The sequence below is a fragment of the Populus trichocarpa genome, chromosome 6, assembly GCF_000002775.5.
Source record: "Populus trichocarpa isolate Nisqually-1 chromosome 6, P.trichocarpa_v4.1, whole genome shotgun sequence".
Classification (NCBI taxonomy): Eukaryota; Viridiplantae; Streptophyta; class Magnoliopsida; order Malpighiales; family Salicaceae; genus Populus; species Populus trichocarpa.
Window position 1 is genome coordinate 25,526,475 of NC_037290.2, and position 69,582 is coordinate 25,596,056.

A 69,582-nucleotide genomic window follows, 5' to 3' on the forward strand; every position below is an offset into this window, starting at 1 on the left:
AAACTTTAAATTAAAAAAAAAACATTATTATTATTATTAGCTTCACCATGTTTCTTGAACTCACCTTGTGGTAATGAAATTTAATCAAATAAAAAGTTGGCAAATCAAGTGGAAGATTCAAACCATGGCGGCTTACTTATTATGTGTTTGAATTTATAGTGTAAAGTATTTTTTAAAAATGTTTTTTATTTGAAATATATTAAAGAGAATAGTTCTCCACTTCCAGAACTCCGTCCCATTAGCCATGCAAAGGTCACATTTGTAAGAAGCTGCTTCTCTTTTGGAATACATATTCCATCATATCATATGGTTGTCGTACCCAATTTCAAAGACTGACTTAAAAAAAAAAAAAGTTATTAGATGATCGAATCGACCCAGATGAATGAGAGCAGATTGGCTATCCAAGCCTAGATTGTACTAAAATGGTACTCGTGTGTGCCGCGGGCCAAATCAAAGTTTTTTTAAAATTAAATTAAGATGTTCTGACGATAATAAAATTAATTTGTGGGCTAGATTAATATTTTTAAAAAATATATTAAAATATCCCCACAATGATAAAATCAATCTAGATTAATGTCAAATGATAAAATAAAAAAAATATTAAAAAAAAATTCAAGTCAACCCGAATTAACTCTACTAGCCTACCAAGTACGATATGAGATCTGGATTAAGAAAATAAATTAAAAAAATAACTAGAAAAGAAGACAAAAGTTAAATAAATTAAAAAAACAATGAAAAATACCTCGAGCCGACACGTTTTAAATTAACGAAGCAAGATTCCTAGTTATGAAAATTAAAAATAAAAACAACAAGGGTCAAATCTTCTATAAAAAATAAGTGATTGAAAATAATTAGGGATTAAATTGAAAATCAAAATAAATAAAGGAAATGATAAAATTAAAAATTAAAAATTAAAAAAATAAGAACCAAAATTGGATATAAAATTAAATAAACTAAAATTTTTAAAAACAAAATTGAAAACAAATTCTAACATAGGATAAAAAATAATAACCAAAAAAACAAGAACAAAATTGAATACAAAAATCAAATGAAATTAAATATTATATAAAATTAAAAAAACAATAAACTTCAAGAAGTATTAAAATCAAAACAAATAAAAATAAAAAAATAAAAATTAAATTTGAAATAAATATGAATTCGAGGATAAAATTAAATATTTTAAGCCTGGATACAGATATTAAGGCCTAGAAGAGATAATAAAGGAGGAGGAGAAAAAAACTTTATGGCCGTCAAACCATTATGAATCGTACCACACGCGCCATCCCATCGGCTTCACCACCACCAGCCACATTGAATGAAACAGTGGTTAGCTCTTTTTTAGCCATTAGAAGACTCCATACATGCCTCCAGATTGGCACGGGTGAACATCTTTTATTTTTTAATATCTTAAAATACTAAATTATCAATCAAGTCTTGAACCGGATCGACTTTCAAATCAGGTATCAGAACTATAGTTTCAAAACAAGTAAATGGTTTCCTCACATTGCAAATTTGACGAACATGAGAGGAAATGCATCATCATTCGCTGTTAATTTCTTTTCCTTACTCTCCTTTTAAAGACGGAAACAATGTCACAACCAGGCTTAAAGCATATGTTGTTGGAAGTTTTACACTTGAGCAATAATTTCATCATAACTTGGAGAAAAATTCGAAAAACTACCATGCACATGTACAAAACAGCAAATCAAAATGAAGCAGAATAAACCTCTTCAACCAAATGCCAATAATATGATGAAGTGCTCTGTTTTTTCAGGAATTTTTTTCCCTTTCTGGACCTTGTGCTGATTCAGATACTAGCTGCTTGGAATACACACGGTGCCGCCTTTCTCTGCCATATATGACCCAGAAGATTAGAGAAAGCATAACTGCAGTAGAGACCATTACCAAACCAATGTATATCCATCTACTGTATCTCCTGAGACTTGGACAATGATCCCTACATATGTCTTCGAATGTTTCCTTTGCAAAAGTGCAGTCTCCTAAGTCAACCAGGAAAGGAGCATAATTGTTCAAACCATAGCTCACGTTTACTGCGGCTGACATCTGGCTGTAGAATGTAGGGGTCAAACGTCCTGTTGTGGTACATATCCCAGTCGGTGAAACCTGACACACGTAGCTACTCCATACCTGGACAAGTTAAATGAAAATGTTGAATATCTCTTCAATTTTTTCGCACGAGAGTTTGTGAAACTCTTCAGTTTCCTTGCAAATGTAATGTTATGAAGGAAACTTTTAGGCCGAAGGAAAGGGCTGACAAGAGTTCACTGCTTTGCTTTCTATCCCAAATCGTCAAATGTCATTGAATCCTGCTTTTACTTTATAGCCTCGTAATGCTTCCTTTAGTATACATGCATCTTTAAACTTCAATCGTTTCTAGCTTCTATCGATTACCTGTGTTGCATTGGTCAAGTCCACCTCACCAGCACTGCATGGCCGGATCGTCAAGTTGGCATAAAATGGGTTGCATAGTATTGGTACCAACGGACCAGATTGGTTGATGTACACTGGCTTAAAGTTGGGGGAGAAGTTAAGATTAGAAACATTGGTGATGACCTGGTTGACCACTTCAACAAGTTGGGTAGTGATTTCCTTGCTCTTTAACAAGGTGTCTTGCGTAGTTGCTTTGTCCACACAGGGAAGTATATCATCTAAAGCTGTATGAGCAGTGGGGCTGTGCACCCAATGATCCATAGCGGCACAAGTATCTCCAGCCACACTAGCATGTCAAAGAAAGAATCATTGTAAATTGGTGCGGGGATCAGAAATAACAAATTAGGGAAAGAGGCTTACCATGAATTTGTAAGAGTAATGAAGCAATAAAAAAGGAAAAAAGAAATCTAATAGGAATACATCCATTTTCTCTCAAGTACTAGCTCGGCAATGATTACAAGGGTATGGCCGTGTTTGGTTAGCATCCCAGATAACTTTGATAAAAATATGTCTGGTTGAAGTTCACAAAAACATAAAATAAATTTGAAACAAGAGAACATGTCTCCATTGTCTATGTCTCTTTTGTCCAAGATTGTAACCAAACGATATTATGAGACAAGAGAACTCCTGAGCCCTTGACAGTACTCGTAGAAAAGGCAGTGTAATTGGCATCACAACACCCCATCACTCCAACAATGTCCATTTTCAAGGCTATATCCGTGTCATAATGTGACACCATTCCATTAATCCATGAGGCTTGCAATTTTCAGATGATACACCCTTTAAGATCCTTTAACTTTGAGTCTATGAGGGATCCATAGACTGATCGCATCCTATAAAGGATGCTTCCAGTTGAAGTGAGCACAGTGAAGAGGCTTTAACAGTTAGCCAAAGCAGCCATAGAAGTAGGTGAAGGGAAACAAAACAGTAGAGGAAAAGGAATTACTGAGAACAATACATAGGTGAATCATTTTGGAGAAGCTGGAAAAAAAAAAAGATGAATATTAAGTGTGGTGTGCTATCCAATGTGGTGAAAGAGTTTGATCCTTGTTTCAAACATAATCATTAGAAATATTTTAGACTAAGAGAATATTTAAGTTTCAAATGGCAGGCCAGATTCAACTTTTGGAAAAATTGTTGATAGTAACTACAGATTAATCTTCTCCTTACAAATAATACCAAGCAGGATGTTAATTCAGGCTTGGGTCAACATGAGGATCGTGAACTCAATCCAGATCAATCCCAAAATGAAGTCATTTTGGACAAAAATTAATAAAATATTCACTGGAGCTGACCTGGCCGTGTCTCAGGTTGGACCAAGTCAATCAAGTCATGGATTGACCCTCCAAGTCATCTAGATTTAACCGGATCAATATCTAAAACGGTTTGAAAGGAAACCTGCTCATGCTAGACTCTGGGCCAATGAGGTTGCCAGGTCAGGTTAACAACTATGATCAGCAGTAATTAACTTACTTATGGAGAAGAAGGAATGTGCCGCAAAAAATGAAAGTTCCAGCAACAATAATCCATCCAACAATGACAAGGCTGCAGCAATTTTATGAGGTCACATCACTCGAGAACAGGTAAGAATTAAAGGCAGTAAAAGATAGAATATCACTTACATGTACACCAGGAACTGCATGCCAAAAATTGAAAATACTGGAACACAAAAACTCAACATTATTACATATGCTTCGAAGAAGTTTTCAAACATTGGATTTATTCAGAGTTTCTCTTATCAAGGAAACAAAAAGGGAAGCTTACAGAATCCAAGAAATGTCAGGAGAAGCATAATGGCAGCAGCAGTGATTAGAGCCATTCTCCTGCATGAACACCAACATGCTCATGAAATGATCAAAAAGACCAAGTACTTAATCAGATGCAATAAGCCGTATCCTTCAACTTACACAGAATCCAAGAGATCACGTATGTCATCCGAATTATCCACAGTTTTGTCAGCAAGGACATTAGCAGAAGAATTAATTCTTATTCCAATCTGATCAATATCAGTTTGGACATTAGAAGGTAGAAAAACTTGATCAACTCCGATTAGCTTGGCAGAAGCAATAAAATCTGACACAATCTTTAGTTTATTGACAGTGGTGTCTGCTTGATTCACAACATACTCCAAAGTTTCTGTTGTGCTTTTGTGAAATCTTTCCTGAGCAGCATATAGAACAACACATCCAACGCTGTAGCCAAAGAATTCAACATTAGTTTCTCTACAGAAGATTGATGCATGTGTCAGCGCATGCATGCCTGTGTGTGCGTGTTTGTGTTTGTGTAAAATAGAGAGAAGCATCTACATAGCACATATGCTGAATAGAATGAGGAAAACGAGGGAGATAGCATAAGCTGTTCGAGAGTAGCCATAGCTCTGCCTTTTGCAACAGAAATGACAAAGGCAACCACACAGCAAGCACAGCCCAAATACCAGAAACCAGATTGCAGCAATAGCAAACAGAGGAGCTGCGGTGAAACCTACAGACTGCATTCAAACAAAACTTTCAGTTACTACCAGAGAATTCTCAATGAAATCTGAAAATTTAGACTAAACACGCAATTAGAATGTGATTAGTTCGACATAAGTAAAACCCAATACAGAAGGTCCACTCAATAACTCTAAATTGTTTTCCTTGAGCATAATATCCACCAATAACTTCTCATCACTTGCTAGAAGGTACATAAACGTTTGATATTGTTATTGTATTTTGAGCAACTTCAATCGTTTGCCTAGACAAGACATCGGTAGAGAATAATATAAATTATATCTTAAAATCTCATCTAATAATTTAAATTTTTGAGTTAAATTAATTTTTTAACATGATATCTTATTAACCAGTCACGAGTTCTAATCTTATTATTTTTATTTATTTAATAAAAAATAATATAATATAATATGTAATATAATATATACTTATCTAAATTCCAAACCCAAAAAATTAACTTAAAAAAATATATTAAAAAATAATATAAATTATATTTTAAAATATTATTTAATACTTTAAAATAATTCCTCATCAAAAATTTAAATTTTTTTTAAAAAATTTAAAATATAATTTATATTACTTTTTAATAATTACTCAATAAATTTACTTCTCTCCCCACACGTAGCATATTGCCATGACAACATGTTGGATAAAAATGTAAGATCCAATCTAGCATTTGCAAACAGGTAATTAAGACTGAAACCCTGCAACATCAACAATAGCACATAATGAAGTACCTAAAAATAAAAACAAAGAGAGACCGTATGATTCTACCGGGGTTTGATCATTGATAAACTTACAGCCCAGTAATGGCGATCACTGATATTCCATCCTCCGGTGTATCTTTTGAAATCATTAAGAGGGTCTTTTCTGTAAGTCCTCTTTGGAGCTAACACAAGTACTGGTGAGTCCTCGACAGGTTCACTAATGGGTGCCTCCACCACAGACCTCCTTGCCCCCCATGAGAACTCCACTTCATACTTAGCTTCATTTTCCCTCCTTGCTACTGCTTTTCAAAATCAACACAAAATGACACAACTTTATGCATTTTCTTTTCTTCTAAAACACACCATCGTTGAGTAAGTAAAGTTAAAGTTCAAAATTTTCTGTTTGGTAGCTGAGAAAATTCATAAAAACAAAACAAAACAAGATTTTGCGAAGATAAATATGTTAGTTTAGGCTTCCAAGAAAAATGAAAACTTGCATTAATTAAGTCACATTTTAGTGGGGTCACGTAAAAAAGTGAGCACACTAAAGCACAACTATAATACTCCAGTCTTCTTTCTTCCTATATTTTCTCAGAAACCAAACAGATGTTGAGGAAACAGTGGAGCTCAACAGAAAAGTTAAAAGAGTATACCAGCAGGGGGTAGAGCAGAGAAGGGAATGGATGTTGAAGAAGTAAAGAAGACAAAGGTGAGCAGAAGAAGAGTAAATGAAAGTAAACTGTGACATGACATGATGACACAGAGAGGGAAAGAAAGAGGCTCTCTGTTTTTCTTTACTGTGTTCTTTGAGGGTTATTGTCTTATTGATGTAAGTTTTAGGTGCGGATTGATTTCGTGATTTAAAAATTAAAAAAAAATTGATTTTTTTTATTTTTTTTATATGTTATGTTAAAAATATTTTTTTAAAAATAAAAAATATTATTTTAATATAAAATATATTTTTTAAAAAATTATTATCACATTTCAAACCATCCAATAAAAACACAGAGAAAGCCTGTTGGCTACTTTTTCATTGGATAATGGCCGTGTAAAAAAATTGAAAGTTCTATAAAAAAAAACAAAGGAAGACTGTTTTGTGACAAGACGATGATGAAGAATTTTACATAAAAGTTTGTAATTTGTTGAAACATAATTTTGATTATAAGAAAAATGTGAATTATTATATTATAATTTCAATATAGATTAAAATTATCCTGTAATTTATATTCATTTTAAAATCTATTTATATATAATTTTTTAAAATAATATTACTCAATTTTAGCATATCATAATGGTCGTTAGTTGTGGATCATGAATTAATTATTGGATAAATTATTTAACACTGCCCACACAACTAAAAATTAAATAATTAGTAAATATCTCATCCATTGCAAATAAAATTAAAAATCAGCAACAAAATCAACAATATAAAATATAAGATGCAGATTTATTATTGTTGATTTATCAACAAAAAAATCCATTGCTAATAGATCAGCAATGAAAAAGCAATGATAATTTTGTTGTTGATTAGTAATGAAAAATTCATTGCTAATTTATCTGCAACAAAAAATTTGTTGCTGATATTAATGGTTTTTTTATTTGAAAAGAAAAATAATTTATTAAAAATGTGAATGAAGAATTTAATTATATAAGTTATAATGAAGATTCTCTCTTGAAACTTTAATTATGAAAAAATTAAAATTTATATATTTTTTTAAATTATAATAAAAAAATTACCATAATACATGGAATAGAAGAATATGAACATAGAGTGACAGATATTTATACATAATTATTAAATATAACCTAGTCTAATGATTAATAAAAAAAAATAAAAATTTAGAAACTAAGATATTGATACAATAAAATTAATTTGATTCCACTTATTTTTTTTAGTAACTTGATTAATTAAATAATTAATGTTCTTGTTTGTTTTTACGTTTTAAAAGTGTTTTTGAAAATAATTTTAATTTTTTTAATTTAAATTAATATATTTTTAGTATTTTTAGATCATTTTAATACGCTGATATCAAAAATAATTTTTAAAAAATAAAAATAATTTATTTTGATATATTTCTGAATAAAAAACACTTTAAAAAACAATAACAACTACACTTTCAAACACATTTTTTTTAAAAAAATATCGTTTAAATAAAACAATTGACCCAATTACTCGTATTTTTGTCTAAATTAGTTCCCAAATCATGTATACTTGTAACGCAAAATGGAAAACAACTGGATGGGCCCCTGAAGGGGTGAGTTTCCCAAAAAATTACGATCTTTGTCGTTCATTTTTATTTTTTCTTATAAACAGGAAATAGTAATTTTTTGAGGACCACAATTGCCGGCTATTTTCTTGGCTTTCGATACTTCTTGGCCTTCTCGCCGCTCAGGCACGGCCTTGGCCTAGAATCAGGTATTGTCTCCATCTGTATTTTTTTTTTAAATTTGATTTTAAATTATTTTTTTATTTTTTAATATATTAATATTAAAGATAAATTTTTAAAAATAAAATAAAATAAAATAAAAATACAAAGATTAATTTTCAAATATTCACAGGAGAGTGAACACTTTAGCCAAGTTCACTCAAATGATGATGTAACAGAAGACATATCACTCAAAGTAACTGACATGTCGTCTGGTCCGGATTAAAAAAAAAAATCTATAACAACACTACAACAGTAACAGTTCACCCCGACAGCGTCTTCTCTCAGGCCTCAACAACTCCATGACGACTTTTCTTTAGCAGCCACCACCTCCTCCCCCTCCATTTCCAGCAGCCATATACACCTATACAACACAGAGAGAAATTGTTTTTAGAGAGAGATTTTAGAGAGAGAAACAAAAAATGGGTTGTGGGGATCTCTTCTTTTCACTGCTTATAACCTTCTCAGCAGCCCTTATAACATACAATATCCTTATATCAGCAAATGCACCACTTAAGCAAGAACTACCGGGTCCATCATCAAGATCATCACTTTTAGTTGACCCAATTATCAAGATGCCATTCGGAAGATCAAGTTTTGGTAAAAAGAGACTGTTTCATACAGCTGTGACAGCTTCTGATTCTGTGTATAATACTTGGCAGTGTAGGGTGATGTATTATTGGTACAAGAAGCATAAAGATGGACCCAATAGTGAAATGGGTGGGTTTACTAGGATCTTGCATTCTGGAAAGCCTGACAAGTTTATGGAGGAAATCCCGACTTTTATAGCACAGCCTTTGCCTTCTGGGATGGATCAGGTTTTTGTTCTTCTTTTGAAATTTGGGTTTGTATTCGTTTCTTGATTCATGTGGTTGACTTTTAGAGCTCGCTAAAGGCAGTTAACTTTGAGAATTAGTTAAAGTTTTGAACTTGGTTAACCGAATTTGAGATTGTTAAGTTTTTGAGAAATTACAGTCTATTGATGATTTGAAACCCTTAGGTAAGGTTAAGACTGCTTATGTACTTGCTTGGTTGCTGAAGAAACCTAGGCAAAGAAGGTATGTTAGAGTTTTAAACATCGGATATTTTCATGATCTAGGACTAAAATTTGGCTTTTGCGTTGACTTATTTTGGGAATTTTTTGAATTCATATGAGTAATTTTGAGTCAACTTTCTTCTGAGATTTGTTGGTGTGTGCTTGTATCTACCTTGTTTGGAGAGACGTGATGGGTAATATAGAGAGATAACCTTGATGCGAAAAAGTCTGGTGCATCTCTTCATTTTGAAGTTCAAATTAGAGGGTGGAGCTTCATAAGGCCATAGTGACTCGCTGGCATTCTGTTGTTTAGATATAAATTGATTGATAGTGTAAGGAGTTAGTGCATTATTGATGTAAATTGGTTGACAGTGTTATAGTAGATGTTGCTGATTCTGAAGAGACTCTGGCTTGAAGCAGATGGCTACCTGCTCTCTTCGTTTTGGAAATGAAAAATTAGTTCAGCCAAAAAAAGAAATCAGAACGACGTTCCCTCTCATGCTTCAATAGGGAAAATTGGGAGAAATGGATCATATTAATTTCCTTGTTTTCAGTGTTTTTATTGGTTGAATTTCCATTATTTGCTCATCTCAAATCTTACAATCTCAGGGCTATATAGTTCTCAACAGACCTTGGGCATTTGTGCAATGGCTTCAAAAAGCAGACATAAAAGAAGAGTATGAAATGCTAAATTTCCCAGCTTCAGTGACAAGTTGATCTTTATTTCAATAAATTTGACTTTATCTCCGCTATTTTACTTTTTACTCAGTTACATACTGATGGCAGAGCCAGATCATATTATTGTTAAGCCCATCCCAAACCTATCTAAAGATGGCCTTGGAGCTGCATTTCCTTTCTTTTACATTGAACCTAAAAAGTATGAATCTGTCCTCCGAAAGTACTTCCCTGAGGATAAGGGACCGATAACAACCATCGACCCCATAGGAAATTCTCCTGTCATTGTTGGAAAGGTTTGTATTTTAATATGTTCTTTCTGACAATGTATTATTCTTCTGGTTGTTGGCCTTTTCTTGATTGTCTGTGCAACTTTGTTAGGAATCTCTTAAGAAGATTGCTCCCACTTGGATGAATATCTCCTTAGCAATGAAAAAGGATCCTGAAACAGATAAAGCTTTTGGCTGGGTGCTTGAAATGTGAGATTTTTGTGGTTAACTCTATTTTTGTAAATACCTTACAGTATGCAGTTGACCTTTTCTCTTTCCCTTGTTCTTTGATAAATACAGGTATGCTTATGCTGTTTCATCTGCTCTACATGGTGTTGGTAACATCCTGTACAAGGACTTCATGATTCAGGTTTAATTTGAATAGCATTTCCATGCTTTGTCATACAGTAGTCTCAAAAATTGTAGAACATTTCCTTAAGCTACTTCATGTTCATTGCTAAATCTCTCCTTTTCTGACATCATAATGATGTTCCATTTTCCAACATCTCAAATTTTATGGATTTCCTTTTACTGGCAGACTAGCAGTTACCCATTTTCCATCTTTTGACAGCCTCCGTGGGATACAGAAATTGGCAAGAAGTTCATCATTCATTACACTTATGGATGTGACTATGATATGAAGGTAGTCTACTGTTAACAGACCAATACAGTTTTATGCTCTATGCTCTTCAAGGATTAAGAAAAGATAAAGAGAAACAACTTCTGACTTCTTGATTTATTTCTTTGTTTGCAGGGTAAATTAACCTATGGAAAGATTGGAGAATGGAGGTTTGACAAAAGGTCATATGATAATGTTGCACCCCCAAGAAACCTTCCCTTGCCTCCACCGGGTGTTCCAGATAGTGTGGTATGTTTCATCTCACCTTATGGTCCTAACTTGTGGCTGCATGAAAACCATGCACAAAAAGTCTTAACAAACGTTTTGGCCCCTTGTTGTTTTCAGTTTTCACTCATTTTTCTTTTATTTCTACATGGGGATCTAATTCTGCCCAAAATTCTAGATTTTGCTCATTTTACCATTAAGTATAGCATGAGTAATTTATGCAACAAAGATCCTGGGTGTGAACAGAAACTTTCTGGGAGCATACCCATGCAAAATAAAATATAATTCCCATCAAGCATCATATTTAGTGTTGGATTAAGGAGCTACTGTCAGTTTCTGGCAAGGTAGCATTGCCACCTTAAGGCCTGAGAGGAGGGGCAAAACTGCTATGTGATTAAAAATGTCAAATGGGCTTTTTAAAAATGTATGGTAAATTGTTTTAGTATTGAAATTAAGCTTACACAACAGTCAGCTGTAGGTATAGTAACCAAGTTTAGACAAATTCCAGGTTCTCTTCACCCATTTGGGCATAGTGCCATAGTCTTTAAGGGAACAGGACTCTGGAGAAAATATGGAATTGACTCTTCCTTTCCCTTTGCCAGATTGTCCACAAAATGAAAAAAGAAGAAGTTTGACACTATTTCTGAAAGTTTCCTCAGATATATTGGATTTTGGTTTTGCGATGGATAATCCTGCTTATTATAGTGGAGAGCAATCAATATTTGTTAAGCTCTGAGATTGGAGCTTGGGTGTAAAACAGAGTCCCGTTGTCAACTCCATTTCTTGTTTTTTAAGCAAGCATAACATTGCAGGTTACTCTGGTGAAAATGGTGAATGAAGCTACTTCAAACATTCCAAATTGGGGATCCTAAAGAGGAGACTGATTGAAAACTGCCAAGGAAATATGGGTTTGCTACTTGATACGAGTTGGCCCTTAGTATATTTTTGGGTGCCATATGTGAAAAGATTGTGAAGAATAGCATGTATTCTACATCAATTTGAATCCCATGCAAGCCTCTGTAATCGTTGGAAGTTAGGAAACTGCAATATTCTGGCTGGTGATGGTACTAAATTGCGAAAAAGAAGCATGCCTACTTACACGAATAAATTCGGATCAGACTGCCACTAATGGCTGATGTACACTAACTTACAGTGTCTTCCAATACATATCCGATTGCTTGGGTATTCCTGAATGTTGTGTCACACTAGCCTTCTTCTGCACCTGGTTAGTTTTGAGTCATGTATTATTTATTGTTACAGGCATGTTCGTTTTTCCATATGTTTGATACTTTTGAACAGATGATAGTCTTCTCTTCTCGCATGGAAAAGAAAATAATAATATGGGCAATTCTAAAAATGGCGCGATGGAACACTACCTGCTTTGATCCATTGCTCTTATTTCTGAATGATGCAATTGGAAAAACAAAAGTAAAGTACAAGATTTTGAGAATTTTATGGCAAATTATCTGTCAAGACAATTGACTAATAATGTTGTCCTAATCATGCAGGCAGATTAATTCAAGTTAATTTTAACCAGAACAATACCTGTTATTATAAATGTCTTGCATCACTCTGTCCTTACCTTGGAATAGTTACTATTTTAACCACTTACAAATGTGTATGTGTTTAACTGCTGTTTTGAGAATGTGGTTTAAATATTGTTTTATAAAAAAAATTATTTTTTATATGTTTTTTTAGATCATTTTAATTTAAACAATATTATTTTAATGTATTTTTAAATAAAAAACATTTCAAAAAATAATCATTATCTCATTTTCCTGCACCCTCACAATATGAAGGTTACCAAGTGCAAAAATTTCATAATTTAATATCTTCTCCCCTTCCTATTTATACCTTTGTGTTTACATTTAAACCAGGCTTGATAGAAAAGGAAATAAAGGAATTATAAGAATTACATTCATTTGATTACATAAGAAAATATTAACCAAATTATTCGCAACAAAAAAACAGACGCATACACATTCACACAAGTAGTCGGAGAGGAAATTGAGTGCTTGTTCATGTTACAAATTCACAAGCTCACCAATCTGCCGCAAGCACGGTTCATTTCACATTAGAGTTGCTAGAGTCGGTTAATGAGCCCATCCATGCCGGTGGCAGCATTCCAGTTTGCTCTTGAACAGTCTGAAACAATGGTGGTAGCATCTTATAAACTCCAGCAACCTCCTTCATTGCATTGCCTGCCCCAGCTCCATCGTTTGTCTCCCCGCTGTTTCCATTAGTCCAAATGCTGATTTTTGGCTGCAGCCCTTGAACTGCGTCTGAGTTTATCTTAGCAATCTCTCGATACATTCCGCTGTTGATCATTAAGTAATCTCTTAATGCAGCATAATTGCCGCCTAATGCGTCTAGAAGGGTGCGTAGATAGACTCCTTGTGCTTGTGCAAGTGCTACAAGCCCTTCAGCTTCCTTTTGCTTGGCATATAGTTCTCCATCAGCAACTTGTTGTCTGGAATAGAATGTTGCATCTGCTATTGCTTTTTGTGCATCAGCCTCTTTCTCCTTTTCGTAGAGAATTGCTTCTGCTGCTTTCTGTTTCCTATACAGCTCCCAGTTTGCTTCTTGAACCTTTTATGTAAAACAAATTGGGTTAGAAGCAATTCAAAATGATTGTTTGCTGAACTTACTTTTTACCTTTTTTTTTTAGCTTAAATCGAATTGAAGGTAAATTAGCTTTTGAGAAATTATATGGTGACAAAAATTACCTTGGTTTCATACTCCACACTAGCCTTGCTTAGAAACTCAGCCTTAAGCTTCTCAGTTCTAGTCAAAGCATTCATTCTCTCCACCTCCATTTGCAATTCAGCATCCCTCAGTGACACAGCCTTTGTTGCTTCCACCTCTGCCACCTGCGCCTCCATGGACCATCCGGCCTTCTTCTTTGCCAAATCAGCGTTGGCCTCTGCAACCTCTGCTTCTCTATGGTTCTCATAAATCTTAACCTCAGTCTTCACCTTTATCTCCTCCTTCTTCCCATCTCCTTGTCGTTGTGTCGCTATTATCTTCGTTTCTGCATCGATTTTCGCCGCATTTTGTTGTGTCCGACCTTCCCTTTGCTTTGATCCTATCTCTCCCTTCATTTTCGCCTCTGCTACATCAATTCTAGCTTGATTTGCAGCCTCCATTTGAGTCTTTTGACCCAAGTAAGAGAAGTACTCATGCCCAGGAACATCGACAAGTTGTTTAACATTAGCATTATATATTAACAATCCAAACTGATTAAGTTCAAGCTGAACTTTCTCAAACACTTCCTGTTTAAAGTCTTTAGTTCCTTTGAAAATCTCTTCCATGGTCATGGAAGCAGCGAGGACTCTAGTTTCACCTTCAATGATACCCTGGACAAGCTCTTTAACATGGTTAGAAAGTTTGTCGTGTGGAGATATTAGCTTCGCGTATCTGAAGAGGCTTTGCTCATCATCTACACGAGGGCCAATAGTGAAGACAGCAGGAAGGACAAAAGGGAGCTTCTCTGCACTCATAGCTTGGACTTCGAAGGTGTAGTTGACCGGTGAAACATCGAAGACAGAACACGACTGGCCGGGGAGGATCCATCCCTTTTTGGCAAGCTTTATGTCTGAGATGCCAACTCCGGTTATCACCAGATACTCCGACGGGCTAGCAACTTTATACAACATTACTAAATTTATATGCAAATCAGCACAGAAGGAAGCAGAGAGAGGGGGTGAAAGAGAACGTTGTGATGAACTTAAAAAGTTGAATATATACCAGTGAGATGATCAGTGGAGAAGGAATATCTGTGATATATTCTTATGAACAACGAATATCATTCAAGATTTGCGTGGAATTTACATTCCAGTCTCCATATTCTTGCCAGGTACGAAGCCATATATTTCTTAGTTGTTACCATTTTTTAATATTATATAGCATTTATTCTTCTGTTTGATGTATATAATCCGACGGAGGTGCACATAGTTTCATTATCTAGCTCTTGACTTTTAAGGCAGCCTGCAATGCATAAACTAGACATTGTCCACGCAGTAGATCATGCTGACAGATGGATGAACCTAGCTCTACTAGTGAAACCCAAGATGTTTAGACCAAGTCTTGAGGGTTGACACATGAGCGAGCCAATGGTAAGAGATGAATAATGGGATTTCTTCTGCAATAATTGGGTTTTGTGAAATAAATTATCCCTGAGATTTAATTCCAGGTGTATCAAGGATAGAATATAAAATTTTCCTGGATAAGCATAAGGCTGATTCTGTGAAGGAGCCCACAATCAGCCGTTCTTCGAGCGTAATTTGAGTCAGGTTCTTGTAATTTGGTTGACTTTCAGAAATCTAATCCAATTTCACACCAACTTAACACTATTCAAATTGATTTATTATTATTTTTTCCCGCATCAAACTTCAAAATCGGATCTCGACTTGCTAAATTTCCCATTTACGTCCGCACAGGACCAAGATTCACAGCCTAGTGATTGGTGTGTGAAATAAGGATGTCGTGATTATAAGAGGAGCAGGTATTACTTGTGATTTCAATGAATAAATTTCCCACACATTTTTCATTGATAGAAGTTCTATATTATATACAAAGTAATTGAGAGTGTAATTTAGAAAACATGTAAATGACAGGGCTGAGTCTATGCTACTGTTACAATATACAGGCTATACAGCTATATAATTTAAACTTAGAATCAGCTTCAAAGACAGAATTAATGACAGGATATTGTCCATGATTTTAGGCTAGACATGCTCTGTTTTGGTTTGAGCAGAATCAACGCATGCTTCCCTTCCCTTACAGTGATCACGGGCTATCCAAGTTGTAACATATCAAATCAAACAGAACTCTGGACCTTTTAAGACACGAAGCATCCTGGGAAACTCAAATCAGTTTCTAGGAATAGGGATGGGCTGGAACTCAGAGAATAGGGAGAGACAGTGGTGCCGTGGGAGAAACATTTGAAACACAAAAAAATAGACAGAAATCTGTTCCCTTGGTCATGAAAACGCAAGGAAATAATCCAGGGGAATAGGTCAGCTTCAAGCCATGCAGGTACCATCACCACTAATAATGAGATTCAAACACGCAGAGTGGTGTTGCAGTACTCCTATGTGACCCCATCAAATTACAACTTAGAAAGAAAGGAACACAAGTTAAATGAAGAGGTGGGACGAGACTTGAATCGAAAAGATATTAAAGATGAACAAGATTAAAGTTCAGTGCGGTGACTTCCAGGGCAACATCACGCTGCCCTGTTATGAGGCCTTTAAATCTCCTAATCTGAGCAGGTGAACATGATGTGTGGCTGGATTACAACACCAGCAGAGTCCTGGAGACTAGATTCAAGAGCTGTAACAGTCTACAGTATATCATGATTGGCAAAAAGCAGTGGTCCTGTTTAAAGCTAAAATGGAAAACTGTATACTCCCTCCACCCCAAAGTCTTGTCCACCAATGTCCTCGAGCTCATAATTTGGGAAAGGGTACATCCATGCCATTGAACCAGCTTAATGTCAATCAATGTTCTTCTTGAAACCTAACAATATCCATAGATTCATATGAAAAGAAAATGCGGTGTCACTGTGGTGCATAGTCATCTTTCAATAATACTTTTTATTTCAAAATATATTAAAATATTATTTTTATTTGTGATATTACTATATTAAAACCATAAAAAAATATTAAAAACATTAATGTAATATTTTTCAAAACAAGCATGCTTTAAAAAAAAACATTTAAAAATAGAAGCTATCTTGCTCCGAATAACAAGAGAACGAGCTACAATTTCCATTTAAGATAAATAAAAAATAAACCTGTTGCATAAAATGTAATGTCCATTAATAGTATTGTAATAAAAAATAGCTGAGGGATCTTCTAAAATATAAAAGAAAAGGTAAGAAGATATAGGAAAGCATTAAACTTATAGTACTCACAAGGTTATAACAGAGAGCTTCAAGTTTTCTTCCAAGAGCTATCTTTTTTGATGAAGAAGTGAACAGCTTGGATGGAATTCATTATCGTGAATGAAGGAAGGGACTCGATTGAGAATTTAAAGGAACTTTGGGGAGCTAATTAAGACAAAATACTTGAAGACTCAATTGAGACTGCCCTATAGTTGGGGGACATTTTTTAGATTTGCTATTGGATCTACTACACTCTAAACTATGGTATAGTGTCTCAAAGTTAAGAAAACATGTATGAATTCGACTAAATTCATGAGTTTTTTTTTTTAAAAAAAAATTGTTTATATTGATAAAATTTATATGTTTGTGACTAAATTGAGTGACTCAGCAGAAATCAGGACCAGCTTTATCTACCTTCTACAGCCCGCTGGGCTCAAACTATATTAGCTTCATGTTGCAATCCTAATAACAAGTGGATTCCGTGCCTCCTTCTCCGATGTCTCTCCTTCAGTAATTCGGATTTTACATAAATCAGAAAATATATCCTTCCTCCATCAGGATTTGATCACAATATATATACCGGGATTAGATCACAAGAAAATTATAGATACCTCTCTCACTGCTATCTCTTCGTTTAGCAGCGCTTAGCTTTCTCACAACCAATCAGCACCGTCCTTCAACTATGGCTTTCGATAAAAACATGGTGATTTTCTTTCTAATTTTCATGGCCTTTTGTAGAGGAGTTTCCATGGCTGCTGTCTACCAAGTCGGCGACTCCGCTGGTTGGACAAGCGTGGGTCAGGTTGACTACCAAGAATGGGCTGCCAGCAAGAATTTTCACGTCGGTGATACTCTTGTTTTCAATTACAACAGCCAGTTCCACAACGTGAAGCAAGTTACACAACAGGCTTTCGAGGCATGCAATGCTACGTCCCCAATAGCTACTTACACCAATGGCTACGATACAGTCACTCTTGAAAAGCTTGGCCACTTCTACTTCATATGTGGCTACCCTGGTCACTGCCAAGCAGGACAACAGATCGATATCCTGGTTTCTTCACCCACTTCAAGTTTGAGCCCTTCGCCATCAACTGATCAGACCACAGAACCTAGCGCTGCTTCGTCTCTTTATTTTAGTTATAATGTGTGTTGGACTTTGGGTGTGCTTCTAGCGTTCTGTCTCTCAGGATTTGCTTATTAGGAAGGTTCTCGGGTTACCGATCCGTAGGGTTAACCCTAATTAAACGTTTAATTAGTGCTTCTTTTTTTTTCCTTTTCTTTTTCTCATATTAAGCAGGTAAGAGATGATTAAAATATATATGGCAGATTAATCTAGCTGTATACATTTTTTTTTTTCTTTTTCTAATTTAGATTCCTCATCAATACATGATGTTTTCAATAACAAATACAAGTCGTCCTGCAGGATAATGGCTGGCAGAACTCTTTCTCATTAGTTGATGTGAAAATATAGTTTTGTCATATGAAGCATGAAGGTCTTTTGATTTCTTTCTTTCCATGACAAAGTGCACTTGAATATATTTGCATTTGTTAGAACTACAACCCCCTTGGCAATTCGCATTTATATATAATTATTAAAGTCGGTCTAATCTATGTCTACTCGAATATTCTATCAAGTTATATTTTTATATATAGTTGTTAAATTTATTCATTCCATATCTATTCTATCAAGTTAGATCAAGCAATTCATGATTCAAAATCTAATTTATATTGGTTTTAAAGTTAAATAAAAAAAATATTAGCTAGATAAAACTCAATTAATCTAGTGAGATATTTAATAATTCATTAATACAACTCAATTCAAACCTCATCAGTTGAATTCCAATTAAAAATTTTTAACAAGAAAAAAACAAAGCTAAAATGGATCAAAGTTAACCCATTAATTCACAAGTTAACCTAATGTTTTTGTGACCCAAGTTTTTCTGAAGGTCATTTCCTAATTAAGAGGGTGTTTGGGAGAGTGGTAGCTTCTGTGACTTCCCCAAACGCAGTGATTATATTGTTTGGTAAGAGGTTTACATTTAGCTAAAGTTGTGGACCCCACATGAAAATAGTGGTGTGACCACAGGTTAAGGAAAAGTAAAAATTATCAGCTTTTCACGTGAAAAGCTGATAATTTTATATATCCAAACATTACAATTAAGATAGCTTAATACCGTTGCATTTATTGGACAAAATTGTCCTCCCAAACAAATCAATTTTGATCTGTAACCAGTTTCTCAAAGCTTTTGTTGATTTCTTCACCATTAACCTCCTCATCTGCGAGCCTTCACCCTTCGTTATTTCAGTTTCCTTCTTTACAGATCGAGAAACCCAATTAATATCTGGTGTATAGAAGCTACCCCATGGCACACGAATGCGATTACCAGCCACACCCACCCCGAGCTTCGCCAGAAACGTGGTAAGTTCATTCCTTCAATTCTTGTTTGCTTTTTTCATGTAGTACAAGTGTTGGTCTTCTATACTATTTAACGATGAACTTGGATATGTCACCACCATGTGTTTAGCCTTCGCGATCTATTTTTCTTCTTGGCTGATCTACTAACCCAACAGCTTTTTGTTGCAAAACCCTGCTCAATCTTGTTCGTCATTGCTTGATCTGAAGTTCCTCTATTATTAGCATGTACTAATTTGTTTGTTATGCTACAAATATGCTTCGGTCCATTTGATAAAGTCGCGGCCCTGATGTCTTGGATTAGACTGTTCTAAACTGCATAACAGACAAGTACCAAACACATTTCCTAACAAATTATTCAAACCATTTTTGTATGTATTCAAAGAATTTCCTAACAAATTTGACTCACAACTTCACAAAATTTACACATGTCCTTCTAGGTAATTTTACTAATAGAAGCACTTACAAAAGTTACTTAACCAAACATATATCAAGTGCTTTTTAAACAACTTTAATTGTAACCATAATAATAACCAAACACATATTTACTTAACAAAACCACACAAAAAAATGATTTTCAAAAAAGTACTTTTTACCAACCGCGATTACAAAAGCTACCACTCTTCCAAACACACTCTAAACTAGATATGACAACCATGATTTTGTGCAAAATTAAAGAACATACCCTTTATTTTTCCAATTTAGAAATGGTTGCAGTATCTTTACTCGGAGTTAAATAAAATCTAATATAACTAAGAAAGGGATTCAAAATTAAGTCAAAAAAAAAAATGTCTTCTTGATTTAATTTGAACACAATTGCTATCTGGGCTAGTGCTAGTCGGCCAATCTTGTAATAAAAAATAAGCGTGCACTACATGCAGTTGTATCAAAAATTATATTCACTTTTATTAAAAATCTTATTTGCTTCTCTTGGTGTCTTAAAGGGCAACAATGAATTCGCCTCAAAGTTCAAGTGAGTGTACAAAAACTATTCATTTCATTACACTTACACAGGACATTCAGTGACAGAGATGAGCCTTGAACATTCAATTCGCCTCCCCTTCCTGGTTTCTTTCCTATAGGAATACTACACGTGTCAATTCTTAACAGCATTATTAAACTGATTAAGAATGTGATGATGATGAAATTATAACATATAAGAATTCTATTAAGATAAAAATTAAAAAAATAGAGAAACATTTTAAATATATAAAAACAAATAGAGAGGTGTAAAGAAGTATTCACAAGGTTTTAATAGGAAGCATCAAGTTTTATTCAAAATGATATTATTTTCTTATGAAAGAACGAACAATTTGGATGGAATTCGTTACCGTGAATCAAGGGACTCAATTGAGAATCTACAGGAACTTTGGGCAGCTAATTAAGATAAAATTCTTTGAAGACTCAATTGAGACTACCCTTATAGTTGGAGGACGTTTTTGAGATTTGCCCTTGCCTCTAAACTACTGTAAAATTTTTCAAATTTAAGAAAACTTAAATCAATTTGATCCGATTCAGGATTGGCTTTATCTACCTTCTGTGGCCCAGCTGGGCTCAAACTATATTAGCTTCATGTTACAATTCCAACAAGAAGTGGATTCCTTGCCTATTTCTCCGATGTTTCTCCTTTAGTAATTCGGATTTTACATAAATCAGAAAATATATCCTTCCTCCATCAGGATTTGATCACAATATATATACCGGGATTAGATCACAAGAAAATTATAAACACCTCTCTCACTGCTATCTCTTCGTTTAGCAGCTTTAGCTTTCTCACAACCACTTAGCACCGTCTTTCAACCATGGCTTTCGATAAAAGCATGGTGATTTTCTTTCTAATTTTCATGGCCTTTTTTAGAGGAGTTTCCATGGCTGCTGTTTACCAAGTCGGTGACTCTGCTGGTTGGACAAGCATGGGTCAGGTTGACTACCAAGAATGGGCTGCCAGCAAGAATTTTCACGTCGGTGATACTCTCGTTTTCAATTACAACAACCAATTCCACAACGTGAAGCAAGCTACACAACAGGGTTTCGAGGCATGCAATGCTACGTCCCCAATAGCTACTTACACCAACGGCTACGATACAGTCACTCTTGAAAAGCTTGGCCACTTTTACTTCATATGCGGCTACCCTGGTCACTGCCAAGCAGGACAAAAGATCGATATCCTGGTTTCTTCACCCACTTCAAGTTTGAGCCCTGCTCCATCAACTCAGACTTCAGAGCCTAGCGTTGCTTCATCTCTTTATTTTAGGTATAATCTGTCTTGGATTTTGGGTGTGCTCCTAGCTTTCTGTCTCTCAGGATTTGCTTATTAGGAAAGGTTCTCGAGTTACCAGCAATCTGTAGGGTTTAATTAGTGCTCCCCCCCCCCCCCCCCCTTTCTTTTCTTATATTAAGCAGCTAAGAGATGTTAAAATATGGCAGATTAATCAAGCTGTATACAGTTTTTTTTCTTTTTCTAATTTAGATTCCTCATCAATTACATGATGTTTTCAATAAAAAAAAACACAATTCGTCGAGGATAATGGCAGGCAGTACTCTTTCTTATTAGTTGATGTGAAAGAGATAGTTGTCATACAAAGTGCACTTGTATTTGCAATTGAACTATAATATTCCTTTGCAATTGGTATTTTTTGCATGTATTAAACTCAGTTCAGCCTACTGATTTAATTTAAATTTTATCACCTGGAGGTCGACTCAGATTTTAAGTTAAAATAAAAAAAAGTTGAATTATAAACTCCATTAAAACTTGCTTGACATTGCGGTACAAACATGATTTTGAATTTTATTTTTATTTTTTTAATTTTAAATTAATATTTTTAAATTAGAAAACAACATCTAGACAGCACCAACTTAATTGAGTTCAAATCAAACCGGATTCATATATTCGCAAGTGAAGTGGTCATAAATTTCTTTCTTTCCAGTGGCGAAGTGCACTTTTTTGATGAATTAGTACTATAAAGTTGATATTTAACCTGCTGACTTCGACTTGAAACCAAAAAAAATTGTTTTCTCCATTTTTTTCCTCAAATTACATTTATCTGAATTATTCAAACTTGCATTTATGCCCCAATTTAGGGTCGTTGAGATAGATTTTAAGGAAATACATGGGATGAAGCTTTACTTTAGAGTAGAAATCGAACTTTTTAAAACAAAACTGACTAAAAAAAAGATCATACATTAAGACAGTGGGAACACATTCACAGAATCAACATCTGGCTATTAAGTGCTCTCAAAGAATTCTCTTTAGAGAGGGAACCGATCGATGAGCTAGCCCGCCTTGAAAATCCTGCAAAAACGCTCAGCATATGATCAAGTCTTAACATCTAGCTACGAATAACTTTGGAAAAATGAAATCAGAAAAGAGTAGATGGCATAACAAGTGAAAAACAGATTGGTCAAAACTATCAAATACAGACCCAAAGTAACAATTGCAAGAAGATCCTTTTCTTCACAAACCATATTTAGACATATACTGGAAAGAATTCAATTAACGAACTTGTAAGCTGCTCTCATCAAGCAGCAATACGATGAAAGGTGTTACTTCTAGGGAGGAATGTTTGCCTGAAGCCAAGCCTGAAGCCATTGTTGTTTGATAAAATCTTCCTGTACTTTGAAATCCTTGATAAAAAAAAAAAAGATTTATGCTAGACTAGTTAATTAAAATTCTTGTTAGATTATGATAGTTAGAGGTTGTAATTTTCCTGTAAATATATATAAATATAAGGGACAATATATCCTGAATTTAAGAGCGTGAATCAATCAATAAACATAGATTTTGTGTGATAACGATGATACGAAGAAAGGAGTTACATTTAGGAAGTGGGGAATGTGAGGCTGATGCCATCTTTAACATAGGTTTTACCTGCTTGCAAGAAGCCAAACTTCTTGCAGTGACTTTATATAGATTATGGGGGGAGTTACTATTGAAGTAGGGATGATTTAGAAGAGCTTCCTCTGATGTATAGGCACAAATGCTTGAAGCCATGATAACAGTAGATAGGCCATTAGCATCCCCTGGACAAACCAAGATCATAATGGTTAACGAAAATTCGTCTGCTTCAATTAATGACATTTGATAATCATATATTTAGTAGTTCTTGATTCACTTACTATATCTAACAATCATTTTAATAGAAACTTAAGAGGCAAAAAACTGATTAAGACAAAAGAAGTGTCAATCCAACCTCTTGGCTTCAACAATCATTTTCACCTTCAACGTTTAAATCTTTAAACAAAGCCTAATCTCTAATTAAGCAGTCAAATATTTGCAATGTTCTCAATTCTTTAATATATATTTCTCACAAAAAATTCCCCAGATAAATTGCTCCTATTAATGCTCATGTCAGCCATAATCCAACGTTTGAAGGCAGGCATCCTGTTCCTCAACGGCACGACATCGTGACCCTAACTTCGACACTGTATGCCACGTTGTCCTCCTCACTTGGAATCCATTGCAGCAGTCTGCTTTCGCCGCATCTAGAGCCATTACCTCCATAAATTAAATATATTTTATCACTTTCCTAAGTATAAAGTATAAGTTATTATTTTATTTTTTTTCAATGGTTTGATGCTCTCGAGCATTTTTTATGTATTGAAATGAAGCCATTTAATTTTCGGTGCTGTTTTAAATATGTTATGTTAACTTTTGGACGGTTGAGTTCACGGGCAAGTTTTTCATTGCTATCTTCCTATAAATTTAAACTCAGGATAATAAAATAAAAAACGAGTCCATTTACCACTTGATCCAATGCTTTAAATTAATTGAAAGCAATTTTAAGGGGTTGGGATGGTGGTTAAAAAATATATTTTATTTTTTATTTTTTAAAATTCAGATCTTGAAGTTGTACTTATAAAAAAAATATTTAACTCTAAAATATATTAGATCAATGTAAATGATAATTTTAAAATAATATATTCAGAGACAAGATTTAATCTTAGTTGACCCACTTTACCCATTATTAATAGTGAAGAGTCATGATATAACTCTCCATCCTATCTCTTACATTATCTTATTAATATAAATAATATTAATATGGATTGGATTTACTATAATTATATAATGAGTGACTCAAATTCATTTTTTTATGTATTTATTACTGCAATTTGATAAATAATTTACACATAAAGTCCACAACTATAAGGAGATTCTCAATTGATTCTCCGAAGTAACAAAGCTAAGCAAATTACCCTACAATAATCAAATTTAATCGACATTTTCCTCGTCAAAAGCAAAGCATCAAAATCCAATACTAGCTAGTAGTACTTTTTATAAGCGAAACCCATTCTTATTTCAACTTTTATCTTTCTTTTTGATAAATAATTTTGTTGTATGCAAGTGATTTTGCCTTTTAACATCAGCATTTGACTCTAACACCAAAAGTAGTTTTAATATATATATATATAAACCACAACTCTTAAGTTTTCTTGATTGATTTTAATTAGGTACAAATGTGAGGTGCAACATTAAGTTATAAGTTATAATATGCGATAAAATTAAGAGAAAATTGATTGATTTTGAACTTTTGGGGGAGATGATTGAAATTTGCATTATAGGTGAAGGACTAATTAATAATTAGTTATTTACTTTGCCGATACTTTCTTTTTCTTTTTTTTAATAAACTTCGTCAGTGCCACGCACCACCCACGGTTTCTTCGCATTTTTCCAGCTGTACACAGGAAATACACGTCCTTATCCTTCCGGGTTTTTTTTTAAATCAATTTTTCTCTATAAATATAGCTTCATTTCCCGTCTCTTTGAAAGCCACCGAAATTGTTAGTGATTCTTTGAAAAAAATGGCAATGCCAATGATCAATGAGTATAGCGACTCTCCAGCTTCTCTAAAAGCGAAGCTGAAATCTTCTCTTTGTTGCTTCTCCTCCAGTGAGATGATCCATCAGCATCAGACGCTTGATCAAGATCATGACCAAGAAGGGAATAACAGCAGGAAGCTGCAGCCACAGACACCAAGATCTCCATATGCTTGGCTAAAATCGACAACCCATGATTTGGAAATTATGTACAAGTATCGTGGGTTGATTGGAAAGATAGGAAAGAACAGGAAACGACATTGTTCAGAGGATTTTAGGTATGATCCTCGAAGTTATTCTCTTAACTTTGAGGACGATCGTAACAGAGAAGATGAGTTGCCACTCAATCATAATTTCAGGGCAAGATTTCCTGCCACGCCGGAGAGATTGGAGGTGGTACGGCCGGTAAGGAGGACAGAGCTTCAGTTGTGGAGCTGATGTTTTAGGATCAAGAATGTTTGGGGGTTTATTTGTTGTAATCCAGGTGTTGTGGTTTTTTCATGTACAGGCCATTGATCTGAATTCTAAAAAAGCAAGAAATTTAGGGGAAAAAATAAAGCAAGATGTGATTTAGCGTTAATATTTAGCTTAAATTATACTGCTATGCAAAGTGTATAATTTTGTTTAACCTTTTTTATTTTTTAATTTTGGCATATATTCAATTTTGGTAAGAGAGCTTTAATGGGGTGAAGCACCTTGATTGCATTGCATTAGCAAGTTAATTAATTCACCTATGAGTGGCATTAGCTATTTAAGGACATGGGAGTGGAGGAAATGCTATAGAAAAAATTAGACATTGCCTTTTGAAGGAGCCTGGCCTTCCTGGAAATAATAAAAAAAAAACCTAATTTTTTTTTGATTAACGTGAATGTCCGAGCCAGATTGTGCGCACCTCGACTAATCTCACGAGCCCTGAAGTTAATGACTATATAAACTTTCAGTGGCTCTGAGATTTTTGAAACTCGAACTGATAATACTCGAACTGATAATATCTAGAAAACAAATCTAGAACATGATCAGTTAAGTTACAGTCCGTTAAAGTTTTTTTTAAAAAAAAAACTCAAATCTTGGTATCAGTCAAGTGAGTCTCATGGAATACTGTCCAATCATTTTCTTATTTCATAGTGAAATTAATAGTCTTGCAACCTTTTTTATTTTATTGCATTAGCAAGTTGTCATTGTTTTACATATTCAACTTGGTCCTGCAGGAAATGTTGCTGAAAGATTTGGCATTTTGTTAGTTTTTCATGTGAAGTAACATTGTAACCTATATGAAAGAATCTTCAATTGTGAAACTAGTCTTGAAAGGGTCCTTGAATTTTTATTAAATTCAAAAAAAGTAAGAGAAAAGAAAACTTGATAGTTATAAAAACTGGCTACGCGCTTTGCTATCGAGGAGGTTCAATTCATTTTTAAGAATATTATTTTATTTTAAAATATACTAAATTGATATTTTTAAATGATTTTTTATATTATTAATATATTAATATTAAAAAAGGATATTATTTTAAAATAATTTCAAGTTTGATATATAATTATTATTTATCAAAATGATGTCCATTAAAAATTTATAATCATGTTTTGAATTTTTTTTATTAACATGGATGTCTGGGTCAGCTTATGTTTATCTTGACTAATATCACGAGTCTTGAAGTTAATGACCATGTAAGCTTGTAATAGCTCTGAAAATTATATAACTTGAACGGATAAGCTTTAAAAAACAAATTTAAAACCAGAATAATTTAATTATACCAGTATTTTAGAACTATTAACCTCATGGGCAATGGCTTGGAAGTTGGAACTATTAACCTCATGGCTAATGGCCTGGATTATGTTATTGAAACTGTTGAATGGTAATTTTGTCATTTTGTGGGGACCGGTACTATACTGAGGACAAAAGGTAAAAATCAGACAGGAAAAAGGAAAGGAGACAAGAAACGGGATAAGGAAGGAAGTTTGGGGCCATTCTCTCTCCTAGAAGGTGCCGTGTAGGGTCGACTACCACATGGGAAGGAGATGGAATATGCTGCTGAAACTGAAAGGATGGTAGCATCTTGTGTTTTTGCTTTAGTACAAAAAACACGAGGTCAGCTGGCCTCCATTTTTGTCCGTCAAATCCATCTAAAGACAAGAGTTCTGTCAACAATTCACTTGAAACAAGAGCTTACGGACACACAGGGTGGCAACTTGCCAAGGAAGAAACACTGTAATGCATTTCTGCTGAACTCATAATTCTTCTACCCTTTGATTTGCGAGGTTTTTTTTAAAGAAATATGAACTAGCATAAATAAATAAAAATCGACAAAATAATATATTTTTAGTTGTATCGGTGTTCTTGGTGGTTTGAGTGTGTACTTGGTTTTTATGGTTATGTTTTAAAAAACTATATATTATAAGTTTTTGTAATTAATATTTTTAAAAGAGAATTTTTAATGAAATGCATGGGTTGATTAGTTAAATATTTTAATTATATTCCACTATACCACCAAACAAATTCTTTAATAAAAAAAAATTGTGTTAATCTAATCAGCTACATTAATTAACTTTTTTATATATATAACTGTGCTATTTTCTAAAAACTATTCATTAGCACACTGTAAAATGGAAGTTGTTTATTAATTGAGGATGATTAATCCTGTATAATTGAGGAATTTTAGTGCTTAGCATCACTTTACAGTTTTTGTATGTGATTGGGAGATTATAAATAACAATTACGAGAATCGGTCAGAGTAATTAATGTTTGGTAATTAAATACTGAGATTTGATTCTAAGTGGTGAAATTTTATTATTTTTCTGTACACCTACTCCCAATATAAAATAAAATGTGACGATGCCACGTTGTTGAATTTGCGGTGAAGCTTTAAGCAACACAATCTTTCTTTATGGACTTTGAACTCTTTCTTCTTCTTTTTTTCTTTTTCAACGAGTTTCAGTTTGGACGCCTGTGGTTTTCCATCAAAGAAAGAAATTGATATTAGCTCGATATGGTCTCTAAAGCCCTACAGTATATTCGGGTCGTGCGTGTAAGGTTATAAGCCCAGCCCACCATCCCAATGAAGGCTAAACATGACACCAGCCAAACTGGCCTTTAGGCATGTAGGACCGAAGCCCTAAAGAGGATTTTGTGTCATTGTAAGTCATATAATCTGACATTAAGCCCAGAGAAGCTTCACCAACCCTAGATCGGAGAATACCATAACCACTGTTATTAAACTCCGCCCAACATACCATCAGCCCGGGATTTATTCTAAATTAGGTTAAAAAATTCATTTAAAAATTGATCAAGTTAATAATATGGGTTGATTTATAGCCTGTTGAATCGATTAAAAACAATTAATTTTTTTAAAAAAATTAAAATTAATTAATTAAAATTTATTTGAGTTGACCCATTGTAAAATAACTATGTACATGTCACAACAACTGGGTGTGAGTGAGTGGTGAAGTTTTTTAAGAGGAATCGTTCTTCAAATATGCACAGATAGACCATCCAATAAAATCACAGAGAGTATCCACGTAATTTAAAAGTGCTGGAGCTTAGCGTATATTAGCTAAATCATTTGCTTCAACAAAAGACAACTGTTAGTTGGGTCCACGAAGAAGTTTCCTAGCTGGCCATGGTAATGGTTGCTTTGAAAGATTACAAAGCATGCTTGTACTTTTGTTTTTTTAATTTTTTTTTAAAAAAATATATATATATTAAAATATATTTTTTTATTTTTAACATTATTCATCAAAATTATTTTAAAAAACTAAACAAAATAATTTTAAAGAATAAAAAAAATTAATTTTTTGAAGACAGCTTTACCGCTGCAAAAACAAACAGTAGTAGTTATGTAGCGTGTACAGAAATATGCAGCTGGCTTCCCTATTCGTCTGTTTCTTCTTAAATGTAACCCAAGATTTGCAGTTAGATCTTTGCAAGTTTTTAAAACCCCACCAATACCATACACCCAATGGACTCTGTAGAAGAAGTCAAACAGTGACACTACTGTGTATAATCCTTCTGTTTAATTACTCTCTTTTAGCCAATTTTATTAAGGAATATAATCCTAAATTTAAACTCTCTAATTAGTAATTAAGCTTGCTTAGGATATATTATAAATGGGGTTATTCTTCTGTGTTATTATTTAATATTGAGATTTTAGTGCTAATTAATAAATTCCAGTCTCTACATGTATTAATTTCTAAAGCAAACAAAGGCACTCCTTTTCAGCTCATTAGAATTATTGCTGTACTATAGAAAACATAAAAAATCAATGCTTAATTATATCTACAGCCAACCATCAATAATTAAAGATAATTGATCTAAAAAATTTGTTAATTAAAAATATTCTAAAGCTCGTTGGGATGGAATAATGCGTGCGTGGCATGAGTAGTTATGCAAGACTGTCCTTGGCTTTAGTTGTGGTTGATACAATAATTAAAATTTTAATAAATATAAATTTTGCAAAAATATTATTCAAAAACACCAAAATAGCTGTTTGGCATATCTAACTGTCGATGAAGAGGTGACACTTAAGCCACAGCTGCACTTGTTATTGGCCGGCAAGCACAGCCTTCATTAAATACCCTAGCTAACAGGAATCCAACTAACTCCTGATCAAATCACTAAGCTGTCAGAAACAGATCTACAACAGCCCAATAGAGATATAGATTATTATAAAAATCATTAACTATTGCATGTTTATTACTCTACGTGTCTTAATATAATTTGACATTCAGATTTTTTAAAAGGTTGACATTGTCATCTAGAGTTTTTATTCCAAATATTGATTTTCTTAAGATCCTTCCAGCTTTCTTCTCTACCCTTATCTATATTAATCGTCTCCTAAATCACCTAGGATTATAATTAAGCCGTTTGGTAGCTTTCTAATTAAGCTTCTCTTATATATATATATATAGCATCCTTCCTAGCAAACCCTTTGTTTTTCTCATTGATCCTTGCTAGCTAACCATCAACTTTGCCCTAGCCTTCTCGAGAGAGAAAAAGGCTGCCCTGTTTCTCTTTCTTATGGAATCCATTGGTGAAAGCTCACCACTAGTAGACACCCTTTATGCTGAAGATTACGAAGAGGCAGTCACTTCTTCTTGTTGTGGCTGTTTTCAAGGCTTTTGTTGTCGGCCGCGACGAGGAAGCAGCAATGGCATGGAGAGAAACCTAATGCTTAAACAAGAAGAGGTGACGATAAAAGATGGTTGGTTGGTGGAGAAGGTGAAGAGAGTTAAAGAGATATCAGAAATCTTGGCAGGACCAAAGTGGAAGAATTTTATAAGGAGGTTTAGCAATAATAACAAGAAAAGATCAAGAATGCAATGTCAATATGATCCTCAAAGTTATGCTCTCAACTTTGATGAAGGATTTGGTAGGGAAGTTGATTCTGAATATCCTGATTTTTCAGCAAGATATGCGGCTCCAGTTGTGATTAGCAAGGGAGAGTTGGCACATGATACGGCTGTTTTTCAGCTTTAGTGTTCTTGAATTTACATATATATATATATATAAGCTCTTCCACAACTTTGTACATTGATTGCTATTGATCTTCTGTATTTTTGTTATTAAGCAAGCCGATTACTGTTAATGATAACAAAGATGATTATTTTTTTGGTTACATGACAATGATATTGAATTTCAATTTTATTATTGTTAATTAAGATTCAAGCAACCTATGATCTACATGAACATAAGTAGAATTGCTTTAATACGTACGTTGTTTGTGGTTTTGTGCTACTCCGTTATGCTATTCAACGCCCATTAAACCTTTAAAAGAACATTAAAAAAAAACACCCATGATACCTTCTAATGAATATAAACAAAGGTATGCACCTGAACATAGTTTTTTTTTTATTGGTCCATTGTATATCTAACGTTGTCAACTAATTTATCCAATATTATACTTTCAGATTATGACCCTTTCTCTTTATAGATAATTTCTTTTTTTTTCTTACTAGAGGAACAAATTGATGTGTAAGCACCAATTGAAGCACCAACATTATAGAGAGAGCTTTAATTGAAGAATAACCTTCAACTTTTGATTGATACTACACTTAGTGAGTATTTATTTTTATATTTTTTAAGTTTTTTTATATAGTTTTAATAAATTGATATCAAAAATTAAAAAAAAATAGAGAAAATATTATTTTAATGTATTTTTAATTGATAAATACATTCATAAAGTATCATGAATCACAATAACGTATGTGAATGCAAATAATTTTAAAGAGAGAGAGTGATTTAAGAAATTGATTGGAGAGAAAAAAAAATAAGAAGAAGAAGAAGAAGAAGAGAGATGTACCTGGAGTGAAGGAGGGTTGCTTAGTAAGAAGGAGAGGGGTGACGTTACTTTTTAACTCTAAATAGCTAGGGTTGTTATAAGAGTAAAAGAATAAGTCTGCATATCTTTAACAATAACTCCCCGTATACTTAGGATAATTGCTTCCTTAATCTCAGGACATTTGTTTCCTTCTCTGTGTATAATTCTTCTTTCCTATTCTGATTGTAACTCTCATTGTAATCACTATATTAAGCACTGCTGTAATACAAGCAATTCATCTTTTCATAAAACCCTACATGGTATCAGAGCCGCCACGCTCCCACGAGCATTCATCACCTATTTTCATGGCAGAAACTCAAGAAAACGCAGCCACAACCACCTTTGTGACCAACCCTGCTATCACAGCACCAAATTCATTGATTGCCATCAATGCTGCAGCCCAATTGCCCCTCAAACTCACGCCAATCAACTACCTAACATGGCGTGCTCAGTTCAATGCCCTTCTCATTGGCTATGATCTTCTGCGATATGTAGATGGCTCTTATCAGGAACCACCCAAACGTTTGCATGATGCACCTAATCCTGCTCACATGTTTTGGGTTCGCCAAGATCAGTTATTGCTGCACTCCATCATCGCTTCTGTTTCAGAACATATCATGCCACTCATTGCATCTGCAACAACCTCCCGTATGGCATGGGAGAAACTGAACACTCTCTATGCAAACCGTTCAAGATCACGTGTAATGAGTCTCAAGGAACGACTCACTGCTACCACCCGAGGCTCCAGCTCTGTGAGTGAATTTCTTAATACTATGAGAAGTATATCTGATGAACTATCAATCATTGGTGAGCCTCCCAGTGATATTGATTTGGTAGTTCATGTTCTCAATGGTCTTGGTCCTACGTTCAAAGAAATTGCTGCAGCCATTCGTGCACGTGACAACCCCATCAGCTTTGAAGATCTTCATGATAAACTTGTTGAATATGAAAATTTTCTCAAACGTGAAGAGGTGCGCTCTGTATCTCCTCCAATCACAGCTCATGTCACTCAACGATTTGGCCAATCCAGCACCTCCACTCCTAGGCACTATCACAACAACAAAATCTCTTCCCATCATCGTGGATATCAGTCATACTCTAACTCCAATCGTGGCTACCAAGGTGCATCTCAGCCTCCACGAAAACGTCCAGGCCAAGGGTACAAAGGATTCTGTCAATTATGTGATCAACAAGGACACAGTGCCAAACGTTGTCCTCGAGTTCGCCCTATTACCTCTACAGCTCCTACTGCAAATTACACCACTACTGCCTCTCCGAAGTCACCAAACTGGCTTCTTGATTCTGCAGCGTCTCATCATGTCACCGATGATCTCACCAATCTCTCACTCACCTCGGCTTATGAAGGTTCGGATGCTATTGTTATAGGTGACGGCACAGGTTTGCAAATTACTCATGCTGGTCATGCAACTCTCCCAACTCCATCCAAAAATTTTGCCTTATCTAATGTTTTGTGTGTTCCTTCCATCAAGAAAAATTTACTTTCAGTTTCCCAATTTTGCAAATCTAATAACACCTCAATTGAATTCTTTCCTGCTTATTTTTTGGTGAAGGATCTTCGCACGGGGGCGACTCTCATTCGAGGCCGGAATAAAAATGATGTGTACGTGTGGCCTGAATCGTTATCTCCTCTGCAATCATTCCATGCTTTTGTTGGTGTTAAAGCCCCACTGATAGACTGGCATCGACGACTTGGCCACCCCTCCTCTCGTATTCTGAAACACCTTATTACCTCCTGCCCTCTTCCTCTATCTACATCCTCTAGTAATATTATTTGTGACTCCTGTCTCTGTCATAAAAGCCACCGACTTCCTTTTCATGTATCCTCTCTTAAAAGTCGTGGTCCTTTAGATTTAATTTACACTGATGTTTGGGGCCCAGCTCCAATTACTTCCACTGAAGGTTATCGTTTTTATGTCATCTTCGTTGATCATTTTACAAAATATATTTGGTTCTACCCTCTTTATCATAAATCTGATGTTTCTCTCATTTTTCCCAAATTCAAAGTCACTGTTGAAAAATATTTTAAAAAATCAATTGTTTCCATATACTCCGATAATGGGGGTGAGTACATCAAACTTAAAAACTATTTTGCTACTCAAGGCATTAATCATCTCACTACCCCTCCCCACACTCCTCAACATAATGGGACTGCTGAACGCCGTCATAGGCACATTGTGGATACAGGTCTCACAATGCTCCATCAAGCCTCCCTCCCTCTTTCTTTCTGGACCCATGCCTTTCAAGCTGCTACATTTCTCATTAATCGCTTACCCACTCCCGTTCTTCAGCTTAAATCCCCGTTTGAATCCCTTTTTGGAAATTTGCCAAATTATCTCAAGCTTCGTGTCTTTGGGTGTTTGTGTTACCCATGGCTACGACCATATGCCAAACACAAACTTGACCCTCGCTCGCGTCCTTGTGTCTTTCTCGGATATTCCCTCACTCAAAGTGCCTACAAGTGTTTTGATCCCACCACTCAAAGATTATTTATCTCCCGTCATGTCCGTTTTGTTGAAACTGCATTCCCATTCGCTGCCTCCTCTCCTGCATGTCCATCTTCCCCTTCTCTGCCCACCTGGGCATTATCATTTGACATTCCTTCCCCGCCTCCAGTTCCTCCCTCCTTCTCCACTCCTCCTCTCCTCCAGTCGGCCATGCCAGTCTCCTCCCCTGCAGCACTCTCATCTCGTCACCAGCAGGCCACCGTGCACTCATGCCAGCCTTCGCCCCCCTGTGCTGATCCCTCTTCAAGTCCTGCATACCCGTCCCTGCCATCACCATCGCCATCCCCCACCCCAAACCCTCCCTCACCCCTTATACCACATCATCCCATGATCACCCGTTCCAAAAATCATATCTTCAAACCCCGCCAGCTCAACCTCACCACCAAACATCCCTTACCTGTTACTCTTGAACCATCATGTGTGTCTCAAGCCCTTCAACACCCAGCATGGAGAGCTGCCATGTCAGCTGAGTTTACTGCACTAACCAGTAACGGCACCTGGGAACTGGTCCCTCCTTCTCCGCATCAGAATCTGGTTGGCTGTAAGTGGGTCTTTCGGCTCAAAAGAAAACCAGACGGCTCCATTGACAGGTACAAAGCTCGCCTTGTAGCTAAAGGCTTCCATCAACGTCCTGGTCTCGATTACACTGAGACGTTCAGCCCTGTTGTCAAGCCTACTACCATCCGCATTGTTCTCTGTCTAGCCCTTCAGCATGGTTGGTCTATTACACAACTTGACGTTAACAATGCCTTTCTTCAAGGTTCTCTTTCTGAAGAAGTCTACATGGCTCAACCCCGGGGCTTCATTGATGATCAACTGCCACACCATGTTTGTCGTCTCCGCAAGGCAATCTATGGCCTTAAACAAGCTCCCAGAGCTTGGTATAATGAGTTGGCCACGTTTCTCCTCTCACAGAGCTTTGTCAACTCTAAAGCTGATACATCTCTGTTCATCTACAATCATGGTGGAATACTTGCTTACTTCTTGGTCTATGTGGATGACCTTCTTATCACTGGCAACAATGGCAGGTTCTTGTCTTCCTTTATTACTGCATTGTCTTCTCGGTTTTCTGTCAAAGATATGGGTTCTCTTCATTACTTCCTTGGGGTTGAAGTCTTGCCTACCTCCTCTGGCCTCATCCTATCCCAACACAAATACATATATGATTTACTTGTCCGCACCAACATGGCTGGTGCAAAGGAGGCAACCACACCACTTTCCACAACTAGCAGTCTTACTATCTCTGACGGTTCTGCCTCCATGGATGCTAGTGAATTTCGCAGTGTTGTTGGGTCTCTCCAGTATCTCTCTCTCACTCGTCCAGACATAGCTTTCACAGTGAATAAGCTCTCTCAGTTCATGCATAAACCTACTCAGCTTCATTGGCAAGCAGTCAAGCGTCTGCTACGCTACCTCAAGGGCACCATTCATCATGGCCTCTCCCTCACCCGCAGCACCTCCACTACATTATCTGCTTTCTCTGACTCTGATTGGGCAGGTAACCCTGATGACCGCACGTCCACCACTGCCTACATTTTGTTTTTGGGAGGTAATGTTGTCTCTTGGGCTTCTCGCAAGCAGCGTTCTGTTGCACGCTCTTCTACAGAAGCCGAATATCGGGCAGTTGCTGCTACTGCTGCTGAGTTAGCTTGGGTTCAGCAGCTCTTACGTGACCTGCATGCCTCTCCTCCTGCTCCACCAACTGTTTACTGTGACAATGTGGGAGCAACTTACCTTTGTGCCAATCCTGTCTTCCACTCTCGCATGAAACATATAGCTATTGACTTCCACTTTGTACGTGATCATGTCAGCCAAGGTCTACTTCGGGTCTCTCATGTTTCTACTACAGATCAGCTAGCCGATGCTCTCACCAAGCCTCTCCCTCGCCAACGGTTTACTCTTCTTCGATCCAAGATTGGTGTCTCTGATGGAGGCACCATCTTGCGGGGGCATATAAGAGTAAAAGAATAAGTCTGCATATCTTTAACAATAACTCCCCGTATACTTAGGATAATTGCTTCCTTAATCTCAGGACATTTGTTTCCTTCTCTGTGTATAATTCTTCTTTCCTATTCTGATTGTAACTCTCATTGTAATCACTATATTAAGCACTGCTGTAATACAAGCAATTCATCTTTTCATAAAACCCTACAGTTGTTTGATTCGAAAAGAGAAGGATAACTTTGAATCAATAGTTTTCTTACATGGATATAATAATATATTATGCCTGCCTCTGGAAGTATTTTCTATGTTATTTGTATTTTAAAAATATAAAAACTCATTCTAAAATTTTTCAAGTGATAAATTTTTTTATGTTTTTCTATTTATTTTTTTCATTCAATCATGTTCTACCCCTTTATTATATATATAGAAGAAGGCAATCGCTTGCTCTTGTTGTGGCTGTTTTCAAGGACTTAGCTGTCGGCCGCGACAAGCAAGTAAAAGTGGCATAGAGAGGCATCTAATGCACCAACAAGAAGAGATTAAAAAGGATGGCTGGTTAGTGGAAAAGGTGAAGAAAGTAAGAGAGATATCAGAGGTTTTGGCAGGGCCAAAGTGCAAGAACTTTGATGATGGGGCGCCTGATAGCGATGTAGTTGCTGAAATATCCTAATTTTTTTACCAGCTCCAGTTGAGATTAACTCATTGATCAGTACATTAACCTAATTTTCTTATGCTTTGATGAAGGCCTGGTTTCATGTTTTTTTTTATTAGACCATAAAGAGTATTGAACAGATTTTCCAATCCACTGAATCTTATCTTCTAACAAAATCTCTTCTTCGGACAGGACATGACAAACCAGTTTATGCATAGACTATCCAGGTGAGGTGGACATGCAAAAAGAAAAACAGGAAAGTGCTTTGCTTAAACAGCATCAGCAAACAATTTTCAAAATATTTATATTCAATAGCTGCTGCGAATTTAATGAGAAAGGAGGAGGAAGAAGAAGATAAGGCTATGATCTATAATGACTGAAAAGAAACCATGCAAAGATTATTACACTGTACATCCATCACCCCTCACCATTCTTATTCATATATATAAAGCAGACAAAAATTCATAAACTTGCCAATGCGCATTGCCCTATTTCTATCCAATAAAGTTTTTGCTAATAGAATTCTTCACTAATTTGAAACTCTCAGCAAGACCGTGTTGCATTCATTCTACCATCTGCATACCCTCGATCACCATTCCTCATCCTCTATGTTAGTCTTTCTTCCCTCTAGAAGCAAACTATGGTTCTCTTACTCGAATTCTGTAGACCACTGTCAAACCCTTTGCAGTTCCATTGCTATGTAGTATGTTCAATGTACTTGCTGGAGTGCAAGCTTGAACAATGATCATATATGTCGGAATTTACACAAATCGATCGCCATTGTTATCACCTGCATTACTTCTTTTCAAATTAAAGTTAGTTCGAAGCTCATCAGGTATTAAATTAGATGAGAATACATGCTTTAATAAAACAATAAAATACCTTTTGCGTTTGCTTTTTAAGACTGTTGAAGTTGAAGGATTACTGTGCCAGTTCCTCTTCCTTTGATTGATGAACCAATTATTTATCTGCTTTAATTGCAAACCTGTTTCCTGTACCAATCTCGCCTTGTCTTCCTCCTGAAAAGTCAGAGAGATTCAATTTAGAAAGTTAACAAAGAGAAATCTGAAATTGATGACTTTTGCTTAACTACCCCCTAATCTGGTCACCCACTAATGTCTTGTCAGAAGAAGTATCATCCTGCTGTCTACAAATTCTGCTTGTTTGCGTTGTCTTTGGGTGATCCCAACATCTTTTCAGTTATTTAATTAAGGAAATTTCGCTGCTTTTGTCATTTTTGGACCATCAAGGTCGGCAATGGTTGTAGAAGACTAAAATCACATGTTTTTTGACTTGTCGTGAGACAGCAAACAAGCAGGTGGGGTTCCAATGAACAGAACTAATTCATGCACATAAATGTAACAGTAGCTTAGCTCTATCCCATTTCAAGATAAAACACATTGAATACTGCTGAGTGTATCAAATCCTATTTGAGAGAGCGAGCAGTAACACTTACGGTAGGATATGGCCACTTGGAATGTGATTGCCACCAAGCTTTTAAGACTGAGGTTGTGTCACCAGGAAGCTTTCCCGCTCTTCTCTTGCGCAAAATTTCCTCTCTAATGTCAACAATTTTCTCCTTGTAACCCTACAAAACGTTAAGAAAATTGGTGACATTGAAAATGTCAAAATCTTTCAGAGTAGGTAATTTTGGCCATTACCTGTTTTAATTCATGCTTCAATTCCTGCCTCACACGCTCCATCAAAGATCTCTCACTCTCTGTAGGGACCAAGGGACCAAACCCCATTGTATCTACACCCTCCAAACTTCCATCAAACATATTGGCCTCACTGTCAACTTGGTCTTCATCATCATCGGACATTGTTGCACCAGTACCTTCACCTGGAGAAACTCCTGTTCATAGCAGCAATAAAATATTATAGCTTCAGTTTCATGAATACATGTCACCATATCTTATTGCTCAAAGCATGAAAGAAAAGCATTTCAGTGTGGCAGAGACATTAATGCATATCAGGCAAGAAAAACTTGAAACAAAATCAGGCTGTTGTAATGTCATTGATGTTTATGGTACTAGTAGTTCAACGTAAGACCCCAAATTTCCCCAAAGAGCTTTTGCACAGAAAGAAGGAAAAAAAATTCCATTAATCTTTAGCAGTTCCTACACTTCCTCCACCACAGGAACCATGACAGAAAAACAATGACCCTGAGAATCATGCTTTCACAGCAAGAATTTAGCAGCTAAGAGGCCTGTAAGCAAATTTTAGGATAAGATGATGGAACATTACCTGTTAAACTTTGTAGGGATTGCTCTATCTCCCAGCAAGCCATCACCGCTTCCATTGCATGAACTCGAACATGTTGTTGCAATTGTTCTTTGAAGGAACAAAGTAACAGAAAGTAATGTGTCTGCGGTATCAAAAAATGAAAGGATCAGCATTTTTATTCTGTTATACATATTCTTTTTCAAGATAATGCAGGCTTCTCAAGAAACTCTCACAATTGTCATTGAACACACTCCATTTATTCCAATTATATAGAGGAATAAGGTATAAACATTCTGAATTAATTATCTGCCAGTATAGACACAATAAAAGATCAAGCAAGGTAACCATCATATGGGAAACGACAACAATCTGTTAGCAACTGTACAAATTCATGGTTCCTAGACAGCAAAACATAAAAAAGCAATATCACTTAGTAACTCTATCATGAGGAATACGTGGATTGTATACACATTAAAGCCACTTTCATTTTTCACTGAAATGTTCGATTATAGCACTTATTTTTTAGTAGAGTAAATTTTCTGCTTTGTAATCAACTCAAACTCATGCAGTGGACATTCAAACACACCGATCTTCGAAGAAATGCTGATTAATTGATTTGCTGGTGATACTCTGCAATAATACCTAACCAAGTATGCGCATATGCATGTATTATCAAACAACATAGTGAAACCATCTAATTGAATTTCAAGCATGGATCCATGCCTGGGGCAATTAGACCTGAAAAAGACTGATAACCAAAACAGCTAGAAGATTGGGGATGAAGGTGTGTAAAGCATTTATCATGAGGAGGGTATCTCAGGGAGTTTGTCACAGACACTTGAAGTTCATGCTAAAATCAAAATATCCAAGAATTCAAGTAAATGGCTTGTTGCATCTACCCCATTATCCCCTTGAAAATCGAATTCAGAGCAAGCTAAATCAGATTCTTTGTCTCCGAAAACCTCTAGGAAAACTATTAGACCTAGAAAGAAAATATTCCTAACAACTTTATTTCATTTCACTTCCAACAGCAGAGTTCTTGAAACTAAGGGGTCCCAAGATATTTAAAGGAGTCTGTCATGGAATCTTTTTCCATTCACATCTCTTAACCTCTCATCTTTCCTCCTGCCTGATATTTCAAAAATTTAACTTCAAATTTGGCCTTAATCACTTCAATCTCCAAGAACAGCAATCAAATTTAGATTTGTCCCTCATAAAGCCGGGCTGCACAGCGAACCCGTATCTTCTTCATATCAGACTTGGCTCCTCTGAGTTTCACCAAGCACGGTAAATATTCATAGTTTCCAGTTTTCCTCCATCAAGAATTGAAGATTAAAGCTGTGACTACCAGGGGCACCACCAAAACCAGAAACTTACAGTTATGGCATCATAAACCTTCTCTTTATACCATTACACGTCTGATCCCAAAAATATTCAAATTCCAGCTTTGAGCCATAAAACTCCAGCTACTTTTGGCTGTAAAACAACCTTGCAACCAAAGATACATCCTTTACTATTGACACAATTAGCTAATACCCTTCCCTCAAGCATCAACAATATATCTACTGATTAAGCACCTAACAACCATCCAAAAAACCCACCACCAAACTCCCTCTTTTAATTATCCCAAAAAAAAAAAAACTGTCGGTGCATCAAAAGGGCCACGACCCTTCAATCTCCAAAAAAAAAAAAATCGGTTCCCCTAAGTATAATTAGCCAAACCAAAATTCATTTCAATTAACAAAAACACACCCAAATTAATAAAAAAAAAATCATTGCAAATAATGAACCAGGACATTCAAAACCAATACACTTTGCACCAAAAAAAATGGTGTAGCTTTGAAAGTTCCTCTGGTCATCACTAATCAAACTAAATTCATTTTAAAAAAACGAAAATACACCCAAATCAATCGAACCCATTTAGTTCATGAATCAAGATATTGAAAAATTCAAACTTTTTTTGCAAAAAAAAAAAACAAACATACACAAGTGATCTACGAAACATGTTTGTGAGTTGCAACATTAAACCAAAAACACACCCAAATGAATCAAACCCATTTTGATTCATAATTCAGAACATTAAAAAACACAATCTTTGCACCCAAAAACAACATAGAAAAAACAAAAAAATGGTCCAGATTGTTTTTTTTTTCAAATTTCAAAGAAAAACATAGTTAACTAACATACCATAAACTGATCAAGCTCTTTGTCATCAGGAACCAATCCTTGATGACTTCCAAGAGCAGAGTATTTAGCCACTACTTGTTGTGACTGAGCCAATTGGGCATCAATCCTCGGCAACTGATCAACAGGCGTGGCAATCCTTAAACACGCCACGTGGGCAGACAACAATTGATCATACAAAGGATGCGCCAATATGTCCGCTTTACACTTCGCATTTTGCCAATTCACCACCGCCTCTCCTCCACCACCGCCACTCTCCACCATGGTTTCTCCTTCGCTCTTATTCATGCTCTTCAATTCTGACGATTCTTGCGACATACTAGCGATGATGGGGTGGTCTCCACCGGCGGCAGCGGCGGAGACGTCGTCGATGACGGTACTGTGGTTGCGGTTAAGTAGGGAGGAGGAGGAACGGGAGAGCCATTGAGTTGGATTATGAGAAGCGGAGTCAGAAGTGGTGGCGGTGGTGGAAGGGGTAGCGCTATGGAGGTTTAAGAAATTGTTGGTGTTGTTGTTATCAGTGAAGTGGTGGTGAGTTCGTTGTTGTGGTGGTTGTTGAGAGCGGAGGAGAGCAGTGTTCAGCCAATTCGGTGGTGCTGTGGTGTTTTCTGTTGCTTGTTGGTCTGTGAAGTGGTGAAGAGGAAGGTCTTGTGATGGCAAGTTATGGTGAAAGGCCATGTTTTTTGCGCAAGTCTTGAAGAGACAAAGAAAAGAAAAGGAAAAGGTTGCGAGTTTATTACAACATGGGATATATATGCACGAGAGAGGGAGATGCAGAGGTAGGCTTGATGCAAGTGCTATGAAGAAAAGAAGCAATCACAGTGAATTTTGAAGGTGTAGAGAGAGAGAGAGAGAGAGGGAAGGTGATGGCCGATGGTGATGATATGTGGGGTTACTATAAGCATACAAGGCGAAGGAGGAGGAGAAGAACACGAAGAAGAAGAGAGTATTTTTGGGTTTGTGGTGGTTTTCAGGTGAAGAAAACAGCTTGCAATCAAAGAAATGGGATTTTATATGTGGGGTTTTTTTCGAATGATCGCAGTGTTTGTCTTTCTTTTCTTTTTTAATATGTATCAGGGGGCTGTTTATTTTTTCAATATGTTTTTTAAAATGTCTTTTAAATTATTTTTTATTTAAAAAATATTAAATTAATATTTTATGAGGTTATATTTTAATAATTTTGATACAGTTAAAAATAAAAATAATAATTTAGTATATTTTTAATTAAAAAAATTTATGTAAAAGCGTGTACTGCATTAGCAACCAAATAAAAAAAAAACATTTGTATATTATTATTAAATTTAATTTGGCTCGAGAAACCGAATTTAATTAACTTATTTTCTAGCTAGAATGAGTCTAAAAAAATAATCAATCTCATTTAACTTAGTAAAAAGTTGTTGATTTTTTTAAAAAAAAATAGTAGATGTCATTTTAATATTTTAAAAAAATATTTATTGACTTGAATATTAAATCAAGTCAGCTTCTGGTTTGTGTTTAATAACTATATATTTGTATTGAAATTAATATAATATATTGAAATTATTTATATTTTTATCATGATATTCAATGATCATGATTAAATAAAAAGAAAATCATTTTTTAAAAAAAAATGAGAGGCCTTTCCATGCTTGGTTTGGTTTGAGAAAAATAATTATTTTTCTTTAGCTGTTTGGAGATTTTATTGGGCAAAATGCTCTATATTACGCATATTAATTACTTGTTTGATTAATTAGTTCAGATAATTTGAGGATTATAACTAATTAATACAATTCAAACATAATTGATTTAGTGTTGCTATCATTGCTTAGAGTAAATGGATCGGATGCTTTCCGAATTTGGATGCTAATCATCCCCTCGATGATGCATATTATATTATTGTCATCAATGCTAATCATGTTTTCTTCTGTAAAACCAAGAAAAATAAACAAAAATAATCTGTGATTCTTGAATAACCCTCTGCTTAACAGTCAAATAATAAAACCCAATTTAGCCCTCCTTGTCAAAACTAAGCTTGACCTCGATAGTTTTCAAAAAAAAAAAAAGAATTCCAGAAATCATTCTCTCTGCTTTTCAATGCTTGACAACTTTAAAGAAAGTTCAATCAAGGGAAAAAGCATCTACAATTAAAAAAAAATCTAAAAACCTTTTATTTTTTAGTTGAAAATACGTTTCTAAAATAAAAAAATAAAGTGAAATAATTAAATTTAAAAGTATATTATTATTTATTGATTATATTAAATTGGTTTTTTATTTCTCAATTGCTGTATATTTTTATTTTGAATTTTTTATATATTTTTTAATTTTATCATTTTTTAATTGAATTTTTTTATGTCAAACTAGGTCTCAATTCTTCTTAGTGCTACATGTTTTAATTAAAGTAATTTATAAAATTAATTTTTTTATTTTATTATCTTTCAGTTTATTTATTTGTGATATTCGGTCACTATTATTTTAATAAAATTTAAAAAATTAAAAATTTATTTTTCAACTTATTTTTATGATATTGACAAACATCGAAAAACAATCAACTTTTTAGGAAATTACTTCCCAAAAAACAATTATCTTCCAATAAAAAAATATAAATCAAATTTTATTATGCTCAAGTTATAATTATTAGATACATGCAATATAAATAAAATTCATATTTATTAAAAAATAATAATAATTCTCTTACATACTAAAAAAATATATTTTTCTCTCTCCTTTTCCTATTAAGTATTTAGGAACCGGGTATGATAAGATTTTATACATATTTAATTTTTAAAAAAAATGAGAATTTTATTTTCAAATTTCAATATTAAATTTTACTAGGAATGAAGAATACCAAACTTTAAATGATGAGTTTGATGATAAAAAAAAAATTATTTATATTTCATGAAGAATACTAAACTTTTTTTGTTTCTGGATGAATTTCAAAAATATGTTTCACGTATAAAAAAATTTTATACTAATCTTTTTTATAATGATTTTAATATATATATATATCTAAAATAAAAAAAAATCTAAATAAATAATTATTTTAACATGTTTTCAAATAAAAATCACTTTTAAAAAAACACAGATTAAAGACAATAACACCAACGAATCAAAGAAAAGAAAGAAAAAATGAAACGTAGCCATCACCAGAGACCAGACCCCTTCATGTTAAAGCCTTGCTCGCTTTGCCTTTTCCACGGACGTTAATAGTTGATGCAAAGTGGGCTAGGGTTGGATCCAACGGCGAAGAATAGCCGAAGCGGCAAAAGAAGATGTTAAGTTAGGTTTGATGTCTTTTTATGGGAGAGTTAGAGTTACAGTTGAGAAAAGAAGCGCGTGAGAGACACTGTGTTAATAAACAGTGTAGGTAGTAGGTAGGGTATGATGCCGTACAGGTGATGCAGCGATCCTATCTGCCCTATCTGAAACTGTGGAAACAGAGACGTATATTTGCCCGAGGTGCTGCTTTGAACACCAGAGATTTAAGAAATTGCCCTAATGATGTGCCCTTTTCTCTGTTACTAACGTACTGTTTCGTGGTCTTTAGGATCACCAAAAGTCATCTCAACGACTACTTGTGGCGGCCAGTTGCCACGAGTTTTTTTTTTTTTAATAAAAGTAAAGCCGATGATAAAAAAAAAAGAGTTGAAATGTTGGTTTTAAGCAATATCTTCCTACTGTTCTCCGGTGACATGCATGCAGGGTAGAAATGAGATTAACGGTGCCTGAAAAAACATCCGGCCAACGAATTGATTGGCTTCCGGTGGTTGAGTCATGAAGGGCCAGAGACACGCATGCATGCACCTACAAAAGGCCTCGAGAATGAGGAGACCCGCAGTGTCCCTTGGCAAAGACATTGATTCCAATATCTCAGCGACAAGTCCACGAGACCAAATCTTGCGGGCACATCGAGGATGCACGTAGTTCGCATCTATAATATACGCAATAATCAAGGCAGATAGGTAGAATGTTTTTGTTTTTTATTAGTTTTTATAGTTATGGGTTGAAAAAATATTAATTTAAAAAAATATATATATAATTACCTGTGATTAGTTGGATTTATATATATATTTGATAAAAGTTATAATTGAAGTTTACGTGTAGTAAAAAACATATATAAAATATTTGATTATTGTGTTTGAGAGTGTGCTTGCGATTGTTTTTCAAAGCATTTTTTACTTGAAAATGCATTAAGATAATGTTTTCTTATTTTTTAATAATTATTTTTATATCAGCGCATTAAAATGATCTAAAAACACCAAAAAAATATATTTATTTGAAGCAGATAAAAAAAATAAAAATAAAATTCAATTTTTTTTAAAAGCGCTTTTGAAATGTAAAAATAAACATGGTTAGATTTTTTACGAAACTCAGTTAAAAATACATTTAAAAACTGTTTTATAAAAATTGCATTTCTGACTCAATTTTTAATATGTCCCATAACATAAAACGTAGTTTGGTATGTTATCAAACACCTTGTTGTGTTTGTTTCACTGCAAACGCAAAAAGCTAGCGGAAAACAAACACAACCAGTTGACCCAACTAATTTGTAATCTATGAGTTAAATTAATTTTTTATATTAAAATAATATTATTTAGGATATTTTTTAAAATAAAATAGTATTATTTTGATAAAAAAAATAATTCAAAATAAAATTTAAATCAAGTTAGATTTCATATGAGAAGTCATCGAATTAACTTGTTTAAATTTTATAACTAAAAGATTAGAAGATATCTCAAAAGACCTACTTAACTTACACACCTAATATATATAGTTTTTTTATAATATTTTTCATAAAAAATAAAATTGGCAGGATTAACATTTTTCTTTGTAGAAAACAATATTTTTATAGAGAGATTTTTCAAAAATCATTTCTAAGAAAATCCCGGTCCAATAAGTAAGTGGATCTCATCTAGGGTTCATAGATCAGAGCCAAATTCTTCGAACGACAGGACACTCTGTGATTTCAGAGCAAAGCTACCTTCACCTGTTTCTAGTTTTAAATCGGTATTTAATTAAGATTTATTTTACTTTGAATTTAAAATTAGATCATTTTGTTTTTATAACAAAATGCCACAGTTTATCCTTTTAATAAAAAAACAGAGCTATTTTTAGGATAAATTGTATTTTTATGAGTAGAAAAATATTTTTAAAACACCGAACACGATATAACAATAATTAAAACACCAATGTAATTATTAAAAACGCAATCATCAAAAACACCGAACATATTCTTAGTTTGCTTGAAATATTATTTGTATCCTATTTTAAAGAGTAATGCTACCTTTATTAATAGATTTCTGTTCTAAATTATATTTTTAAAAAAACTTATTTATAAATTAGTCAACAATTGTGATTTTTCATATAGTGGTTTAAAAAAATATGTCAAAAAACTAACATTTAAGTGTTATTTTTTCTCAATTAACCACGTAATTAATTGGAAATTCACCTACTTCGACGACCAAATTAATTAATAAATAAATAGGGGACCATTAATTACGTCGCTCCTCTCTGCGCCACTCGCGGGAAATGGACCTCCTAGACACGCGGCATCGTATAGTAGCTTGGACCACAAGTGGTCCCTAGCTAGAGCACGCGCCATGGATAGGTCGAATCAAGGACGTACACGTGGACGATCAGGAAAGTGGGGACAGCTGAGAATTTTTTTAACCTCTCTGACAGCCGCCGGCTTAATCAATGCAAACTGTTTGTGGTCCCCATACTAAAAAATCGTGGGGTCCACGACCGAAGAAAAGAAAAAATCGTGGAGACTGGAGAGTGTGTGGGGCCCTGTTCTATAAGAAGTTGGGTCCAGCAGAGATGGAGAGAGAGAGGGAAGGGACTGTTTGGTGTTTACGACAAAAACTGTCCACTTAAAAGGCCCAATGGTCCCCCACCCATTGCTCTATCTTCTTTTCTTAGGGTTTTTTCTTTCTTTATTGTAGGGGACCAATAGATCCTGCCGTCAGGCAAACGGCAATGCAAGGCATTATGTTACTAAGGCTCTGTTTGTTTATATACTGCGATGTGATATTGTTTGTGTTTTGTTCTAACAATACATATCATAGATTTTATAAAAAAATTCTCTTGAAATATTTATTAAAAAAAGTTATAATTTATTATTTTTTTAATTTAAATTTTAAAATACAACCACAAGAACTACCATAATATCAAACAATATCAAACGAATACTGAAAAAGAGATGTGCTTTAGTAATTTCTCAGGGGATGTTTGTCTGTTCTTCAAAGTTTTTTGAGGTGGTCCATGGACTTGCATGCAATCTTCCTTTCTTTGTTTACTACAACACAACACCTTTTTGTCCTCGTGTTTTTGTTACTTGTTATATCTTGTGTTTGAATTTAATGCTAGCATAGTTCCGAGGGTTGTATTTGACAGTGCAGGAATTATTCCTTTAATTTTCAAAGTTTAAATCTTAGTGAGATCGACAAGCAATTGCAGTAATTTGTTCTTTTAAATACATCACGTTAAGGTCAAGGTTGTACATTTAAGATTGTCTTAGAATGGAATTTAATCTCTAATCATTAAAAAAGAGAGAGAGAGGGAGAATTTAATGATCATGATTAACACATTTTAGGTGATTATCAACCAAACTAAAACCTAATCCTTCTTAAAATTATTGGATGTTCTTGTCATTGAAATTATGTTTGGGTGTGTTTCAATAAAAACAACATCAAATTAATTTTTATTTAGTGTGTTTTTGATAATTTTATATACGGGTGTAAAAAAATCTAAAACATTTTCAAACGAAAAATACTTTTAAAAAACATCATATATCATAATATTAAACACCCGTTGAGCATATGCAATGGAGCCATCAACATTCAAATATATAAACATTCATGATAAATTTCTTTATTAAGTCTCCCATCGATTTACAAACAGGAAAATTAGCACTCGAGCCTACACCTCGACAGTCAAATGCATGGCTGCTAGAAAATTATGAGAATCAAGACCCTTGTGATAAAGATAGTATGTAACTTGACACAAGATAAACATTAATTCAAAAAGGCAGCTTTCTCAAGCCTCACGAGGGCATGATTTTCTCGTTCAACAGAGTGTAAAACTTGGTGTGCCATCGAAGAAGTCATCTGTAAAGGTAGAACTGATGGTGATTTGTTCACTTGCCTTGTATCGCTCCAGCTGATTTAGGCGTTCTGCCTGTCATTGATGCTGAGTTGCTGACTATTCCAGTTGAGTTTGTGCACGCGTGTGTGTATGGCTGCATGCCCTACCATATCTGCTCGCTTTTCTTATCATTGCTAGCATCGGAAATTTTACAAAATTAGATGCTCTGTGCCATTGCAATGGCCATGAACAGTAACGCTCAAGACTTTTGATTTTCAATTAAAAAACAGCTGGTATGTAATCACAGTCAAATATTGTTTTTGAATAATATCTAATCTTCGTGTAAATCTAATATTATATTCATATTCACATGGATAATAAATTCTTGTCAGGAATTCAACAAAGAAAACACCTCCTTGATCACCAAGTCCACTCTTTAAAGTTACATGTAATTAATTTAAAGTAAGAAAATTGCTAGTTTCAACTTTGGAGTATTAGTCAACATGAAAGACAAAAAAACTTTCAAGTATGGGTATTTTTTTAAAGCAAATTCTTTTCACTTTTTTCTCGTGGATCTAAAACTTTTAACTATATAATTCATTGAATTGATGTATTTGCGTGATGAAATTTGAATTTGAAATCTAAAGACATAATCAAACCTTGGTTGATTTTCCACCCTTTGAGCTTATCATCGTTTTCACTTCACATCTCAACACAAATGGAAATAGATTAGTTCACCCACATCAAGAACCGATCCAACAATCATGTTGGTACCCATAGTTTCCACTTTTTTCAGTACTTTTTAATGAACGGATGATCGAAGAAAAAAGAGATTTTACTATTATAATTGCTAATATTAATTAAAAATCAACTCTCGATGATCTACCGATCTATAGATACAGAACTTGATCTGATCTAGATCAAGTTTCAAAATAAATAAAAAATTGATCTGATCTAGATCAAGTTTCAAAATAAATAAAAAATTAAAATTTAATTAGATCTGATTAATTTGATTAAAACCCAGTTTAATTTTCTTTTCAAAACAATGTTTTAATGTTTTTTTAAAAAATATTATTTTATATTCACTTGTATTAAACCCTTATCTAATATTTGTATGCACGAATACTTTTGTGAAATATATACACATCAATGACAATCTTAAACAATTACAAATAAAATCTGTCAATGTACTGCACTTTATGAGACAGGATCTTCAATTAATTTATTTTCTATACATTATACAACACATGAAAGTAAAATTAAATAAATAAAGACCTGTCCTACAGGATTGCTGTAGTATTCAGGTACGAGGCATCTTCCATTGTTCTTGTATGCATCAAATGAACGAGGTATATTCTATCTCACAATTATCCTTTCCCTAGACAGTGACAATAAGAAGCTTGAAAGGCACAGTTTGCAACCTTTACAATTTCTTCCAGATGTCAGAATTTTAATAAATTAACTTGCTTGCAGCCCCATCTCTCCGATCCGATCCTTGTCTTCCACTTTTATACACATTAAGTATTAATTAATTAATTAAGTAATGCTTTAAAATTCATGGGAAGATATTTTTCTGCAGTAATTGTTCATCAAGAAACAAATTACAGTGAATTGCCAAAAGTGATTTTTTTTAGCTTTTTTTATTGTATCTTTATAGACCAAAATTAATAGTCACTTAAAATATATTTATTAAGAAAGTACAAGACTCAAAGATAAAAGATTCAAATAAAAAACATGTCAAAAAGAAATGATTTTGCTGCTAAAATTAAGGCTAAATTAACATACACTTTAATCCTTTAATTTTTATAAGCAATTCATTTGAATAATTTTTTTATATATAAATATAATGCATACAACTTTAATGTTTTTTTTTTTTTGTACAATTCGATATCTTCGACCAATTTTCATACTCTAAATACTCTAAATATATTTTCATGGACTAAAAACTAAATATTTAAAATTTCAGTCCTGAAAAAAGAGTATGTGCTGGGTGTTAAAAGCTCTCATCTTCTTTTGTCCGACGCTGTTTATTGCCATGCGTGTGAATACTAAATTCCATATAGTGTTATTTCTTGTCTTTTTATTCTTCTAAAAAAGCCCATTCACGTGCCTATGTTGTAAAATTGGAGGTGACAAACACTCATCAATCATCATCAACAACCGAATTTGCCACAGCAAATTTGGTCAAATTCATCTCAGCTTGGATGAAATCTGATGGGATTTTAATGGAAGATTCTAAAATGGCTACATACATTTCCCACTTCGTGTAATCAACCAATTTGGGATTGAGATTTTTTATATATATACTTTTAAGGTTAGCTAAGATTTATATTCCACTTGTTAATTGTGGTTCAACATGTTTTTTAAAATGTTTTTAAAATTATTCTTTGCATAAAAAAAATATTAAATTGAATTTTAGGTGTATTTTTTATAATTTAGATGTGTTGATGTTAAAAATAAAAAAAATTATTTTAATGTATTATTAATTAAAAAAATCATCTTGCAAAAACACTCTGCACCACGTAACCACACATTGAGTTTACCTATCCATTCCAGTTAAAAAATAGGTAAGTTGAATATAGCTTGTAAATTTTTTTTTATTGTTGGATGGTGTTTATATTGAAGTTTAAATTCCCCAAACTCTATAACTCATTTAACTAGATGCCTAAATAATTATAGTTTGTGAAGAATTTATCTCAGCCAGTTACTTGATGAGTTTGAAAGTATGGTTTCAACTTTCTAGAAGCGTTTACTAGCGCTAAAACTACTTTCTTCATCTTTAAATACCCTGTTTCTACGTGGATAATGAAGAATTCGGCTGAAATAATACACATGTCGTTATACATCTTCATCCTCCTTTACTATAATTGAACTAATTATTGACTTTGCCACCCATAGATAAAGAATTAAGTTTGATTCTCCTGTGGTTGAGATAGAATCTTAGTGGAGAATAAATAAATCTTAAACTCTTCAAGAGCTTTTTTACAATCCTTAATTAGTCCATTCAAAATTGATTATGTTTCTTAATATTTTAAAGAATAATAGAGTACGCTACTCCAAATAAGCAATGAATCTATTGTGAACAATAAATTTCCATGCAAGACATTGTACAAGCATTTTGATTAATTAAAATTTAAAAATAATAAACTCTATTTTTTTACAACAAGCAATGACCCCCCAATTTAATCAAATTTAGAGAGTAGTAGCAATTGTTTTTTAAAATGGTTTTTTTTAAATATATTAAAATAATATATATATTTTTTAACATTAACATCTAAAAATAATTAAAAAATATAAAAAATTAATTTTAAATAAAAAAATCAAAATTTTAAAAGTATCGTTTCAAAACCAGTCCTAGACTGCTCCTTAATAACTTTGATTTAAATACCAGCGGGTGGCACAACTTGATATAGCCCGTTCCAAACGGTGACGTAAAGAGTAGAAGACAGGCTCGTTAAAGGGTGCATGCCACGTGCTCGAAGGTGAAGGTGAGAGAGAACCTCCTATCATTTAATTAAAAATATCCACAGTTTGAGAATAGTTAGCTAGTGGACACGTGTTTGACTCGAAACCTAAAATATGTAATAATAAAATAATAACTGGAAAAATTAAGCAAGACGCGGTCCTGGTTTCGTGGGGTGCCCGCTACTTGAGTCGCACAGCGTGCAATTTGGGGGTGCTGTCACCGTCGATCAATCACAGCCGTGCATACAAATTATCTCCATCCTTTTGGACGGTTGTAGGGGTCCACACGTTTTTCAAGAGGCAATGAAGAGCAACACCCACGGTGTCCCAATTTCACACGCTTTTGTATACACTAACAAATAAATTAAGCTATCTTAATAACAACATTAAACTTTCTTAGTTATTTTTTTTAACCGTCAGATATTTTGGGTTGATATTCATCCATCCCCGTTATAAATTATTGCTTATTCAAATTTTAGGTATTGTTACCAAAATGTTTTTTATGAGATTCTGAGTTTATCAAGTTAATTTTAATAATTTTTTAAATAAAACAATATTATTTTTGATAAAAATAAAATAAAAATAATTTTTAAAATTGACCTAAATTTGTTTTTATTAAATTGAGTTCATTCGGTCAATCTTCAAACCAATTTAAAAAATTATAGTAATATTTTTCTTTGTAATTTTATGTTTTTTTTTAATTGAATTCCACATTTATTATATACATACGTACACACATATAGTGAATTTTCTTTTAAGATCAAATTACGTATACATTTTTCAAAATGTTTGATGTAAATTTTTTCTATAAAGTTAATTAATAAACTACCTATATTTTTAAAAGGATTGAAATTTAAAAAATATAAAAGCATCTTTCACTAGTTTTATTAATAAAGGTAGATGCAAAAACTCTATTGATAAACAAACGAAACCTTTTTTTTTTTAAAAAAAAAAAACCCATTTCTCAAGGAGTAAAATATGAAATAAACCCAACCAACCATATAAAAGTACATGTAAATCTAGCTATCTCATGGGCATGTATCCTAAACGTAGCGGCTAGTATATCATAGCTCAAGTGTGGACAGATAAAATCTAAAGTGGTTGCATGTAGTAGCTTGATTAATTATATAATATGATAGAGTAATTAGGTGGGTTGATCATATATTTTTTTACTAATTTGGTGGGACCAATTCCTAGATAGAAAATATTAAGATTGTAGAGGTGGAAAAGATCTTATGTAAGCTTTGTCGATGTCTTTGTCTTCGTCTTTGTCTTTGAATTTGATAGGTGGCGACTCCATATAGTCCAACAAGTGTTTACATAGGATTTGTGGGAAAGTAGTGATCATTTCACCCACAAAAGACATTAGGTGACATGAAGATTGCTTTCTTCCATGATGCAATTGCCATCATACTAAAAGATTGGTCCTAGCTATTTCATGTGTGCTTGCCAAAGTTGTACTCCTTTGTGGAAGCATTGATGCTCATGTACCTCTTTTATTTTTTATTTATTTATTTATTAAGTTTTCCTTTTTTTTTTCTCTCTTTTTCTCAACTCTTGTCTTTCATGAGCCTTTGTATACCTACCTTGTACAAGGAGAACAGCATTAACATGTAAACGACAGCTTCCACACGGTATCACAAGTGATATCATTAAATCTTAATGCAAAGTCTTTAAATAATATCATTTAAATTTGTCAAATGAACTTATTAAATGACTGAGACAACTCCAATTCGATTTAGTTTTAAATCTAACCTGGATCAATGACTGAGACAACTCCAATCCGATTTATTATCTGAAGCATGATAATAAAAAAATAAACTTAAACTTGATATATAAAAATAATCCGAGACATCATGAATCATGATTGTGTAGATTATGAAGAGAGATTTGAAAAGAAAGGTGCTTTTTATTGCAACGCATGAATCCATAAAATAAATAAATAAATAAAAATGAACCACTTGTAGATCGATAGACTTGTTCTTTTGTTGTCACTTTCGTAAACTTTTAATTAAGATTTTGAATCCCTTAAAGAAATAATTGAGGAGTTGAATCACAACGTCCCAATGACCTTATTAAAATGCTCGAGAGTTTTGGCTTCCTAGACACACCAAGATCATAGATTCCAAATGCAAACCACAAGAAAGATAATTCCGTCAACGCTACGAGGGCTTGGATACATAAGAATTGCAAGGGATAATAACATTCCCAGCAATCGAGGACGATAAACCAGGTTTTTCAGAGGTTATTTTTAAGATTTCTGAAGTCTTTTTTTTCTCTGAATAGATATTAATAATTGGAGGTTGAGGAACACAAAATCTATGAAAGAATATGAACAGTCCACCACCCAGGAGAGAACTCTGGCTTGTAGAGAGTGATTTCCACGTGGCAGGATTTGAAGGTTGTGGGGGGAGTGGGGCAGGATTCTTTTTGGAAGAGTATAGAGAAAAGGTCCAAGGAGGCAGCAGCAAGTTAGAAGAAAAGGACTATCATTGAAGATGTGAAACGTTTGTGGATTCCAATTTCATCATATCAGTACATAACTGGAGAGTTTGACTACTTTGTGTGAAAATGAAAGTACCAACAGCAGCATTGGATGATGGATGGATGGATGGATGGATGCCATAAACATTGTTGAAGATGCCCACAATTGTGAATTATGCCTACCTACTAGTATTGGTGATAAGAGTGTCTGTCTTGCAATTGCGGGGAGCAGAATTGGGCTAAAAGTGGTCGCGTTTTTATCAAAATTCTACTAAGTTGTAAAATACCCTTCTAGTTTTTTTTTTTATATATATAAAAAAATCTCTGATTTTGTCCTCTAAATAGTATGATTTTTTGGAGAGAAAAAATGATGGAAAAACCCTTGAACATTTTTCCTAAGTTGGTAGAGAAAAAAAGATGGGAGGGATTGAGAGGATTTTTATGGGTTTTTTCCCCATCAATTTCTCTCAAAAGAACCTTTACAATTTAAGTTCAAGAGGGTATCTTGCAATTTAGCCTTATCAAAATCACATGCTCCAGATTTGCAATAGCATGGTAAGGTAAATTGATCGGAATCCGGTAGCCAGTGAATACTTGACAGTTTGAGTAAGAAAGAGGAATTCTTGAAATTAACAAGCAAATTAATTTCATGCACTGATCAGGAGGGGGGCCATGATTGACCAAACCAAACATGGCCCTTTCAACCCTTTAAGAAGAATAGTATGGAAAGTAGAAATTCAGTAGCAGTCACAAACTTTCATTGTGTGAAGCTGACTCTTCTTTTTCATGATTAAATATTTTTATTTATTTATATTAATCTGATACATTAAGGAGAATAAATACAACAAACAAACCTTCTTAATCATGGTATTAAATCAACCACCGGAGCTAAAAACACAAAAAATCTGTCCAATTCATGGGCATGGAAGTGCCTAATTCCGTTACGCGTGACAGTGGATGCTATATTACACCCACCACCGAGGATGTGATTGCCTTATCCATAATATGATGAAACATCTTTGTGTTCCTTGCTAAAGACTTCTATTTTGTATTGATCTGGAGGAGCACCTGTCGGTTGAGATTGATAGTGCAAAATCAAGGAGAAAAATGGCATCAACTAAGGACAATTATGGAGTGGGAATTTGGCAAAAAGGGACTCCCAAAAGAAATGCTAAATGATGCACTATTACTAGATAGTGATCCATCAATCTTTGATCATTAAGTTTTCTTCCATAAATACTTCAACAAGATGCTCTTATCCTTGAACAAGTGAAAAGATTTGAGAGGAAGACATCACGTCATTAGGGTTCATTGTTACGAGTCCAACTTTTGGGTTCTCTTCAACCTTTTGAAAGGATGAGGAATGTGCTCAAGCTCGTCCCATGGTGCCATTTTAGGGTAGCCCACTCTTTGGCATTTTCCCACTTCCATGTTCTCTCCCTTAAATTAGGCTTTCTCCATGGACCACAACAGCACTTCCAAAACACTACTCCTCCTTCATGGACCACTCGCCCACCTGCCCTCTTCACCTCTTCTGTGAAGTTTATCTCACTGTTACAATTATATTAGATCTTATTCTGCCCGATACGCCTTGCATGGCTATCTTCTCTTAATTATCTTGGAGGAAACCTCCGTTTTGCCTCAAACTTATCGCCCAGTTCTCAACTTCATTCCAAAACATAAAATATGCAAGAAATGTTTGCAATCTTTAAACCCCATTCGATAATATATTTGTTCTGGGATGAAAATTAGTAATGGATAATTAATCGAGATAAATCTGAATTATAGCGAGTGCCCATTTGTCCACGCAATAATTTCATGTTTCAGATCATATTTGATTAAAAAAAATAATTATTTTTTTATGTTCTTATGAGTTAACAACAGTTGAACCGCGTGAACAAACATAAATATTCTAAGAGTAGGCGAGATCTTAACTCATATATACTTGTTCGTCTCCCGTGTATCACATCTTTTCATTCATGATGTTTACGTGTTCTGGCCTATAGCTACAGGGACTGTGTTCATGGCGTGTGGCCAGACCCGCAGTCGCCACCATATATACTGTAACGAGTTTGGAACAACAATCAGAACAGCTAAAGGCACCAATTGTCCCACCGGCAAATGTAGTGACATGATGGATGAGGAAAAGGGGATCAAAGGACATGTTATTTTGGGCATGATGATATGTTTTTTTTAGTCTCTCTTTGTGGTGTCGTACCATTTGCTTGCTAGGAAGAAATTGGGGAACTGATCACGAACTGATCACACAGACAAATACTATTGCATGATGTTGATTGCGCACACCTACAATTGGGAGAAAGAGAGGATGTCATGAGCATTGTTGACAAGTTCTGTACACAAAAAAAATAAAAATGGAGCAATGATGGATAGCACTTGAAGAAATTTCGCATTTTGGAGTGACAAGTTTGGATGCTTGGAACACTGAGGACCAAATATGAATGGTGTTAGACAAAATAGGACTAGCATGACTAGCAAGAAACACCATATGGTTTCAAATAGATAATCAATATTTTCTAACATCTATGTTTTTTCTTAAATTTTGATGAACTCTATTCATGATGTTAGTGATTTATAGCCAAGTTAATGATGATCTTTTATCCAACATCTTGGTCTATTTTTTTATTTTTTTTTGAGGTGAAATTGTTGATTGTTGCTTCAAGGCAATACAAGGGTCTTGGTGTGGGGTAGGGCTAGGAGAGTAGTTGGAAATTGGAATAAGGTCAATTCTCAATTACCACTTACCAATTAGTGAGTGATAAATATGATCTTTCTTGAAAATGAATATGGAGAAGGCAACCTAAAGAATGTGGGAATTGCATTTCAAGAAAATTCCAACCCTTGCAACACTACTATTATATAGTATTTATTATGGGGAATATTAGGTTAATGAAAACAACTCTTCAATCCAATATTCCTTCAAAATTTATTGCTTCTCCACCTTCATTTTATTTCCCATTGTTCCCTTCTTCTCTTCCCACTCAAAAACATGGCCTTGAAGACTTTTCTCAATTTGTCATGGCTTGTTCTTGCTAGTGCCTAGTTATCCAATTGGGGAGGGATTATTACACTATAAATACACCAATTTTTAACATTTTCTCAATTAAGTACATAAATCTTATTTCTTTTCGTTTGAGCACACCAACTTCTTTAAAACAGCCAATCAAGTATTTCTCCTCCAACTTCTATCAATTACTCCATTGCTTGATGACATGCCATTCACCTTAGATTACAAAATCATGATCTTGCCTTCTCATTCTTGGAGAGAACTCCCCCTTCTAAATTTTTTTCTCATTATTACCCCTTGAATAAAGCCACAATTTGGGTTTTTACTATATAAAAGTAGAAAATGACAGTAATTCGGGAGGAAAGCTCCCTCTAAGAATGAAAAAGCAAAGGGCATGTCATCAGATAACAGAGCAATTGATAGAAGTCTGACGAAAAACACTTAATTGGCTGTTTTGTAAGAGTTTGTGACGAAAAAGCAAAGTTAATGTACTCAATTGAAAAAACATCAAAAGTTGGTGTAGTTATAATGTAATTTTCCTTATCCAATTGATAGGCTCCATTTCCAGGTCCAATGGATCTCAAGGGAAAAACTTGGCACTTGAGAATAAGAATGATGACGAAGACCAATCATCCAACTAATCACATCAGCCATTGCCGTCGAGCATTCACAGTCATGAAACTTAAGGTTAAATATGTTCATTCATGTACAAACAACACAAGGTTGAATGGTCTCTGATAGAGAGACTTGAAGGAAGGGGGCCAACTTTCAATCGGCCATCCTTCTAGCAACCAATTGCTGGAGGTTTGATTTCCATCCTTCATTTTTAATCCAAGTTGAGGTTCCAATACTAATTTAACAAGAAATCCCATAAATAAATAAATAAATTGAAAAAAGAAATACATAAAGGAGGTGTGATTTAAAAAAAAAAATTATTTAATTAAAATTTTATAAATTAATGATACCGGAACCGTGAGAAATTATTAATTAAATGAAGTATTTTTTAATCAAGATATTATTTAAATTTTAAATTAAAATTAAAATCGAATAAAAATATTATTTAATGAAGGTTATACGGTATATTCCACAGTTTATAGCCCAAATTAGGCGTTGCTTAATGTTTTCTAGGGTTGTGTTATTGTATTTTAAAGGTTGGATAATCCCAAAAACAACCCTAACCAGCACTCGAGGCTTCAATGTCCATTGCCACGTATAGTTGTGTGAATTGTGTTACAAATAATGGCAGAGCGAAGATGCTGAGATCCTTATTAAGCAAGCAGCTGATTAGCCGAGCACATTTCCTACAGCTTTAAAGCCGGCCCAAGATTCTCTTAAAATTCCAGCCAAAACGAGTGAATACAGGCTCCCCACGCTGAAAGACCCAATTCAACCAGCCTTTGAGTTCGAAAATCCTAACCTGCTCCGAAGCTCAAGTAGGCCCACAGTTTTGATTGGGCTAGTTGAGGCTTGGCTTACCTAATTTTAAGCAATTTTTAGTAAAAAAAGTTAATTTAGACAATTTTTGTTTTTTTTATTAAAAAAAACCAAAAACTTCATTTAAAAAAAAAAAAAAATCATTCATTTCACCTGCAGGTAGACTCGTAAAGTCACCCAAATTACAACCATATCATCTCCTCAAGTGGTTCAAAAACAAACCCGGCTCAAGTCTTACTCTAAATCAATCTCATCAAGCCGAGCAAGTTCGATAACCATGGTGTTAAGACAGATCGCATAGCCGAAATAAACGGAACCAATCATCTTTTATAGAGAGTACCATTTCGTGGTATGATTGAACGGCGGATTTACAAGCACATACAAATGACAAATACACACTAATCAAATTGACTAAGATATGAATTAGGATAGAACAACAAGATTTGAATAGACTGTAAATCGCAGTGATGCTACCAAACCCTCTGCATTTTACTGTCGAGCAGCACTCTCCTTGGCTGTACAATCCAGCATAAGTTCATTCATCATTATGGTCAAGGCATAATGGTCATGCCGTCCCAATGACACGGACACGGAATGGGGGGCCGCGACAGAATATTGGTTCATCAGGTGAATTGGTTTTCGCACGAGCCCTGAGGATGTCATTAGCATCTTCAACCACAGCAGCAGCTACTAGAGTGTACTCCCCAGGTACAAGGAAATACAAAGAGAAAGAATGCTTAGATTCTTTAAGGGGAGGAGCCTCTATGGTTATTCCATTCAGAACACCTACCAAAAAACCACAGCAAGCACGAAGTCATCGATTATATTTGTCATGGTATTAGTAATATGAAGAGTTTGTTCTCCACCTGAGCAAGTAATGATGGGAGGCCAAACACAGATTATGCTAATTACCAAGAAAATCAAAATGAAGTGGAGAAGGTGGGCAGAACTGAACTCTTTGAATGCAAAAGGATATTTTATGAGCGAAACAAATGGATGCTACATGAAAATTGCGAGTAGTGGAAATCAGCAGAAATAAAATGAAAAATAACATCCATCAACACAAGAAAATCTTACCAGACCACAAGACAGTAGCCTTGGTATCCTCAACGCAATTCTCTCCAGCCACATCCCTGCATGTAATACTAAGACTCATCCTGATCATTTCCTTGGTGTTATTGCGAACCAGAACTTCCATGGGAGTCATGTCATGTGCCAAAACAGAACCTTTAGGCCTAGAGTCATTGGATTCTTGTGAGAGATTGTTTCTAACAAGCCTGAAGCCAAATGTCAATGGATCTGGTAGCAGCACGTCCATAGCAGATGTCTTAAGCGCAGACTGTATGGCATCCTTGGTATTTAATTCTCCAGAGCTGTTCCGGCCTGATTGCCATCGGACCTTTATCCTGGATATCAGATTATTAATAGAAGCTTTTAGTTCAGCCTTGGCACTCTTTTCTGAAAAGCTTGAATTTCTGCTGCCAGCAGCCTCATCAGGCTTAAAATCCTTCATGAAAAAAGAACCATCAAGGATAGGTAATTTAAAATGCTCCAGTGGTATTAATACCCTAGCAGAGAAATCCCTATCGATTCTTGTTTTTGGATAACCATATACAGTAGCATCTTGACCAACAGTAAGCTTGTCATCAGTGCTATCCACCTGGACAGAGACACTGATTTCAAACACAACATCAGTTGGATTAGACAATTCTAGTTCCAGAAATCGCAGTCCCCAACTTCCCCTGAAAGGATCAATCTTTACCAATCCATCCATCTTTGTTTCAGAAACATTAGCTTCTTTACTAGCACTATTCTCCACATAAACTGGTTTTGGAAGATTTTCACCAACATGAGCAGGAATTTCCATCGACAGCAAACGAGCCTTTACAAAAGACAAACCTTGCAAAACACATATGTTCAAGGGGACAACCAAGCGTCTACCAGGAGGCACAGCAGATCCTTTTGGAGGATCTTCACAATCTGTTAACGGCCCTGAGCAAAGAAAATAGAAATTTTTTAACTCAAATGCTGCTGTGACGTTCAGAATACTAATGCTAGGGGAACATGGAAATAAAGAGTTTCAAAAGGAGATTTTCAAACTATCAGTAGAACAAATATAAAAAATAATAACAAAGTCAATTCTCAACAATAGACATATATCAAGTGCAGATTCAAATGCTGTGAAAGTGAAGGATGGCTAGACAAGACCATCAAGAACTCAGGCCAGACTCAAACTGATAATAAAAAATATAGGAGCCAAATCAAGGGTTCAACTGACTGAAAACTCTAAGTCCTTTCTTTTTTTTAATTTCAAAGATTAAGAGTGAATTGAAACAGGCTGGACTCTTAACTTAAGTGGCAATGACTACCAACGAGCTAAAACTCAGATAACAATTATTTCATATGTTTAAATAATTCACAAACAGACACCTGACTGCCACATTCCTTGAATAGTCTAAAAACAACCTAACAAAGAAAAAGCATAAGCTTTAACCTACTGCAGGCCTAAACTATAGTTTTATGATATAATAAATCTTAGAAGGGGAGAACCCACAGGATTATTTCACGTAAGATAATATGGCTAGAACAAAAAATAGATAAACAAAAAGAGTTTCTGTTAGCCAATGGCTTTCCCCTTTTGTTCTAAGTCTGCAGAATTAAATATCAAAAGCTGGGGGGGATGCACGTAATGAAAATTACCCGCATAATGAATCAGCAGCGAGGGGCTACTACTGTCCTTCAACTGCCTTCCCATGCTTCCAGAAGCATTATCAAGGTCCACTAACCCGAGCTTCCAGGCCTTCAAGGTCACAGGTAGGATCACCTCGGCACCAGGTTTTAAAGGAAGAACAGAATTTAGAGTTTCATATGGAATTGAGAGAACAGAATCTTGGTTTTTTCCTGAGAGTGAAATATGTGCCTGTTCAACTGGAACAGTGCCTGCATTAGCCAGACTAATATAGATGTCACGTATCTCACCTTCATATAAAATTATGGCACCATCACCCCCTACAAAATGTGAAACTAGCAAAGGCAGTGGTGGTACAACAGAAATATTTGGGACAGGTACATTTTTCAACCTTAGAGAACCACAAGATCTGAATGGGTCAGAAAGCACAAGTCCTTCTGCTGCACCATGGAGCAAATTATCTACATCCCTGAAGAGGTGTTCAGTAATAACACCAAAACAATGAACAATGCACCCTGGAAGCATCACTAGCCCCACTGAAGTTGGGATTCCAGATAAGGTGATCACCTTCGATGAATTAGGAGGGAGATCTACACTGATGGGAAAAGGATCCAAATTTCCTGAATGCACTGATAAGTATATACTATCAACCTTTAAATTAAAGCCACATGGGTTTGCCAACTCCACTAAAATCTGGACTGGTTCTCCAACAATCCAAATCAGCTCCTTCTTGCTGCTATCATTTGGTTCCCCTTTGCTAAATGGTGTATAAATAAAAGGCCCTGAAGGAGCAGATCCAGCCCACCAATCTTCTCTTGCTGGATTGCGTTTAACAATGTCCATTTGAGAGGAATGTAGAGGAAAAGAATACAGCCTGAAATAAATAAACAGATCAATTGAACAATGATTACCAACTTCTAAAACTGACGTGAAAAGAAAAAATGAGACTCCAAAAGCAGCCTTTTGTTGACCAATTCAGTAAATACAGGACCATCTGCTATAAGTTCTTAGACATATTCTTCGAACACCCAAACAACAATGGACAAAAAATGAAAGGACCCATAATACATTTACCACTAAGCTGCTTGGTAAGGAAAGATGGCTAAGATTCCAAGGATGAAGCTAAACACCTTACAAAAGGTAAGGCAGGATCACTGGATCGAGTCCCATAAGGCAACCTCTCAGATGAATTAGCAAGTGCACGAGCAAGGCCATTTTGTCCAACAGGTGTGATTAGAGGGTAATATGACCTTAGAAGCCGAGCAGCAGCACTCCAAGCAGCAAGAGGATCTCCTGCACGAACAGCAGATAGCAGTATCTCCCTCAGCACAACCATTTGGAGCGTGCTCCATTGAGACTCAAATAAAGAAACTACTGACTGGTGATGCATTTTCCCACTATCAGCATGACTTGATCCAACCTCCTATCAAAAAGAAAAAATCAATGAAAGTTAAAAAGTTTAAAGGATGCAAGATACACTAAATCACATTTCTTTCACCCATTGTTTGGGCTATATGAAAAGTTTAATTCTTCTTTCCTCTTTTTCAGCCAGATTTGATCCTGATCCTCTTGAGACAATGCTAAACGACTTAACTAGCAAATCACGTTATATGAGGACTTTATGTACTTATTATGCAGCCTTTTTCTTCTTATAAATTGAGAGTGCTTCCACATGTTTCTATGCAGAACTAGATAGATTAGTTTGGGGAAATAATGTAGTTAACCCAGAGGAAACCACAATACAAGACTACACCCTACAGCCAGCAAACAGTACAAACAGCCCAGCAACCAATACATATGGTTTCAATTTTTCACATGGCTTGTATACTCACGTTGATATGAGAATTATCAGAGATTGATGCTCTGCTCTGAACACAATATGCTTTGGTGGTCAATGCCAAAACTTGCAAAGCACTAATAGCAGCCAATTTGTTGTCTTGTTGCAGATACAACTGAGCGACCTGCCTAGAAAAAAAGGCAGCTTTCCTCTGGTAACCAAGAGTTCCAAATAAACGAGCTATTTCAACATATAATATGAGTCTATCAGTGGCATCGATCAAAGATTTTGCACCATCTGCAGCACTTGTCAACAACTCTACTGCTTCCTTAGCCAGTTCTCTTCTGCAAAAACAAGTACCATTACTACAAAATTGCTTTCAAGAAACAGAAGCTTCAGCGTCTTATTTTAAGATCTCTCTTGTGCATATCTTCTTACAATGTAATAAAGTTGAGAAAAAAATATTTACCTGCAAAGATATCTTGCCAATTTCAAATTTGCTTCAAGTTCAAAGCTTAAAGGTGAAACCCTGCATCCAAAATATTACGAGAAATTTGCACTTAATATGATTAATTAAAGAGTGAAAATAAACCTACTAATATATGGATAAATATAATATAATTGCAGTTATTAGGGAAGCACGCCTAGAAATTTATATTTTATACATGTGATTCATAGAACAAGATTAGAGAGATTGAAAAAACATGTATGCTATTGTGAGAAACTCAGAGTTTCACTTACGAGCATACCAAACCAACAATTTTGATTTTTGAAGAACTATTTCACGTCGATTCAGAAAAAGGAGATTTAAAAAGATAATCCAACAACAAAAATGAGAGAGAATTACCTCTGGGCACTCTCTTGTATAAATGACTTCTTGTAATGCAATATCACACTGTTGTACCGGTACCTAACTTCATCCTCTAAAGCTGGATTGATTTGGCTTATCGGGTCTATCTGATAACAAGAAAAAAGGGAAGATAAGTAATTGCATAACTGCATGGCAAGCCAAAGACATTAGACATATGGGCAACATGACCATATTCATAGACCAACAAAAGGATGCATTTGACATGAAAGTCATTTTATCATTTAATTCAAAAGATGCACACACCAGTAAGGCACAAATGCTACCCTCCAATGCTCCAGCATACCAGAAGTAATCCGTAGTCAGTCTGGCTAGTTCCAATGCAGTAGAATAGTGAGCATTGGCATCAACAGGTGATCCTGCCAATAAACAATAATCCCCTATAGTCTTTTGCACACGACCAAGCCTTCGCTTTTTTGCCTTGATCACCTGAAATTTTGACAGGAACCAAAACCATCAACCTACAAGGTACAAATACATGGCATCCCATTGCAAACTTAAAACTTTCGATACAAAAATTCCGGATTCAAAATCCTTAGGACACCTAAAAATAAACCTCCTCTGAGCTTAAACTAGCTTGCGAATCCAAAGGCGTCTTGAGTATAGTTCCAGAAGATTCCGCTTGAAAAACATACTTCTCAAATTCCATCAACAATGAAGCTGCTATCTCTTGCATCATTGTCTGCAAATGCATCTCCTGCGTTTGACGATCTGCTGGTGGAAACAATCTCAAATTATCCCCCTTTTTACCACCATCCTCTAACTGTAACAAAACAATTAAATCAATGATCACCCAAATCTGGAAGACAATTGCTTGGTAATACCATTTAAACAAAAATCACTTTTAGATCATTCAAATCAAAACCATAAGGTAACATTTGATTTTGAAATTGAAACTGCACATGCAAAATACGATTCCAGTTCCGAATCCACTTCCAAATCAGCTTCATATTTTGGTTTTATTCAATTTCAATTCCATAACAATAATAATAAAAAGGATCAATTTACAAAATCAAGAACAGAAATGTCTCATTTTTTGCGCGATCATATCCTCCTAGTTAGGAAACTAAATCACATTAAATTAAAAAATCACTTAAAATCCACAAGCATACATAAATCTTCTACTGCCTAATCCAATAAACACGAAACCATTGCGTCACATTTCATTCTCTTAGAAATGAAAAGCAAAAAAAAAGCTGCAATTATCATTCCTTCCTTCGCATTTAGTTCAATCATAATCGAAAAATTAAAACCTAATACAATTCCAAATCCAATTAATAAATACAAAATTACTAAAATACCAAACAAAAACCAGCTAACTAACCTGAGAATCACAAGGCAAAAAACCGAAACAGCGAGTAACACGCGCAGAAGCGTAACCTTTACAAACTCCATTAAACTCTTCGATAACTGAATCAAGATCGGGCGATAACGGACAATGACAAACACCAATAACAGCCAAGATCTTACGATTTGACTGGAAATCTTCCCAAGGACTGGGCGGCGAACCGCCGAGAATGAATTTGAACCGGAGCGAACCGGTATCCCAAGGTTGGTTAGTGAATGGTGATTTTTGTTCTTCAGTGTAGAAGGAAGAGATTGACGAGAGTGGGATTGTGTGTTGGTGAAGGAACATTGAGTAATAGTCACGTAGGGTTTGGTGAGGGATTTTGCCGATTGGGAGGATGGCGATTCGGATCATGGAGAAGGTTTCTATGCTCACGTCTGGTTCCATGATGGGATCAGACGGTGATGAGAAGGTGAGGTGTACGGAGAGAGTGATGGAGGACTGAAGCTTTTTGGTGGTTGCGTTAGAGAGAGGGAGGAAGAGAAAAGAAAGAGGCAGAGGGTGTGTTTGGATATAGTTGGGTGTTAACAATTTGTTGGGAAGAGAATGGTGAGTACTTCTAATTTAAACAATGTTTAATTGAGTCCTTTTTCTTTCATGAATTGCTAATCCATCCATCCAATTTTTTATTCGCCCTTTTTAATGATAATTTTTCAAAATTTGTTGCATTGACGCACACCATGGCAACAGAAACCAGTGAGCATCACGAACCCTCCTCCTCCTCCTCCTCTACGACCACTAAGAATCCTCTAGTTCTTCATCTTCACGAGAAACTCTCATCTTGCTCCACTGTAAGTCTCTCTCTCTTTATTTTTCCTAGAAAATTCTTTACTAATCTGTTTGTTTGCCTAGAAAACCCAAAACTCTCCATTTCTTATGGAAACTAATCGAATATTCTATACTGCTATTCAAAACGCTGCGTTTTTATGTGAACGAACTGGTTGCTTTAGTTACTAGAGATTAATTAACTTACTTGTTACTGTTAATTTGAAGTTAAATAGAGTTTTATTTAATAAAAATTGATTATTATTATCATTATTATTGTTATTTTAGTTGATTGAAAGTGGAGATGAGAAATCAGTAGCAGAGCTGGTAGATTTTATAGATTCAGTTTCCGATTCTGCTGTATCGAATCATGAAGACAGTGATGAACAGGGCAATGCAGTTGAAGTTCTCTCCGAAACTCATAAATTTTTGCTTTCTCCGTCGCTAGATCAGGTTTTTTGGTAGCTATTTTAATTATTTATATTGTTTTTGTTGTTGTTGAAAGTTTATTTTTGTGTATGATTTTTTTTTCTTTGGTATTTGTAGGCGGTTATTGATGCGTTATCATTTGAATTACCGAAGGCAGTATCGAAGTTTGCAGGATTGTCGAATGAGTGCTTGAGGATTGCTGATAGTATTATTGATTTTTTCATTGAAAACTGTAGTCCACGGGATATGCTTCCCATTCTTTGTGAGGTGCTTTGTGTTTTAAATGTGTTTATGGCTGAATTAGGATTAGTGTTTGATAATCATGTGATTTACTTCTGAATAGCAGATTCATAATCCATTCGCTTAATATCGTGATATTACAGCTTGCTTAATGTTTATCATGGATTTATTTATGGCCCTGGTTTTATACTATAAGTTAGTTAGTATGATGGTGCGTGTTGTCACTAATGATTTTAGTTTACCACTAATAGTGATTGGTTTTCATTGGATCAGGCATTAGATTCGTGGAATGGGATGGTTCATGCATATGACTTTGTTGCTCCTCTTCTAAGTGGGATCTCAAAAGGTTGTTTTTAAGAAAGAAAGTTGAGGGTATTTTTTTTATGAAATAAATGCCATTTCTGATGTGCTAAGGTCTCCTCATATACGCAGGTCATTCATGAAATAATTTGTTCTGGCTAAGTGTTTCCACTTATAATATCGTGTCATTGCACCATTTTGTACATCTGCATGTTATCCATGAAACAACCTGTTCCGGTGAAGTCTGGTTTTTTATTTTGCCTTTTATTTTGCTTATAATATCATGTCATTGCTGCTCTTCTATTGTATTTATGAACTGTGGGCTTAGGTCCTAGTTACAATGAACGATGTGTGCCAAATTGAGGGGTCAATTCTTGCAGAAGATAGTTTAGCAATTCATTATTTTATTTATTTATTCAAGTTTACTCTCTTTTGGGACATAGTGGAAAAACGTAATTGAGTAAAGCTATGGTTGTGGGTGTTTTTACTATTCTTATGCTTGCTGCTAACCTTATTGAATTTACGATGCTGACATTCTCTTTTTTTTTTTTTCTTAACAGTATTGCTTGCCATACAGAGGCGCCACTTCGAGCAAGTAAAAGTTGCAGTTCCTGTCATCCTAAATGTTTTGAAGGCTGTGTGTTCAGAGTTCAGTGCCAGGGATACAGAATGTATGAATTTGTTTATCAGAGCCTTAGGAATTGCTGATTCTATACGAGCAATTTGTGCAAAATTGGTATGCCTGTTTCCTGTTCTGTTTTCCTTTTCCTTGAGTAAATTGAGTATCCAACCCTGCTAATCTTCACTAACCTACTTTATTGTGGTTGCAGGAGGGCAGAGTACTTGAAAAGCTTCGAGATGTACTTAGTTCATACATTTTACAAATCATGGTTGGCACTCCTGTGTTCAAATGGAAATCAGTAGTGTTTAGTTAGATAAATATTTCCTTTTATACCAGGCTTGTAATTTTGTGCTATTGCTAGTTAAGTTCATGTTGTTGGTGGATATTTAAGTTAACGTCACTACTCTATATTTTGCTTCATGTTTCCTTTTCCTGTCTGTATGGTTATTTTATTGTTTCGTATGGATAGGACTGCATGAATAAGTTGCACCCTTGATATGCTGCAGGCTCTTCTTTCTCTTGTCTTAGGATGTGAAATTCCAAGATGCCTTCCCCTGGTGTCACGGCTGTCAGAATTCTTCCCATTTTGTGGTTTATCATATCTCGGTTTAATAACTGGATCTGATGTTGATGAAATGACTCGCACTTTTGTTGCAGGTAAAGTCTACAAGGTTACTATATGTTGTCCTTCACATCTTAAAATTTGCAAGCCAGTATTAATTGTGAATTTTTCCTTCAATTTAATTGAACCCGTATGTTTTAGTTCTAATCATTGTAACCTTTTTTCCTTTGATTTCCTTTAACGCTTACATTTTAATTGTAATCATGAAATGCACAGAAGAGGAGGATGATTATATGAGGTGTTTATCCTACATCAAACATGGTGCAGCAATTTCAGGTCTGTATTTTCCAAAAACACACGCTTGTCCTTGTAATTATTTGTGTTCCATTAATGATTACGTTAGTTTTACCTCGTATCTGTAGAAAAAGAAACCCTTAGTTTTTACCTCAATCGTTTAGTCTTTCTTACTCTGTTGTTGCAGTGATCTGGGGTCATATCTCTGTTAATGTTGCTCGGGCTGCTGGGGGGGATGTGTCAACTGTCAAGGATGAAATTCTAAGTAACCAAACTGAGAGGTGGCAAGCCGTAGGCATGTTAAAGTACATATTCTCATTTGTCGATTTCCCCTGGGAATTAAAGAAACATGCCATTGACTTCTTGCTTTGCATTACTGATGGAAATATCGCAAGAAACTGCAATGACGAAGACACTGACTGCTCTATATATATGCCTAATCTCTATGCTGCTTTGCAGGTACCCTCCTTCCTTCTGTGTTTGTACATCTATATCTGCTCTCTCCTTTCTAATGATCAAAATTAATATTTCAGGCTATTACAATGGTCATCATGTATACACCAGATACCGTGCTAAGAAAGAACGCCTTCGAAGCATTGAAAAGGGTAAGGGTTTAGAACACAGCAAGTAAACATACAGACCTCTACTGTTTAGGCTCTCTCCCAAGTGCCTGGATAATGCCGGGAAATTGTTGATGTTTTCATTTAAGTTTTGCTCCATTTTTGAAAAATGGAATGAACTGGTTCTTGAAATCCTCTTCTTTTTTATGACTGGTTTGTTATTCTCCCTGCTTCTCTACTTAGATGCACTTCTTACATTAGGAGTCCTCATATCACTCTGCCAAATTAAATCAGGTACTCGCTGATATTCCAACTTCTCAGAGGTTTGAAATATTTCAAGCTTTGATTACAAATAGCATGTCTTCTCCTATGGTAAACTCTTGCAAGCTGGTTTACATGATTTAAGAGCTTCAACATCTATTCAAACAAGATGCAAAACTCCCATCATCTGAAATATTTGTTGCAACAATACAGACTGCACTTCTTTTAGATCTTGTTAGAAGCGATTTGTATAAGGAAGGTTTCCAAAGAACAGCAACAGGGAAAGACGAAGAAAAGCAAGCAAATAAAGCTGCACCACTATGGGTTGCTCGTGCCCTTGAATTGGTAGAGCTAGTTTTCAGGCCTCCAAAGGGAGGACCTCCATCCTTTCCTGAGCATGGTGATGCGGTATGCCTTACCTTCTCAATCATTTTTATTATGTTGTAGTCTCTTTGCATAAAATCCTATGGCTTTTCCTCTTCCCGGCTCCAATTTTAATGTTTTATATAGCAATGTATGGACTTCTACAGAGATTGAATCTTTT

The 69,582-nt window shown here is 34.8% G+C and overlaps 9 protein-coding genes across 13 annotated transcripts in view; 5 read left to right on the top strand and 4 right to left on the bottom strand.

The window, feature by feature from the left end:
* Positions 1–1,542: 1,542 nt before the first annotated feature.
* On the bottom strand, positions 1,543–6,464 carry LOC18100696 (uncharacterized). Of its 3 annotated transcripts, none has more exons than XM_006382029.3 (9): positions 6,301–6,464; positions 5,741–5,946; positions 4,758–4,939; positions 4,359–4,643; positions 4,216–4,274; positions 4,074–4,110; positions 3,925–3,996; positions 2,413–2,737; positions 1,543–2,148 (listed from the first exon to the last, which is right to left on the bottom strand). In XM_006382029.3, the coding sequence occupies exons 1-9, from the start codon at positions 6,398–6,400 to the stop codon at positions 1,771–1,773; spliced, it is 1,644 nt and encodes a 547-aa protein (XP_006382091.2). In that variant the 5' UTR covers positions 6,401–6,464; the 3' UTR covers positions 1,543–1,770. The 3 variants fall into 3 exon arrangements, with proteins under 3 accessions (XP_006382091.2, XP_024459067.2, XP_024459068.1); XM_024603299.2 differs by having other exon boundaries at positions 5,741–5,949; positions 6,301–6,460; XM_024603300.2 differs by lacking the exon at positions 3,925–3,996 and having other exon boundaries at positions 5,741–5,949; positions 6,301–6,460.
* A 1,851-nt stretch (positions 6,465–8,315) lies between these two features.
* LOC7468660 (hydroxyproline O-arabinosyltransferase 1) lies at positions 8,316–12,254 on the top strand. The gene is made up of 8 exons (XM_002308647.4): positions 8,316–8,891; positions 9,719–9,786; positions 9,879–10,080; positions 10,166–10,263; positions 10,354–10,423; positions 10,625–10,696; positions 10,808–10,921; positions 11,710–12,254. Exons 1-8 carry the CDS (start codon positions 8,496–8,498, stop codon positions 11,767–11,769), a joined length of 1,080 nt encoding a protein of 359 aa, XP_002308683.1. The 5' UTR covers positions 8,316–8,495; the 3' UTR covers positions 11,770–12,254.
* Positions 12,255–12,713: 459 nt separating this feature from the next.
* On the bottom strand, positions 12,714–14,754 carry LOC7489129 (flotillin-like protein 4). Its single transcript, XM_002309614.4, has 2 exons — positions 13,624–14,754; positions 12,714–13,486 (listed from the first exon to the last, which is right to left on the bottom strand). Exons 1-2 carry the CDS (start codon positions 14,551–14,553, stop codon positions 12,962–12,964), a joined length of 1,455 nt encoding a protein of 484 aa, XP_002309650.1. The 5' UTR covers positions 14,554–14,754; the 3' UTR covers positions 12,714–12,961.
* A 2,710-nt stretch (positions 14,755–17,464) lies between these two features.
* LOC7489130 (blue copper protein) lies at positions 17,465–21,564 on the top strand. Its single transcript, XM_002308649.4, has 2 exons — positions 17,465–17,976; positions 20,985–21,564. Exons 1-2 carry the CDS (start codon positions 17,467–17,469, stop codon positions 21,513–21,515), a joined length of 1,041 nt encoding a protein of 346 aa, XP_002308685.4. The 5' UTR covers positions 17,465–17,466; the 3' UTR covers positions 21,516–21,564.
* A 3,378-nt stretch (positions 21,565–24,942) lies between these two features.
* On the top strand, positions 24,943–25,646 carry LOC7489131 (uncharacterized). The gene has a single exon (XM_002308650.4). It carries the CDS (start codon positions 24,997–24,999, stop codon positions 25,447–25,449), a length of 453 nt encoding a protein of 150 aa, XP_002308686.2. The 5' UTR covers positions 24,943–24,996; the 3' UTR covers positions 25,450–25,646.
* Positions 25,647–30,022: 4,376 nt separating this feature from the next.
* On the top strand, positions 30,023–30,481 carry LOC7489132 (uncharacterized). The gene has a single exon (XM_002308651.3). It carries the CDS (start codon positions 30,023–30,025, stop codon positions 30,479–30,481), a length of 459 nt encoding a protein of 152 aa, XP_002308687.1.
* A 6,305-nt stretch (positions 30,482–36,786) lies between these two features.
* On the bottom strand, positions 36,787–41,869 carry LOC7489133 (homeobox protein knotted-1-like 3). 3 transcript variants are annotated; one of them, XM_024603893.2, is made up of 6 exons: positions 40,857–41,869; positions 38,691–38,811; positions 38,105–38,298; positions 37,900–38,031; positions 37,326–37,462; positions 36,787–37,241 (listed from the first exon to the last, which is right to left on the bottom strand). In XM_024603893.2, the coding sequence occupies exons 1-6, from the start codon at positions 41,529–41,531 to the stop codon at positions 37,205–37,207; spliced, it is 1,296 nt and encodes a 431-aa protein (XP_024459661.1). In that variant the 5' UTR covers positions 41,532–41,869; the 3' UTR covers positions 36,787–37,204. The 3 variants fall into 3 exon arrangements, with proteins under 3 accessions (XP_024459661.1, XP_024459662.1, XP_024459660.1); XM_024603894.2 differs by having other exon boundaries at positions 36,787–37,233; positions 40,857–41,862; XM_024603892.2 differs by having other exon boundaries at positions 36,787–37,244; positions 40,857–41,861.
* A 16,761-nt stretch (positions 41,870–58,630) lies between these two features.
* Positions 58,631–65,516, bottom strand: LOC7468663 (trafficking protein particle complex II-specific subunit 120 homolog). Its single transcript, XM_002309617.4, has 10 exons — positions 64,982–65,516; positions 64,214–64,420; positions 63,904–64,086; positions 63,637–63,746; positions 63,259–63,318; positions 62,845–63,133; positions 62,143–62,435; positions 61,024–61,886; positions 59,401–60,315; positions 58,631–59,109 (listed from the first exon to the last, which is right to left on the bottom strand). Exons 1-10 carry the CDS (start codon positions 65,390–65,392, stop codon positions 58,889–58,891), a joined length of 3,552 nt encoding a protein of 1,183 aa, XP_002309653.2. The 5' UTR covers positions 65,393–65,516; the 3' UTR covers positions 58,631–58,888.
* Positions 65,517–65,629: 113 nt separating this feature from the next.
* Positions 65,630–69,582, top strand: part of LOC7468667 (aberrant root formation protein 4) — a 5,125-nt gene continuing 1,172 nt past the window's right edge. The window contains exons 1-12 of the mRNA XM_024604774.2: positions 65,630–65,796; positions 66,059–66,223; positions 66,317–66,466; positions 66,713–66,785; positions 67,300–67,475; positions 67,570–67,629; positions 67,868–68,018; positions 68,200–68,259; positions 68,405–68,676; positions 68,751–68,822; positions 69,072–69,149; positions 69,252–69,446. Coding sequence (XP_024460542.1) covers positions 65,686–65,796; positions 66,059–66,223; positions 66,317–66,466; positions 66,713–66,785; positions 67,300–67,475; positions 67,570–67,629; positions 67,868–68,018; positions 68,200–68,259; positions 68,405–68,676; positions 68,751–68,822; positions 69,072–69,149; positions 69,252–69,446 — 1,563 coding nt within the window. The 5' untranslated portion in view covers positions 65,630–65,685. The remainder of the gene's footprint in view (positions 65,797–66,058; positions 66,224–66,316; positions 66,467–66,712; positions 66,786–67,299; positions 67,476–67,569; positions 67,630–67,867; positions 68,019–68,199; positions 68,260–68,404; positions 68,677–68,750; positions 68,823–69,071; positions 69,150–69,251; positions 69,447–69,582) is intronic.

Coding starts and splice junctions, on each gene's coding strand:
- LOC18100696 (XM_024603299.2), bottom strand. CDS start 6,400: ATGTCATGTCACAGTTTACTTTCATTTACTCTTCTTCTGCTCACCTTT. Junction 5,950..6,300: donor CTCTGCTCTACCCCCTGCTG/GTATACTCTTTT, acceptor GATTTTGAAAAG/CAGTAGCAAGGAGGGAAAAT. Junction 4,111..4,215: donor CCTGACATTTCTTGGATTCT/GTAAGCTTCCCT, acceptor TTTGTGTTCCAG/TATTTTCAATTTTTGGCATG.
- LOC7468660 (XM_002308647.4), top strand. CDS start 8,496: ATGGGTTGTGGGGATCTCTTCTTTTCACTGCTTATAACCTTCTCAGCA. Junction 10,081..10,165: donor CTCCTGTCATTGTTGGAAAG/GTTTGTATTTTA, acceptor CAACTTTGTTAG/GAATCTCTTAAGAAGATTGC. Junction 10,424..10,624: donor ACAAGGACTTCATGATTCAG/GTTTAATTTGAA, acceptor ATCTTTTGACAG/CCTCCGTGGGATACAGAAAT.
- LOC7489129 (XM_002309614.4), bottom strand. CDS start 14,553: ATGTTGTATAAAGTTGCTAGCCCGTCGGAGTATCTGGTGATAACCGGA. Junction 13,487..13,623: donor GTGTGGAGTATGAAACCAAG/GTAATTTTTGTC, acceptor TTTACATAAAAG/GTTCAAGAAGCAAACTGGGA.
- LOC7489130 (XM_002308649.4), top strand. CDS start 17,467: ATGGCTTTCGATAAAAACATGGTGATTTTCTTTCTAATTTTCATGGCC. Junction 17,977..20,984: donor CGTTCTGTCTCTCAGGATTT/GCTTATTAGGAA, acceptor ACAACCACTTAG/CACCGTCTTTCAACCATGGC.
- LOC7489131 (XM_002308650.4), top strand. CDS start 24,997: ATGGCAATGCCAATGATCAATGAGTATAGCGACTCTCCAGCTTCTCTA.
- LOC7489132 (XM_002308651.3), top strand. CDS start 30,023: ATGGAATCCATTGGTGAAAGCTCACCACTAGTAGACACCCTTTATGCT.
- LOC7489133 (XM_024603892.2), bottom strand. CDS start 41,531: ATGGCCTTTCACCATAACTTGCCATCACAAGACCTTCCTCTTCACCAC. Junction 38,299..38,690: donor ATCCCTACAAAGTTTAACAG/GTAATGTTCCAT, acceptor TGCTATGAACAG/GAGTTTCTCCAGGTGAAGGT. Junction 37,245..37,325: donor TTAAAAAGCAAACGCAAAAG/GTATTTTATTGT, acceptor TAATTTGAAAAG/AAGTAATGCAGGTGATAACA.
- LOC7468663 (XM_002309617.4), bottom strand. CDS start 65,392: ATGGAACCAGACGTGAGCATAGAAACCTTCTCCATGATCCGAATCGCC. Junction 63,747..63,903: donor GTAGCATTTGTGCCTTACTG/GTGTGTGCATCT, acceptor TCTTGTTATCAG/ATAGACCCGATAAGCCAAAT. Junction 61,887..62,142: donor CCTGCCTTACCTTTTGTAAG/GTGTTTAGCTTC, acceptor TATTTATTTCAG/GCTGTATTCTTTTCCTCTAC.